We start from the raw sequence: 72,089 nt of genomic DNA, 5'->3' as shown, positions 1-72,089 counted from the left end.
CCATATAGATAAACCAAACAACAACTCCATGGGATTCGGCACTCAACTGACAGAAAGAAGCCACAGTTGAGTAGAAACCGATCGGGTTAAGTATCTTATGGAGGCACTGTATAAAATCTATAGGGAACACACATCCTAGCAGACTCTAGCCTCCATCTTTCTCTCTGCTCTGATCTTAAAAGCCTTCTCTCACTGCACCATTCCTCTGTCTACAAACCTTTAACAACTGTTGTAGGAACTCTAGCCTGTAACCTTCAACAAAATGAAATCAATCTCTATAGGAGCTCACTCAACTATAGACGGTGCTCTCCTCCCTCTCTTGTGATCTATCACCACACAACTGGGAGAGTCTCCAAAAAAAACCTCAATTGCACCTCTTGAATATGTGTTGCCTCTTTGGCTCTCTCTTTGGAGCTCGAGATCCTTCCATTGATTCAGAGCCAGATGAAGTATCACTAGACCTGATCCTAGGTCCTTATACTATGCTAAACTATGTTTCGGACAAAAGGTCCAGACCCTAGTGTAAGCCGGTATGTGCGTGCTCCTATGGATGTGCTTTCTATTAAATCAGACCCTAGTGTAAGCCGGTATGTGCGTGCTCCTATGGATGTGCTTTCTATTAAATCGGCCCCTAAAATGCGGCCAGAGTATAGATGCATGTCAACCTAGGATGTTTTAAGCTAAGAGAGGCGTCTTGGTTGATGTTGAGAATTTTGTAATTTTATTTAAATAAATATTTTGTATGTTTTGGATAATTTAAAAAAAATGGTTGCACCAAGCTCTCCCAAAACTCCTTCTAGGTGTTTTTGAACCTACCATAAGAAATAGTGCTAACTTTCTAGCATGTGAAGGCACTACAGATGTCTCCTATAGTTTAGGGCTCATGGAAAAATGATAATTTTTTTAAGTCACATACAAGTTGCGTCAAAATGATCGCAATGTTCTAAAATGAGTAAACAACATGATTGTGCATGCGCTTTTCAAAAAATCTTCATATTGCGTTTTTTGTGGTATGTCCCGCTTTCCCTTCTCCTTTCAATTTTTTTTGGCAGCATACACGTGGATCAAATTGACTTTTTAGCACTGCTTCAATTACCACCTATGTTGCTGATAGATTCACAGTTTTCTTTAATGAAAACGCTCAATGAAAATCACCGATGCTCTTCTAGGTTGTTATGTTAATCTTTTTGTAAAAACAATAGAATACAATCCTGTTTTCTAGACAATGCTTCCGTATTCGTAACATTAACAAATTGCATTTTTATAAGAGAACTCTCCTAGATTTTTTAAATACTAAGGTGCCAAGACTCAGTCCAACCTTTGGACTCATTCATAGTCCTTTGACACATTCAAGAAAACACTTTGTTCCCAGTCTCCATGATCCATTTTGTCAACTAGGGATCATGTAGACCAAGTTAACCCGTGCTTCTTAGAGAACTTTTAACTATGATTTTCTTTTGTATTGTTTGAGAGGACTTTTTGTTCAAGCTTAATGACCATTCTAGCCATTGAATAGATTAACTAGTCAGGTTTGATCGTTAACAATTATCAAAAATAAAATAAAAAGCACCAACTTGAATGTAGGTGGTTGGAACTCATCAAGGATTGAGAAAAAATAAAATAAAATAAAAAGCACCAACTTGAAGGTTGGAACTCATCAAGGATTGAGAAAATCGTGACCCATCGATTTCAAGCTTATCTTAAGAATGATTCCTACCTATATTTTCTCATGGGCATTTAAATACAAATCATGTTAATAATATTTCTACATGCTTAAATTGGGCTCATAATAGGGAATAGCTCTATGCAACTGTAGGCCTTCTATGAGCATAAGGAAATTTAAACTTACTCATATAAGTAGTCAATTTAGCTAACACACAGAGATTCCCTCTAGGTTATCATTAATATTACAATAACCATGATATAGAAATGTTGGTGTGAAGACCAGACACTTCAAGAACATTTATCCAAAACCAAGTGAGGGTCTACACACCTTGATCTATCTAAGATTTTCCATTTGGAAGTGACAACTCTAAAGAACTTGATTATTCACGCAAGTCTCCCTTTTTGGAGCCGAGTATCATCTTTCTCATGGATTTAGCCGTTAAAACTCATAGGAGGCTACCACACCTTATCAAAAATAAGCTTGGGCATTATAGTCTTGATCATTATGAAATAACAAGGCTTTTAGCCTACCCTATGAGAGTTTAACTATAGATTAAGAAGGTTATTTTCCATACTTGTCCATTCAAGACCTTTGTTTAATACGCACACTTTTCTAGTGGTCTACAAAATACAATCATACCTGACTACTTAGTATCAATAACTTAAGAGTAATCTATTCGACAAAAGAAGAGTCTCACAATTTTCGTAACCCTTTTCACTGCCCAAGTTACATAAACTTTTAGTATGGTAAACTTTGAAACAAAATATTACTTATGGAAAGGAATATCAAGGTCATATCCTCTTATAAGATTAGCTACTTTAAAGCAATATTCTCCACTTTCTTTTTCTATACATATTGTGCTTGCAAGGTCAATATATTACTCTCTTGTATATATTATGTTTTGCTAAGTCAATGCTTCATTCAAAAATGCATGATCAACACTTCGTGTATGTATACTAAGTTTCATTTATCTACTAATGTAAGGTTATTATCTTAAATAAGACCAACACTTAGTTCATTAAGCTTACTTCAGCCACAAGACTTGAAACTCCTCATAAAGTGAAAACAAGATTAGATGAGATGAAACTAAGTATTATCTCTCACTTATAGACTATGGGCATTCATTCTTGAGAAAATGGGAGGCATATCCAAGCATTAGATACTATTCATGGTCATCTACCCACAAAATACTTTGAATAAATAATATGGACATTTATCATAATTAATCCACTTGTCTATAAACATGAGATAATCTACTCAAAACTTTAGTCTAATCATAATGTATTTTCAAAGCTTAAAGAGATTGCTTCAAGAACTATTTTACACTTATCAAGCTCTATGCATCCTATTATCTTCCATTTTCCTTGCATTAAAAAAAATACTTATGGGAAACACTTGAGAAACCATCCTTGAGGTAGATTCAAGAGATAGTTGATCAAAGGGGTTAGTAGCTACTCATGTTCAAGCTCAAGTCAAACTATATAAGCCCTTAAACACCATTAACCAAGCCTACCCGAGAATTTGAGAAATTCCCATGGCTATGGAAGAGGAAACAGAATTCAAAATTTAGCCGCTATTGGAAGAGGAAACAAAATTTAGAATTTACCCTCTATTTTGAGAGAGTTAATTGGAGATTTGGGGAGGCCATTGGGAGTGATTGGGGGTGCCAAACCTTAATGGCTCAAGGAGAGAGCCACAAGAATGCAACGAAGTTTTCATGGGAGAGGAGAGTAATTTAAGAAAACAAAATTGCCAACCAAAAAGCTTGATGAGGCCTAGACATGTTTAGCAACAATCTTGGAAAGTTCAATATTAATACCTTGCTATTTTGGAGTGAAGGGGAGAGGACATGGAGAAGCTCAAAACTTATAAGCTCTAACAGTCATTTTCCCTTCTTTAAAAAAAGTCACTATTTTACAGAAGAAAGTCTTTTATTATATACAAAAATCTTTAGCCTTTGCTTTACTGAGTCTCATGTCACCTTTATTTAGCCTAAATGGCTTCCCACACTTTAGAGCATGACTTCTTACTTAGAATTACTCTTATTCGAGGTGCATAAGTTAAACAAGCTTATTTTAAATAGGCCTAAGCTTCAAACTATACAAGTCTTTTTATTTACAAACCTTATACAAGGGTACAAATATCTTAATCACCAAGGATTTTTTATTATGGATTTCACAAATATTTTTTCCATGCTTCCTGGGTGATCAACATACAAACACAGTCCCAACTATGGGTTCTGGGCCTTGGTCTATACACATGGGAATTGGGAGCATGGGTGCATTTATGATGTGGCTCTTATTAATTAATCGGACCATCCAAAACTCCTAAAATTCTTAAGAAACATACTTTGATATCTTATATGACCCAAATCTGGTCCCAGATAACAAGTTTTCGAAAACATCTTACTCTCGGGACTACTTTATGTTTCCCTTCACCAATTTGAGCTTTAAAATTATCTCTCATTTGGAGCCCGATTCAAAGTCTATTTTCACATATAGGGTCAAGGGTCTAATTATAATTTTTCCATTTAAACACTTTTTGAAATTCTAGCTTTATCTCTCTAAACCTATTTTCTCTCTAGACTTTTATTCTAAAAACGAAGATGATGTCACAAATGAACACTTCCAAAATTAGCAAAATCAATAGCTAGCATTGTTCATTAACTAAAATGTTCACAAAAAGATCCGTCATCGCCAAAAACTCGAGTACCCATATTTGCAAGATGCAAATTAAGATATATTTGGCACACAAATTCTCTAGTGGCTACTTACTGATTTGGATACTACTTTCCTTTGCGATATCTTAGGATCAAAAAACATCTCATTTATTATCTTAACAACCTTAGTCTAGTTTAGAATAAATTTCTTGCACTAGGATCTTCCTAAATAAAGAGAGATTTTTAACTTACCTACAAAGAATACACAAGGATCTTATATCTTCCCCTAGCTAAAAAATCAATTTGTCCTTATCTCAAAAATCAAGGATAATCTATTTGTAGATCCTCTTCTTTCTCCCATGCAGCATCTTCTACTCTAGGAAAAAATTCCACTTGACTCTCTCAAGGTCCTGGTTCTAAGAGGTTTCTCTCGGACATCAAAAATTGCCTTGGGTTCTATCTCTGATTGCCCTTGAGCTAGAGAAATTGCATGCTTGAAATCTAGAATATGGCTGTGATCCGGTACATATTTATTGAACAAGCTAATGTGAAACAAATTGTAATCTTTAGGTGAGGAGATAACAAAAGTTCATAGGCTCGATCCCCTATTCTCCTAGCGATCACATAGGGTCCATAGTATCTAAGGGAAAGTTTTCTGTGTTTCCCCAAGGATAACTCCTCTTGAGCCTTCCTCAAAGAAACACCATGTCCCCTTCATGTTGGACCTCCTTTGATTTGCATAATAATTGTGCCTATCTTAGGTAGCCTTTATTTCGTTCTTAAAGATCTGCATCTAGTGATCCATTTCATCTAGCATCTACTTTGACACCTCTATCATTTTCATTTGATCTAACCAAGTCAATGGTGTAAGGAAATCATGTCCATAGAGTGCTTTAAGGTTTCATTTATCTTTTGGATTCATGGCCATACTAGGATCAAAGACAATTACTTGATTAGCCCTCTTGGTTTGGCCATTAGTCTCTAGGTGATAGGTGTTGAGATCTATTAAAGTACTTAGTGCCTTGAAGAAAGTGGTCCAAAACCTTGAAGGTGAATTTAATATATCTCTATCACTCACAATACTTTTGGGCAACCCATGTAATTTGAATATCTCCTTTAAGAATACTTTGACAACATCTAATGTGGTATAAGTCTTTATGGTAGGAAAACCAGATGGGAACCTTGGTGAATTTGTCCCACCACCACAAAGATGGAATCATATCTTGGGTTGATTGACGGCATCTCGGTAATGAAATCCATGCTTATGCATTCCCATTTCATCTAGGGTACATCTAATGTGGATGTAATTTACCAAGCATCTTGACTCTCTCGACCTTAACTCTCTAACATAATACTAAGCATTGGCATAGATGGTGAAACACGTCCCTTTTGAGCCTAGGGTAGCAGAAAGTCTTTTTGACTTACATACATATTTTTATATAACCTAGATGGCATGCAATCAGACTATCATGAGCTTCTATTAGAATTTTCCTCTTTAAATGCAACCACATTTGGAATGCACTGCCAATTATTGTAATACAAGTGTCCTTTAACCTTCCTTACTTCTAGTGGAGTCTTGCTCTCCTACTCAAGCAAGGTGATGATGGGTGAGAAGAAGTTATCCTGGCTAATCCTTTCCTTTACTGCTCCTGATAGGGGGTTAGTGAACATGGTGATTGCAAACAAGGAGGGTGTCCTACTAAGTGCATCTGCAACCACATTCTCCTTTCTTGGCCTATATTTGATCTCAAAATCAAACTCTTGGAGACTTTGCATCCACCTTCTGTGGTGCTACATATTGAGATCATCTTGGGGGAGAAGATCCCTTTCAAGCGCTTATGGTCTGTTATAGAGTAAGCTTTGTCCTAAGAGATAGCATCCCCATAACTTTAGTATATGAAATATTGCAAGTAATGCTAGGTTATGGGGATGCCATAGTTCATTTCATATGGCTTGAGTTTTTTCGACTCATAGACCACTAGGTAACCATCTTTCATGAGAACACCACGTATAGTGGACCACTAGGTAACCATCTTTCATGAGAACACCACGTATAGTGGACCCACTTACATCAGTGACTACCTTAAAGGGCTCGTTGAAATCAGGTAGTTTGGCTCGTTAGCAATATCAAAGGCACTTTGACACATTGGGGTCCATTAAAATATGATTTTTTTTGTAGAGTAGTTAGTGGAGAGGCTATCTAAGCATTCCTTATAAGATACAACCCTATTAACCCTAAGAATTCCCTGGCTTCCTTAGGTATCTTAGGCTCTAGCCAATCTACTACTGTGTGGACTTTGACAGGGTCAACAAATATCATATTCTTGGGAACAACAAAATATGATATTAGGCTCTAGCCAATCTACTACTGTGTGGACTTTAACAGGGTCAACAAATATCATATTCTTGGGAACAACAAAATCTACATATTATACCTGCTGGTCTGTGAAGAATGCACATTTACTCTTTTTGGCAAAGAGCTTGTGTTATCTCATAATCTCTAAGATCTTTCGCAAATGTGCCTCATGGCCAATATTATTAGGATACACCAAAATATCATCAAAGAAAACTAGGACATAATCTTTAAAGACTACATGCATAAGGCAGTTAAAGATAGTAGGTGTATTAATAGTTAACCTAAACTACATGCATAAGGCAGTTAAAGGTAGTAGGTGTATTAATAGTTAAAGGTAGTAGGTGTATTAATAGTTAACCTAAATACCATTATTGTAAACTCATAGTGCCCATATTGAGTATTGAAAGCTATGCCCATATCGAGTAATGAATTTTTTTTTTGGAATGTCTTGATCCTTGATCCTAATTTGGTAGTATCCATACCTTAGATCTATCGACTTTGTAAATATCTAAGCACCATGTAATTAGTCTAGGAGTTCATCAATCCTAGGAATGGGGTACTTATTCTTTAATGTCATCTCATTTAACCCTCTATTAAAAATTAAAGCACAACCTTAACATTTGATCTTTCTTTTTATGAAAGAGAACAAGTGCACCCCATGGTGACACACTAGGTTGTATAAAGCCTTATTTCAATAGTAGCTTTAGTTTCTCCTTCAATTATAATGATTCTAGAACTTTGTACACATGCTTTTTAATAGGTTGGGCTCTAGGAATCAGCTCAACTTTATGGTCTCTTGTCAGATTCGGGTCATTTTAGCCACATCCTTAGAGTCAAACTCCTTAGTTATCAGGTTGAGTTTGACAACATAGATCGCTTGTCTTTTCTTGAGTCCTTTGAGTAACCTGGAGGCTTTCACTAGCTAGAGTGTTGAAGATCCAAGAGTTCCAATTTCTTGAACCTTGTTCTTATGAAGGTCCTGAAAAGAGATGGTCCCCTTATCGCAATGAATATCAACTCGATTTTCGGTGAGTCAATCCATACCAAGAATACTATCATAGATCCCTAGAGATAAACATTTGAATTGGTACCACTCCGCAGCATTACCATCCAAGGAAAAATGCAATAAATTTGTCAGTGATGTGGGTGAAGAGTATTCTTTCAATGGCCAATTCAACTTGCATGGGCTTAGCAAATTTTTTACGTATCACTAGCTTATGCATAAATCCTCGACAAAAAAGAATAAGTGTTACTACTAGAATCAACTTAAGCACTATCTACTCAAGCCCTCAACAAAGCTTTATCTCTTTAAATATTTGAATTCTATTTTTTTCAACTCAATAGCATAGAGGCATTTCATCCTCCCATATAACTTGTTGTCTAGGAGGGTGGCATCATCCTCAATGAGATACGCCATTTCAATCCCACAAGCGTTGAACTTGAGATAGAAACAAAGACTAGTGGTCCATATGAAAGAAGGTTGGAGAGAGACTCAAGCTAAGCAAATGCTATGATTGTCACTCTAGAATTTAGGTTACACAGAGGATCTCTCATTCTTAAAATATCACTATACATATTTAATGATTGCTTCACATCGACACTCTTCTTCTATACGCCCTAATTGTCCACGCCAAAGAATACACATCTAAACAATGATCTAGCTAGAACATTAAAAGCATTTTTTGTTAGCTTCATATATGCTTTATCTTCCTTACATAAAATAATTTAATATACAAAAAGTTAATTATTATACCTTGAGATACCCCCAAAAAAATCTTGAGCCATACGGAGCTATGCCCTGCTTATGTCTTCAAAAGTTAGCAAGCTCTCAATAGAGAACCCTAACTACTTCAAGGATGATTATTTTTCTTGTAAGCATAAGGGCTCTACCTTATGCATAGAGTTCAAGAGAGCTCTATGCATAAGGTAAGGGCCTTTATACAAATGCGTAGAGTTCAAGAGAGCTCTATGCATAAGATAAGGGCCTTTATACAAATGCGTAGAGCTCTCTATGCATAAGGTGAGATCCCTTATGTATACATAGAGAGATATATACATGCATAGAGTCCTCTTCATGCATAGATAGAGCTCATAGAGAGCCTTATTCGTGCATAGATAGAGCTCATAGAGAGTTTTACGTAAAGGGTCTACCTTATGCCTCCCTTATGCATTTACATAAGGGATCTACCTTATGCATAGAGCTTATAGAGAGCTCTATCCATAAGATAGAGCCCTCTCTATGCATGCATGCGTAAAGAGCCCTATGCAAGCTTACATAGAGAGCACTCTATGCATGCATAATGCTCATAGAGCCCTCCATGCATGCATAGAGTTCATAGAGAGCTCTTGTGTATGTGAAAAAAAAAACTCCCAAAGAGTGCTGGGTTTAAAGGCCGGCACAAGATAGATGTAAGACCTACACATCAAAGAAACATGATTAATATGAAAACAAATATGCACATAAAAAGCGGTACGTCCTGGGCTGTGGATGTCTATAGAAGCACTAGTGTCAAGACATCAAGAGTGGCACTTCTTAGCTCTGGATGTCCTCATGAGATGGTTTAATGCCATCCCAAGAGTCCCTATACATACACACACACTCGCTTACACGCTATAAGAGATGGTTTAATGCCATCCCCAGAGTCCCTATACACACACACACACACACACACACACACTCGCTTACACGCTATAAACTGTCAGATTTCACAAACGCAAGTAGCATCAAGAAGCATGGAAACACCCGCATTTAATTTTGGCCACTAAGGATTAGTAAACTTAACAAACGCGCTCATGGGTGCAAGAACGATCTAGTCATGTCAAAAATGACAAGGTAGCTTTATGCTCAGATACACATTGTAGCTTCTCCTTGACGCCTTTGCTATCCTCATAACCTTCGCCACCATCTCCAGTAACTGCCTGATTTCTGTGCTTCTCCATCTTCATATCCTGCATCGATCCCCACGAGTAGATATTTTTGCCTCTCTTATCCAACAGAGAAAATTGTGAGCTTTCCCTCCCCATCGCTGCACTCTACCATCGCTATCTCCAACTGTGTTTTCACCATCTGCATCTCCAGCAGAATTAGTCGGTGCTGTGTTTCCACCATGGCCCATCTCCAACAAAGAAAAGTTGAATTCATTAAGATTCACTTTTTGCTGCTACTCACGTAATTGCCGAGTCTTGTGTTTTGCAAATGGAAAGACAAAAAGATTACCAATGTCAATAGGCCATGCTATTTTTTTGCAAGTTTAATTATTTACTCATGGTAGTCTAAATTTTAAACCATAGAGCTTAAAAATCTTTTCACGCCATGATAACTTTCTCCATGTTACATGGCCCACATCTACTATTTGTAACTTTGTTTAGAAATATGAAAAAAAACACACCAACCCTCATAAGATTTGACATTCAATAACAAAGGAATAGAGTCACTTAAAATAAGATATGCCATTCAACAATGAAGTATAATATATGATAGAGTCACTTCAAATGCATTCAATGACAAATAAGCCTAGTATATATTATACATATGACATCACAATAAGTCACGCATTCCCTTTGAGCTAGCTAGCATAACATGTTTGATAGACAAGGTCAAAATCTTAAGTTGGAAAATGCTACTTGTTGCGAATGTAATGTGTTCCCTAGCATTTGGCTTCACATAGTTTACACGCATGCCAGAGACCAACCTCGAGCATCCATGGACAGACTCGAAAGTTTTTTTTATAATGCGAGTTATATATTAATAGAATAAGGAAAGAAAAATACATCAGATGCCAATAGGCAAGGAGCATCAAACCACCCATACAATGTTTCTAGACAGGATTACAAAAAATCCTGTCTAGAAAGTTTTGCAACAAACATAATCAAGTAAGATTCGAACTTAATACCCCACCAATAAAATGATGTGCACTAATCAATAGGCCTACCATGATGTGGTGACATAGCAATACCAAGTTTGAATATTATGATAGCCATGTGTGATGCTTGTGAAAGCCCTCGGACAAGGAGAGAGAGGAGGCAAAATGTGTTATGCTTATCCATGGATGCAAGGCCTTGTTTTTACACCTTCAAAACATTTATTAAATACATACATTTTTTCTTAAACTTTATAAATGAACAAATTAACAATCCAACATAGGCCTCTCACAACTAATAGCAGAAAAAACCCACATGTTTAGCTAAAATACATTTGACGTCTACAATGCAAGGAGAGCATTAGGTTGTGGCATGACCAACAAATTGTGTATATTTATAGTTCAAGTGTTCCTTCCTGAGGATCCAAGATACTAGAGCATGCTCTCACGAAGCATGAGAGATGGATAACTTAGCTGCCCTCCATTTGTTACTAGATGATAGATTTACCAAGCAACCGCTATTACCAATTGGTGGGTGATGGAGGGCAGATTGAGCAACTGCCCTAGGGGCTGGTAAGTTATAACACCAGCAACTAGCTCATTCAAAAAAAAAAAGACCATAACGAGGAGTTGTGATTTTTGGCTTTTGTGGTCTTAGCCTCACTCTAGCCAATGGCAAAACTACATTTTTTGAACTTAAATGATTTTTTTTCAATTAATCCAGTCTTTTGCATCACCTTTTAAGCTCTTTAGGGTGTGAATGGGATACCCACCAGCTCGGAGGTGGGGGGTTCTTCTTAATCGTGAGAACAAGCTCTTAGTTGCAAAATGGAAGTTGAGAACTGCATGTCTTGATGGTTTTTTCTTGTTGTTGTTATATGATAGCGACACAAATTTAATCACGACCTCAATTCCAATGCTGCATGTGATTGGTTCAAGTTTTGAGACTAGAGAGCACATGTTTATCTTCCATTGATCTAATGGCCTACTTAATTGAGAGGGAAGAGGAAAACAAAAGAACAATGAATCGTTTAAAAGATTTATGCACACTTCAATTGCAAAAGCGGGGTGTATTATATTGCTAAAGCAAAAGCGGGCAGGGTTACATGTGCGGAAACTCCTCTTGACAAACGTTTATAGGTGGAGTTTCCGCACATGTGAACCTGCCTGCTTTACATCTGTTCGAGTCTTAGAACGAGCGTGCTCGCTTATGACCCCGACTCGAAAAACAAAAACAAAAACAAAAAACAAAACGTCTACACGTGTGACTTCTTTCACTTGGAGGAGGCCAGTTCAACGACTTGTTTCCAGGAGGGGCGAGAGGAGATTTTCTCCCACCAAGCGTTGACATGCTTGCGGGAAGCGATGACCTCCCCCTTGTTGGCGATGTTGATGAGGTAGTGGGTGTAAGGCAAGTGAGAGAGGTCGGCCAGGCTGAAGAAGTCACCGGCCAAGTATTCATGCTTGGCGAGGTGAGCCTCGTAGACGTCTAGAACCTTCTCGAGCTTGGCCAAGTTCTCCTTCACCACAGCCTCGTCTGTGGGGGCGCCCCGTTTGGGCATGAACACGAGCTGCGCCACCACTGTGGAGATGGGGGGGCTGTAGTTCTGAGACTCCACCTCCAGCCATTGCTCCACCTTGGCCTTCTCCTGCAGTGTCTTCCCATACAATGCCGTGCCCTGCTCTTCATACTTGGTCGCTATGTATCTCACAATTGCGCGGGACTCTGGAAATCCGCAGCGCCATTGCATTAGCAATCGCTAAATACACCTCAAAAAAAAAAAAAACAACAGTGAAGAGAACCCCAGATCTACCGTAGATGTGAAAGTCTCCATCCTTCAACACTGGGATCACCCCGAACGGCTGCATTCGCATCGTGTTAGAAATTTATTTTTAAAAAAATTTAATTAAAATGACTTGCCACGTCAGCATTCCCAACCTGCCACGTCAGCATCCCCACGCACTCTGCTGCCACGTAATCCCTAAGCAAGGGCATTCTAAAATCCCTCCTCTATGGGATAAATGTTGAAAAAAATCCCTTTTAAATTTTACAAAAAGAAATAAATACTTTCAAAATTTAAAAAGAGTTTTGAAGACGGGTTCGATGCCTAAGGGCTATACATGACGACACACGCAAGCACAAATACACCCTCCAAAAAAGCTACCAATAGATATTCAAACTTTAGTGTATTTGAAAGGTTTTTTAAATTTTGGCAACTATTAGAAGGGAGCAAACTACTCCGTGAGGACCCCTTATATCCTCTACAAAGCGAGGGCAAGATAACTGTCGGGTGTTCAACCGGGGATCGAACCTGGTACCTCCAGGTTACAAGCCACCCCTGTCAACCAGGGTGGCTTGTAACCTGGTAGCTCGAGGTTACAAGCCACCCCTATCAACCGCTAGAACAAGCGCCCGACGTTGTATTTGAAAGGTTTTCACATATGTACGTAGGTGATTACTTTTAATGCTTTTGTTTTACCACATCATCAGTCCCTAATACCACGTAAGCACTCAAAGCTACTTCCAGGCCTACCCAATTTCCAAACATTCAATCATCAAAGTGGATTTAATCAATTATAAATGAGCGTGTGAAGGGGTACCTACCTGAAGTGCAAGAAACTCAGGCTTCTTGTGGGCACCGCTGAAGAGATCAACAGGCTCAATCTCAAAGGGGACACCTTTCTCAATAGCAGTGGCCATGACACGGCTGGTGCAGGTGGACATGGCAAGGCCATAGATCTTAAGAGCCATTTTCTCAAATTAGAGGTGAAAAGCGATGAAATAGGAGGTCTTAATGTGTACAGGCTCACAGCAATTAGCAAAACAGCAAAGACCCTGGACTGTGGAGGAACCCAACGTGAAGGGTAGCCTCATATAGAGATGGCTCCAAACGAGGGGGGCCAGGACGCCCACGTAGCTTCCAAGATTCGGAGTGTAGAAACAACACGACCGCCCACGGCCATTCTCCATTCTCAAATCTTAACCTTGGAGTTTGGTGCGAGTATGTCATGCCCTGCGTCTGCCTTACGTAGAAAATAACATTCAAAAAATCAGAGCCGAAAGACACTCTCTACGATTCCCACATCAACTTCATGGGCCATTCATCCATCAACATCATGGACCATTCATAAACTTGGTGGATGGATGGTCTTTTGCACCATTGCTTTCAAACAATGGCAACACTAACGTTATGGTTGGATGGTCCTCTCCACCATTGCTTTCAAACAATGGCAACATCAGCATTTCAAGGTACACTATATGAGTAAACACAACCTCATGGCATATGAGGCTAAGGGGCTTTACAAAACCAACACAACATCATGGCATATGAGGTTAATGGGCTTTACAAAACCAGCACAACATCATGGCATATGAGGTTAATGGGCTTTACAAAACCAGCACAACATCATGGCATCTAAATTTAAGGGGCTTTACAAAACCCCGCCCATCATGTACGGGGCTTTTTTTTAGAGGGCTGCATCAACAACTTTGGACTCACCATTGCTTTCAAAGAATGGCAACATTAGCATTTCAGGTATGACTAAACAATCCCATAAGGGGCATTACAAAACCCCACCCATCATGCAAGGGCAAGGGAGGAAGCCTTGTGCTGCATCAACAACTTTGAACATACCCCTTTACACATTTTAGCCAACAATTTGGTGCTCCTAAATCCCTTTGAACAACTTTGAACACACCACTTTACACATTATAGCCAACACTTTGGTGCTCCCAAATCCCTTCTAATAATGAAAATAATGACATTGCAAAATTAAAATTCATTTCATTGGTTGAACAAGTTTTGGCAATGGCTACCATCAAAGTTCTAGTTATTAGCCCCCTCGCTAATATAGAAGTTTCCCAATCAAACAATATGTTTAGAACTGTCAGCAATGCCAATTCAATAAAGCTAAGAGCTTGAGACATGGGTATTACGTGGGTATTACGTGGTATCAACCTTAGTGCAATCTTATGCATTTACTTTGGTTATATAGGTTTATAAATGGGTATTCTAGGATAAGGTGAAAGCTAGATAGAAATTCATGTAATGTCCAAAGTTAGTATAAGCAAGAGTCGTGCTCGTAAAGGAGTGAAAGATGAGGGAAAGGTGACCTTTATAAGCAAAGAGTCGTGCTCGTAAAGGAGTGAAAGATGAGGGAAAGGTGACCTTTTTAAGGTCTATAAATTGATAGAACCTCTTTCATTCAATAGTAGAACCTTTTTAAGGTTTATAAATTGATAGAACCTCTTTCATTCAATAGTAGAAGCTCTTTGCTTGTGTTGTCGCTCATGTTTATTAACAAAATGTAGACCATTAAGCACTAAATGTTATAAGGTGGGATTAGCATAATAATCACTCTCTAATGTTTACAATGGGCTTGATGTGTTCTTTGGAAAGACCTGAAAAATTATAGTCTTTCTATAGATTTTGTGGTTGGATTACAATGAACATTGAGAGGGATTAATGCCATTTGGGTGATTGTTGATCAACTTGCCAACCTCACAAAGTTTTTTCTTATTGAAGAGAATATCTCAACTATGCATCTCAATATTAACTATGCAACTTGCTTACTTGTTTGTTGGCCTTTATGGCTTGCCAAATGGAATTGTTTATTTTTATGGCTTGCCAAATGGAATTGTTAATGATGAGCACCCCAATTTAATTTGAAAGGTTAAGAAGAATGCAAGCAAGAGAGTGAGGCTAGATGGCGGTTCAAACTTTCTTCTATTCTCTACTCTTTTCTACAACCATAACATAAAGATAGGATTACATTCAAAAAGGAAAAATACTCTCCTACTATAACATATAAAAACGAAAAATACTCTCCTACTATATAAAGGTTAATCCATAGTGTGAACCTCAAGCAGGACACCCACATCTATTCCTACCATGAAGAGATATGGTTTGGTGTGTAGTTTGCTACAAGAATCATACACGTACAAAGTTCTCATTGCTAAGGCCTAGAAAACACCAACTAGGTGCTATAACTATGCCATAACCCTAGTACACTAAAATGGCTATCACACAGCCTGTAAACTATTGGTAGCATATCACCCATAATCTCACCAACCATGCTAGTGGGCGGAAGTGCAGAGTTATCATCTTGGCATGTTGCACTACTTGAACTTGATATCTTAAGACTCCCCCTTGAGCTTAACTCTATACCTTACACTCTAAGTAAGCTTCTAAACCTACATAGCTTCTCTGCCTTTGTCAAGATGTCAGGTGCTTGATCCTTTTTACTGACATACACCAAATCCACATCACCTGCTAGAACCTTCTCCCTCAGAAAATGATAATGTACCTCAATGTTCTCCCTCACAAAGTGATAATGTACCTCAATGTTCTCCATCCTAGCATGATACATTGGGTTACTAGCCAACTATATGCTGCAATCATGTTAACAACCCTATCCATGGGCTCTCACATGGATAGAACTATTATCATTCCTAGCATATGATACATTAGGTTATTAGCTAGCCGTATGCTACTCATGTTAACAGTCCTATCCATGGACTCTCCCATATTTGCCAGTAGCTTTTGTAACCAAGCTACCTCACATGTTGCCATAGCAATGTCCTTGTACTCATCCTCTGTACTTAATAAAGTAATTGTTAGTTGCTTTTTGTTCCTTCAACTAATAGAAGCACTCCCAAAAGAAAACATAACACTCCTAGTAGATCTCCTATCTGAGATACTATCATCTCAATACGCATCTGTATATGCATGTATTTGTACATGTACTCTAGAGTCATAGAAAATTCCATAGTCTATTGTGGACTTTATATACCTAGGCATCCTCCTAGCTCCATCCAAGTGTGCCTTCCTCGGAGCCTGAATAAATTGACTCACCAACCCAACAACATAGCTCAAATCTAGCTTGGTGATAGTCATGTTAAATCAAACTCCCTGCAACGCACACGTAAAAATTAGGGTCCTCAAAAAGATCACCTATATTTGTAAATCAAACTCTCAAACTACATGTACAAATTAGGGTCCTCAAAAATTAGGGTAAATCAAACTCCCTTCAATGCACATGTACAAATTAGGATCCTCAAAAAGATCACCTATATATGTAGCCAATTTTATGTTCTTCTCCAATAGCACTAAGATTAGCTTACAACCTATCATCCCATACTTGGTGGGACAACATTGCCAAAAGCATACAGCCTTTGCAAAAACCAAATCCCATCATGTGTTCTAATCACCTCTATACTTCATAAGTATCATAGCTCACCCAAATATTTCATCTTAAAATTCTTCTTGAGAAGCATCTTCACCTCATGAATGTCAACATCATTGTCCCCTGTGATAATCAAGTCATCAACATAGATGACTACTAGAACAATGCTCATATCAATCTTCACATATAGTGAAACATTTATGTGGATATATGAAATCCAATAGTAACAAGATACTCTCTTATCTTATTTGACCATGCTCTAGGTGCCTACTTTAAGCCATACAAGGCTTTACACAACCTGCAAACAAACTCTGGGTGTGCGCGTGATGGTCCTTATATCCTCGTGGCTACACCATGTAGACCTCCTCCTATTAAACCAAATTGAAAGTCTACTCATAATCAATGTCATAGGTTTGTACATATCCCTTGGCATCAATCTTGCCTTATACCTACTCATAAACCTATCTAAATTATGCTTTACTTTATAGACCCACTTGCATCCAATTGCCTTCTTTTCTTTAGGTAAATGCACCAACTCCCATGTCTCATTTGCATCCAATGTAGCAATCTCTTCATCCATGGCATCTTCCCAATGCTTATATGCAAGGGGTGTGCAAGGGCCTCCTCAAACATGTGAGCTCTATCTCTTATATTATTTTGACCATATCTCTTATATTATTTTGACCATATCTCTTATATTCTTTTGACCATATAAACATAATGATGGTTTGTATCCCATCATAACTTAACATGTCCACCACACTGGATAGTTGACCCTTGTAGACCTATGTACACCTAGATCAGTGCCAGGTGTTCTCAACATGACTTTGGCTCTTTGTACACACCAGGTCTAGTAAAATAATTTGAACCCCTAAACTTCTCATCAAGGCACTATTCTAAGCCACTATCTCGATCAAAAAATAAATGGCCTACAAAAATTATGAAAGGTTGATCCACCTTCTGTTTTCCCTTCCATGATACATGTGAATTTGTTGAATGTTTAGCACATGTTGTGTCACCAAATGATGTGTCAAAATTCCTTGCATTCAACCTCAACCTTCCTGACCTAGGTTTAACAATAGATCCACTACTAGAGGACTCTCCAAGTCCACTAGGCACATATAATTTCTACTCTCCATTCATTGTAGCCACATTGTTATTTACATCAACCTCTATGAAATCTTTCATTAGTGTATATTGGGTGATAGCATGATAAGCTGGCTATTTTCAGGAAGTTTGGACAAAAGTGAGACATTTTCAAGATTCTTGAATCCGTGTCCAACATATCTCAATCAAGTCACACATTGCCACATTGTCATGCCTACATATATGGCCGAAGATATGTGGATAAGCCATGTAAATTGCACAAGAATTTCCATGACATATCTCAGGTGAGATGCATGGCACTAGGACTGGGCAATTTGGTCAGCACCTCAACATATCTTGGGTGAGATATGTGGACAAGCTAACTAGATTGCCCGATCATGGTGCCATGCCAACACAATAAGGATAATTCTATCTCCAACAAGATAATTAAATGAAATAATATATCTCAAGGGAGATACAAAAATTGAATATAATATATCTCAGGAAAGATACAAAAAATGAATTTAATATATCTCAAGCAAGTTCCTAAAAATGAATTAAACATATCTTGGGCGAGATATATATTCTAATATTATCTTGGGTGAAATACTGAAATAAAGAAAATGTTTCGACTGTCACATTTCTCGCCCAAGATAATTGCGCCCTAAAAACCATAATTGTTTTCTTCTTCCTCACATTTTTCTTCTCGCTTTCTCTACTTGCCCGAGCTATTGACAGCAACTGTCGCCTCCTCGAGCTAGACACTGCTGTTGGCTGTCGCCCCAAGCTAATGACGAGCGTCCCATCGAGCTATCAAGTAGTGTCATTTCCCAGGTGCCCCACCCTCTTTATCTTGCCTTTTATCACTTAAAGATCACAGAAAGAGAGTGCAAAAATGAGAGAGAGATTGAGAGAGAGAGAGAGAGAGAGAGAGAGAGAGAGAGAGAGAGAGAGAGAGAGACAAAGAAACAAAAAGAAAGAAAGAAAAAGAAAAGAAAATATTAAGCGTGTACTAAAGAATGTCCATGGCATATTCAAATAGAAAATGAAATAGAAACAAAACAAAGTTGTCTCAAACTATCCATGGAATCCCATCATGCAATACCAAGAAACATGGAACATGAGAGGAGCGAGGGGGGAGAGAGAGAGAGAGAGAGAGAGAGAGAGAGAGAGAGAGAGAGAGAGAACAGGAGAAGAGAGAGATTAAGAGAGAGAAGGGTACCCAGAGTTAGAAGAGTGACCATGGATCTTGTCACATGGAGGTGTTAGTTTGATCCCCGCCTCTCAGCATGTATCTCACATCTATGTTTGGTGTGCATTTGTAAAGGCCCCCATTATGAGGAGAAGCCATTGATGCACATGTCTTTGGTGGAAACCCTCACTCTTAAACGTCGATGGGGTTGTTATTGTGACCATTGATGGTTAAGAGATGATCAAGGGTGCAAGCGTTCAGCGAGGGCCTAGCATAGACGACGCCAAATGCCCATCCCCATGGATTTAGGTACCATTTCATTTGTTTCTAGCAATGGTGATACTAAAAGAAGTTGTTCAATGTCCTTTATGTTCTAGACATCAAGAGGAATCTATGATCTATTGTGAGCTATCGACTTTTATAGCCCGAGTTGATATGTGGGGACAAGCAAGCTATGGCATGAGAGATTTGGGCACATGAGGTTTGTAGTGTTGAAAGAGATGCAGAGGTCTAGGATTGTGGCACATCTACCAACATTTTTAGAGACATCAGATGTGGGTAAAGCTTATATGATGGGCAAGGAGCATCAACATGCGTTTCCACAAGAAAGCAAGAATCGTGCAAAGGCTCCTCTAGAGCTTGTACATGCAGATGTCAACCTTCTTCCTTACTGATCGATGACTTTATTAGGAAGACGTGGGTGTATTTTATTCAAGATAAGGCTGAAGCTTTTAAAAAGTTCAAAGTGTGGCATAACTTGGTAGTAGACAATGAGATAGGAAAGAGGTTGAAGAAGTTTTGAATAGATTGAGGAGGAGAATTCACATCAAGTGAGTTTAATGCCTACTACAAGGAGCATGGGATCAAAAGAGATCTGATAGTTGCTCATACTCGGCACAACAAATGGTGTTGCAGAGCATAAGAATTACACATAGTGGTAGAGATGGCACAGATTATGCTCAAAGGCAAAGGATTACAGAATTCTTTTTGAACCACCAAGGTAGTTAACATTGTAATGTATATCCTTAATAGGATTTACACAAAGGTCGTGAAAGGCATGACACCTCAAGAAGTTTCTTTAGGTAAGAAACCCTCAGTTATAGATTTCTCGATATTTGGGTGTGACTATCTTGTACATATTTCACGATATTTGGGTGTGACTATCTTGTACATATTTCACAATATTTGGGTGTGACTATCTTGTACATATTCTAAACTCATCTAGAACCAAGTGGGATTCCAAGAGCAGAAAGCATATCTTCTTAGGGTATAGTATGGAGAAAGGATTATAGATTAAACAATCCAGAGACAAAAAGAAGATAATTATTAGTTTTTGTGTTGTGTTCGAGGGACAATCTCATCAACTGGAGGAGATGGCTCCGTCCACACTATCCTTCAATGAATAAGTAGCCCAGTAGACACAACCACCAATGGCAATACAACTCCACAAGAGGTGGATTCATGAGATGATGAAGAAGAGAAGCCTGCAACACCGCATAAGGAGCCATATCCTAAATGGGTGAAGTAGCTCTTGGATAGGAAAGCTCTTGCCAATAATCACAAAAGAGCCAACAACAAGAACAAAGGAGCAAAATCGGACCTCTACTCACATTGTCAATATGGCCTTGATGGCTTAGATAATGAAAGTATATGAGCCAACCAACTTGGAGGAACCATTAGCAAATCCAAACTAGAGGGGGGCCATGGAGGCAGAGTTCGAATCAATTTTAAGAAACCACACTTGGGATCTTGTGGATTGTCTTGCAAAATGGAAGGTTATTGGCACTACGTGAGACAAGGAAAGTACAAGGCAAGACTTGGTGAAGGGTTTTGCACAAGTTGAAGGGTTCAACTTTCATGAGACATTCACCCCCACAGCTAGATTGACCACTATTCATACACAGTACTTGCCTTGGCTACTCATGGGAAGTGGCCAGTATTGCAAATAGATGTGAAGTCAGCATTTTTTAATGGCCATCTCAAGGAGGAGGTTTATAAGGTGCGACCACCTGGGTTTGAGATACTTGCTTCTGAAAACAAAGTTTGGAGACTCTGGAAGGCATTGTACGGGCTGAAATAGGCCCCTCGGGTATGGTACCAATGGATAGACTTTTTTTTATAAGTAATAGTCTTTCTAAATGCCCATCAAATGAAAATTTGTATATTTTCTATGAGCGAGGTAGGTATATGATCATTGTCCTATATGTGGATGACCTCATTATACTAGGGAACCATGAAGCGAAGGGTAGGTATATGATGCTTTCTTTATAATTATTAGTCTTTCTAAATGCCCATCAAATGGAAATTTATGTTTTCTCTAAGTAGGGTAGGTATATGATCATTTTCCTATATGTGAGCGACCTCATTATATGATAGGGAACCATGAAGAGAATATCTGGTAGACACAAGAGATGTTGAGTTTAGAGTTTGATATGACAAACCTTGGGCTTATGCATTTTTGTTTGGGGATAGAGGTCTAGCCAGAGTCACATAGAATCTTCATTTCTCAACAAAAGTATGAAAAAGAAATTATGAAGGCATTTGGCATAGCTGAGTACAAGTTAGTGGTTACACCCATAAAGGTTGATGCAAAGCTTTCTATTGAAGATACTTTTGCACTGGTAGACATGAAGGAATATAAGAAGTTAGTTGGGGAGTTTGATGTTCCTATGCCATACACAACTTGGCATCAACTTTGAAGTTGGTGTTCTCTCAAATCAGCCCCAAGAGAACCATTGGAGATAGGGATACGGGTGTTGAAATACATCAAAGGTACCATTGGGTATGACATCATTTATAAATCGGGAAATTCTTTGACTAGATTTTGTAACTCAAATTGGGCAGGATATTGTGATAGCAAGAAATGAATTTTGGTTACTATTTTCTTATTAGGTCTAAAATTACATCTTGGATCAGTAAGAAGCAGCCTACAGTGGCACTTTCTTCTACAGAGGCTGAATATAAAGGCAACATGCTTTGCTTCATAAAGCAATTTTGTTGAGATGGATCTTAGGAGACATACATGTTGCTCAAAAGGGAGCGACAATGTTGCTATGCCAATTAGAGTTGAATGGCTATCGCCAAAGAACCTGATGTTTCATGCTTGCACAAAGCACATTGAGATTCAGTATCATTATGTGCATGAGCTTATCATGGATGGAGAAGTGGACTTGGTCTACTACCCAATGATAGAGAATTATGTGGATATCTTCACAAAGGCTCTTGGAAGAGATTTAGTGGAGTGCCATCTTCATCAACTTTGCATTGGGCCGAAGAGGTAGTTCACCTACGGGTGAACATTGAGAGGGATGTTGGAAAAGCATTTTCTCCAATTCTCCACCCTTGTGATGCTTCTACAAGTGACAGATGTGCTCTATTTTATAAGGCCTCTTTTATGAGGAGGAGTCATTTTATGGTATGCACATGAGCATCAGTTCCTAGTTTAGCTAGTTTGAAGGGGTGTTGGAAAAGCATTTTCTCAATGCTCCACCCTTTTGATGCTTTTGCAGATGTGCTCTATTTTATAAGGCCCCCTTTATGAGGATTATTTGTTTTGTGGTAAGCACTTGAGTACCCGGTAGTTCCCAGTTTAACTAGTTTAGACATTGGTGGATAGTGGCCAAGTGTGGCCAGATGGTTCGGAGACAACTTGTGTAGACTTGGTACTCTACGAGGTAGGATGCATGCTTGTGTGTGGACTAAGTGATTGCATTATTATGTTGGCGCTAGACAACGAACTGAAGACACATTGTTTTCAGGTTGTGGGGAGTTCATAGTTCATAGTACATATATCCCTTCGGTGGATACAATTGGTCGGCGTAGGGTCAGACAAACGATCTACCATATGGGGTACTATATATGAGGGGATCTGTGGAACTCCAAAATTATTTTCATTGTGTTCAATAACTCTTGTAAGCAATGCATCCTCCTCGTCCAGAATCTATCTAAATCACCATCAAAGCTCCTTACCCATAGCACACAAGTAGGCGGATAACATAAGTTTGTAATCAAGTTTTTACAAGTAGTAATATTGTTTACTCTGTAATTTAGTGCTTTGTACTATGTTGATCTAGCTTCTGCTTATCCTTACATTTCCACGGCTAGGCATTTTGCTCATTCCTCAAGATCTCTATTGATATGGACTCCCCCACAAGCCAAAAAGGGCTACACCAGCCCTTTTTACTTGTCATATATATCAGGATGAAACACTAGCAATTATCCATGAATCATCATGTGTTGCTAAGGAATGTTCTATCTTTACACATATCTCTTTAATTGCTAGAAAAATCTCTAATTCCACCTTAATAATATTCTTAGAGTACTTCAAAGGCTTTAAAGTGTTATCTCATCACATGGCTAGGAATTCTACATCGCTCCCATAGTTAGGCATTTAGCATCATTCAATAAATAGTACATCTTTCCATGGCTAGGCATTTAGTATCATTTTCCTACCAAGATGGAATCCCCCATAGACCTAAGGGAGCTACACTACCAGCACTTTTGACTTGTCCTATAGATTTGGATGCTCCACTATTGATGATCCTTGAACCATCAGGTGTTAAGAAATGTTTTGCCTTTATATAGATCTCTTAAATAGCTCCAATTATACTTCAACATTGTTCCTAGACTCCTTAAAAGGCTTAAAAAGTGTCATTCTTCTTATTTGTTTCCTTTAATCTACATGTATTGATCAGATGACCATGCTTCAAAGTGCCATTCTTCTTATGTGCTTCCTTCATATGCCTCTCATTTGCTTCCTTTAGCCTTCATGATATGACAAGGCTTGATCTAATAGAAGCACTTAAATTGCCTTTATTTCATCTTTTCTAGAAGCATTGGGGTTAATAGAGCCCTTCCCCTTACCTTTCTTTCCATTTGCAAAGAATGGAGTGCCACCACCATCTCTGGCTCTAAAATGCATCTCCTCCTCCACTAGCATCTCCTTAAAAAGTAAGAGGTGGGATGTGCACCTATGCCTTTGGTGAGATCATCAAACTATCATACTTTGGGAGAAAAACTCTGATGTGCATGTGTGTGCCAATTCTTCATCGATCTTGGTGATCACCACTTCTATCATCATCTGATCTTGTAGATTCTTTATCCACGTTATGAACTAATTTACTACCTTCTTTATCCACATTATGAACTAATTTACTACCTTCTCCCTTAGAATGCTTTTCTACTATAAGCTGATTCCCAAGGTTTTACTATAAGTTGATTCCCAAGGTTTTATATCCTTATCTGATTCCTTCGTCTCATATTGGTCCTTAAGAACTTTCCATGCTTTAGAAGATGTGGTATAATGTTTGCACTGATGATAGTGATGATGGCATATAACGTATCTTCTTCTCACCAAAACGAGAGAAAGATTTGGTATGGATGGATCCAGAGTAGGACATGCATTTGCATTAACCCTAAACGTGGTTTCCTAAAACTCATATGAATTAAGAATAGACCTGATCTTGAACTTACAAAGAGTGTAATTTATCCCATCATCCAACTTCCCATCACCAAAATGTGGAAGGTGGGCATAAGTGACTGCATTATTTGTAGGCTGGGACATCTCTCTTGATCTGCCTTCAAATAGAAACGTACCAAAGACAAGCTTTGAATAGATCCTAAGCTTTGATACCATGTAATAAAACACAACAACAACAGTAGAATCTTCACAATATAAAGCACTAAATTGTAAGAAAAAAGTGGTGTAAAAAATATTACTACTTGCAAACTTTAATTACAAAGCACTGAATTGCTGAAAGAAGTGTGGACCATAAATAATATTATTGTTTATAAAATGATAGATGTTTGGCCACACATATGCTCTAGATAAGGAGCTTTGGTGGAAATCTAGGAAATTTATGGACAAGGGATGTCTTGCTCACAAGAGTTCTTGACACAATAATCTCAATGATTAACAAAGACTGCCAAACTAGTGCCTAGGGTTGGCATGGACATAGGTTGGCTACCCACAACTTGATCCAAAATTATCAACTAACCATATCATCCAACAAGTACCATATTAGACTACAACAAAGTCTTCTAGGGACTTTTTTTGTCGGCTAGGGAATTTCTTAGCTTCAAAGACCATGTGAGACCATTTGGACCCTCAAACATATCGCCCCATAACACTTGAGAGAATAATGTGTAATGCTCACAAAAACGATCACATAGTCCACACGAGCATGAATCCTACTTGGTAGAGTGCCAAGTATGACAAGTAGGATAAGCTACATCTCCTAACCACCTCACCACATTTGGCCCACCATCCACCACTTGCCATGAATCCTACTTAGCAAGTCTACATAACCCATCTCCTAACCATCTCACCACATTTGGCCACAATACACCATCCACCACTTGGCATGAATCCTACTTGGAAAGAAGTCTACATAAGCCATCTCCTAACCATCACACCACATTTGGCCCCAATCCCCACTTGGCATGAATCCTTCTTGGCAAGTCCGCATAAGACATCTCCTAACCATCTCACCATTTGGCATGAATCCTACTTGGCAAGTCTACATAAGCTATCTCCTAACCATCTTACCACATCCATCCACCATCCTATACAAGTTGCTATCATCTACCACTCGGCATGAATCCTAATTAACAAGTCTACATAAAGCCATGTCCTAACCATCTCATCACATTCGGCCACCATCCACCATCCAATACCTAAATTAGGAACTATCCTGGTTGCTCGGGTGGTGCTCACTACATAAGAGCTACTCCTCATATAGGGGCCTGCATAAATTAGAGCATATCTCTCACCCACTTGACAACATGAGGGCATTTCTCTTTTTTTATTATGTAAGTATGAGTAAAGTAGGAATGAGTGAACTGATGGGTGCCTAGGGCTCCACAACGACTACTCCTTATATATTGGGTCTTATAAAATCTCTATAAAATAGAGCACATATGTCACCCTTAGTAATAACACAAAGGGTTGAGCACATTGAGCAAATTACTCTACGCTGGAGCATTGAGCAAATGCACTTCTCTACTTTTATTAAGTAAGTATAAGTAGCTTAATCCACTTCTATTCTCCTTAGTGATCTCCCAACTCAATTTTCACATATATGTCATCCAATACATATGCTTCTTCTTCCTCTTCTTGGGTTGTCTTACCTTGTGGTGGTGGCAGAGGTCGTGTAGGTTATCAAGGCATCTTCTTCAAACTATTCTTTTTTACCTTCTCTTTTCCCAAATTTGTAAGAATTTCTTGGGTGTGGCTCTTAGGATATGGCTTTTAGAGTGCTTCTTTCTTTGCCTCTTGATCCAAGGAGGTGGAGGTGCAACCTCTACTACTGGTGGTGTTGGTAGTGGGATGTCATTTACATGGCTAATTAGATTGGAGAGCATATATGGATTTGCAAGGATTTCTTGGGTGATGGCTATCAGAGCAATTGAATCTTAGAGGGCTTCTTGATTTGTCTGTTAATCCTAAGGTGGAGGTGTAATCGCTACTACTGGGGTGGTGTTGGTAGTGGGATGTCACTTACATGGCTAATTAGATTGGAGATTATATATGGATTTACTACCTTGCTTTGATGGGCCTAGAGGTAGTTGTTCATATCCTTGGTGATATAGGGAGAGCATATATGGATTTACTACCTTGCTTTAATGGGCTTGGAGGTAGTTGTTCATATCCTTGTAGATATAGTAAGCCCAGTCATCTTGCTACCCAAGGTGCACTTTTTGCAGCTTGTGTAAATTAACTTGATTGTACCTGTCCACGAGTTTTACTTACATAATCAACCCGATTATACCTATCCATGGGTTTTACTTACATAATCAACCCGATTGTTCCTATCCACGGACTTTACTTACATAATCATGGATATAGCTCAGCAATCTTTTTCTGTGTTAAGATCCTTAATGTTCTTGTACTCTCTACTATAGTGGTGTTACATTTATTCTCCTTCAACATATTTTTCTCAACACTTTGTGCCTAAGTTGGTGGGGGAAAATGTTGAAATAACACATGATTTTGGATAAATATTAGGAGCAAGGGGAAGTGGTATGTGACCCTCAAATGATGATATGAGTTGCATAAGTCATAGACTATGGTTCAAAGCTTCAAAGGGACCCCAAATATGAAGGAATATGTGAAATGGCTAGCCCATGTGGAGGCCAAAAGTATATGTGCCTAGAAGAAGTTGGGAAAGAAGCCAAGTGATGTGGGTGCTCACTTCAAGGGACATGGTGCTCAAATTTAGGAAAGATTAGGGAAAACTTAATCAAGCTTATGGGCCTTGATTAATAGCTAATGGAGATATACTCAAGCCTGTTAAAAGACGCTCTATCTAATGGGTTATCATATGAGTTTTTTGCTAAACCTCTTACCTTGTCATCATAATGCTCCATTTTTGTCATTAGTATCTATGCAACCTAGTATCATAATGCTCCATTTTTGTCATTAGTATCTATGCAACCTAGTATCATAATGCTCCATTTTTGTCATTAGTATCTATGCAACCTAGGATGGTTTAGTTAGCAAAAAAAATAGTTTCTTTAATTAGTTACTAAGCTATTTATTTCCCTCTTTCTCAAGCTTCAAAATCATTAAGAATCAAGAGATTTTGGTTCATCTACTTGGAGTATACTTCAAAATCATCAAGAATCAAGATATTTCGTTTCATCTACTTGGAGTATACTTCAACTCAAGAATCTGCACAACATCAAAGGGGGAATTATTAATTAAATCAAAGCTTTAAAATAGCTTCAATAGCAAGCAACGATAATTCCAAGCTAGGAGGGGGTAAAAATCTCAGTTTTCTCATCATCATTGCAAGCATTTGATTCATGGGTTCATCATATATGTTGTAGAGGATGTGTACATCAATTTGTTGAGCATAGACAATAAACATTGGAGCTTTAAAGCTTATCAAATCATTCTTGTCTCTATTAGTAGAAAATTACCTCTAGTAATAGGGTAATTAGTGCTAGTTATAGTTAAGTTTTTGAGCCATTGAGGGGTTCTTCTTTCACCATTACGATGTTGCTAAATACTTGTGTATCATAAAAATCAATTTGCCCCCTGGTTTAGTACTCCAATTTACTCTCCAAAATAAGGTATTTTCTAGTTTACAATTTTTTAGAATTGGGAATCATATGAAATGCATATCTCCACCTTTGTAAGGGTCTAAACACTAGCATTAGGTATTCCCATTACAAAGACCTTCCCATCCCCATAAGGAAACCATGGCAAATCCACTCATAGTTAATAAATTTAATGGTGATGGTTTCCATACATGGCAAGTAAACTCAAGTTTGTTCTCATGAAAGATGGGCTTTGGAGGATTGTGAGTGGAAGGGAGAAATGTCCTAGATTAGAAGGGGAAGGAAAAATGTTTTGGCTTGAAAGAGATGAGAGAGCTCTAACCATCATTACATTAGATCTAGGAGATAGTTTCATCCATCACATTGTATTGGAAGGTAACTCTAAGGAGCATGGGATGAACTAGAGAAGCTATTTAGTGCCAAACAAAAGAACATTTCCAAAATTGTCTAAAAATCCATTTTTTAAATTGGACTTCAGAGTGAGTCACTCCAAGCACATTTAAATAAAATGAAAAGTGTTATGCGCAACAACTTGCATGTATTGGGTCTCCAAATGGAAGAGGAGGATGCCATAGAAATCCTTCTTAAAGCATGACCTTAGAAGCATTTAGCCTGTTAGGTCTCCAAACGGAAGAGGAGTATGCCATAACAATCCTTCTCAAGGGCATGGCCTTAGACACATTTAGCCTGTTGGTGGCTACTTTGAAGAATATATCCAATCCAAGATTCATTGGCATTAAAGAAGCCTTGATCAAAGAAGAAAAAAGACACAACGTCAAAGTAGGTAGATCTTCATCACACTACGAGAAGAAATCATTCTTCACCAAAGGACCAAGAGCCAGGGTGAAGTGCAAATTTTATCACAAGCTAGGCCACATAGAGAAATATTACTGGAGCAAAAATAAGACTACAAACAACACTCAATAAAACATCATGACCAAAGAAGAGCCAAATGAAGGGGCTTCTCAAGAAGAAGACCAATCATTGAAACCACTCTTCTAGTTGATGGAAGAGGGCACCCCTCTCACCTTTTGTTTAACCCCACTTATTGTATTCCTATCCTTGCATAAAACTATAGGCTATAAGCTAATATTATAGCATGAGGCACCTGTGGATAGACCACTCTGACAAATAACTTAGAGTGTAGATCCAATGAATGTATGGTGGTAGCAGTTCACTTAAGGGCGAGTGTTAAAATAGCAACAAGTAATGTTAGCTAAATGTTAGGAGCAAGGGGGAGTGTTATGTGACCCTCAAATGATTATATTGTTGAGAAATGTGGTGCCAAAGAGCACAAGAAAGAGGTAGGGAGTGAGTTGAGTAGCCAAGAAAGTGCAAAGTATAGCATGAAGCCACATGAGTAAAGGAAGATATCCCATATTGATGTACAAGTCCAAGGGTGTACCTCCTCGTATAAAAGGGGGCCATTTCAAGCAATGAAATCATATGACTTGCACACATCTCAAGCCTCTTATGAGTACAAGTCTTAATCTTGTAACCTAATTGTGCTTGAGTCTATTGCACATACTCATCATGAGTAAACTTAGATTACATCCACCTTAGATTAATTCACTTTAATCACATTAGATTAAGTGTAGGATTAGAACTAATCACCTTGCTCATTTACATGATATCCATGGATTTCAACATGGTATCAGAGCCTAATCTTAGCTCACATTAGGCTAATTATATTATTAATGCTCTAATTAATCACTAATTATAATTTTATCTTCTTCATCCTTTTGTGGTCCAAATTTCACAAGCTTGCCATTGCCTGTTCCCTCATCCATTAACCAAGCCCTCTTAGGAGATTGTCTCTCAACCATAGGCCAACCTAGAGGCATGAGGATTGGGCGCATTTCAACGAGTACAAGTAGAAATATGCGCATTTTTGCTGACTAGTTTTTCCTTCGATTCTCCCACTACACACCAAATTGGGCCAAGCCCTTTTAGGTGAGCTTGGAGCATGATACAAGATAGCCATAGCTTGAATCTCATGGGATTTCATCAACCACATAGGCCATAATCAGCGAAAAACCAGTCACATCAAATATAGCAAAAATTCACCATTTTTCATAGTTTTTGAGTTGGATTTCTTACTCAAGTCTTTGATTCTCATCAAGGGTAATGGCCTTGAGCAAAAACCCCCTTTAATGGTTGCTTCCACAAGCTCAACTTAAGCCTCCATCTTCTTAGCCACTTAATCACTGTGATTAAGACTAAACAATTTGGTTATCATGTAATTAGCAAAAATTGGGTGCAATTAGGGATATAATTGAGCAATTACTGTTACATTTAGTGTGTTTACACATCGAAAGCACTAAATTTGCATTGGGGATACCATCAGGAAGGTCTAGAAGAAAAAAAATGAAATTTAGAAGCACACACACTATTTCATTTCATCTTGTTTAAAGCATTCACGTTTGCCAAGTTGTACGAGAACAGACAATGCCATAGAGACTTGTCACAAGCTCATGGTAAGACCCTCTCATGGCATCAAACATTGGGAAGTTCATTGGGGAAGAAGGGTTAAATCCTTGGGAAACTCATCATGGAAAAATACATGTGCATAAGCATAAAAAGCAAAGGAAAGGTGCATTAAACACTATCATGAGCATGCTCAAAGCACAAGTGCATGAGATGACCATAGCACACATCATGGAATCCACACTAAATGCATTAAAGGAAGCATCAAAGAACCAAGCATCCACCAGTGGCAACAAGAAGAACGACGTCCATACCAAAGAAGCTGTCAAAGAGCCAAGAGTCAAGTCAAAGAGCAAAGACCAAGAGCCAAGAAACAGCGAACAAGGTGAAGAAAGACACGACATCAACATGAAGAACAAAGAAAGTAACAAGGGATCTTCATCAAGAAAAAACAAGGAGATCTCGAGCCGACAGCAGCACTAAGCAACATCGAGCTACCAACCACTACCCTAGCCATCTGTTGTAAAAGAGGAGTGACCATATGAGTAAACACCCATCTTATCATCTTATTTGTTGTGTGTATTATACCCGACCACTTGAGAGTAGTCAGTTAAGCACCTAGGGAGAGGTAATGATTGTTGTAACTCACACGTGACCATCTGTTAAAGTAACCTCTAAGCTAGAGAGTAACCAAGCCAAAGAGCCTCTGAGTTACCCAGTCAAGTTAGAAATGAGGGGGGGTGATGACATGTTGTATATCTCGCATCCGACCACCTTGAGTAGCCCAAAGATTTGGGACCAAGGGAGGGTTTTGAGAAATGTGGTGCCAAAGAGCACAAGGAAGAGGTAGGGAGTGAGTTGAGTAGCCAAGAAAGTTCAAAGCATACCATGAAGCCACATGAGTAAAGGGAGATATCCCACATTGATGTACAAGCCTAAGGGTGTACCTCCTCATATAAAAGGGGGCCATTTCAAGAAATGAAATCATATCGCTTGCGCACATCTCAAGCCTCTTTATGAGTATAAGTCTTAATCTTGTAACCTAATTGTGCTTGAGTCTATTGCACATACTTATCATGAGTAAACTTAGACTACACCCACCTTAAATTAATTCACTTTATGAGTACAAGTCTTAATCTTGTAACCTAATTGTGCTTGAGTCTATTGCACATACTTATCATGAGTAAACTTAGACTACACCCTTAAATTAATCACATTAGATTAAGTATAAGATTAACACTAATCACCTTACTCATGCACATGGATTTCAACATATATGAGAAGACTAAGTCATAGACTATGGTTCAAAGGTTCAAAGGGAGCCCAAATATGAAGGAATATGTAGAATGGCCAGCCCATGTTATTTGTGAAAGCCAAAAGTAGGTGCCTAGAAGAAGATTCAAAGGTTTAAAGGGAGCCCAAATATAAAGGAATATGTGGAATGGCTAGCCCAAATATGAAGGAATATGTGCAGTGGCCCAACTGATGTGGAGGCCAAAAGTAGGTCCCTAAAAGAAGGTGAGAAAGACACCAAGTGGGAGCCCACTTCAAGGAAGATGGTGCTCAAATCAAGAAAGATGGTGCTCAAATCTAGGAAAGATTGGAAAAATTTTAATTAAGCTTATGGGCCATGATTAATGGCTAATAGAAATGTAATCAACCCTGTAAAAAGGCACTCTATTTATTGGATTATTACAAGAGCTTTTTTTCTAGACCTCTTGCCTTATCATAATGCTCCATTTTTTTTCATTACTATTAATCTCTTTCTTGTATTTCTTGCATGTCAAGATGTTGATCTTAATTCATTTTTACACACCCTTATCCTTTTTAGACATAAATCTGAGGAAAAAATGTATATATCATTTTCCTTGATCATAATTTTGATCTTGTTGCCAGGTGACCTCACTTGTCTTGGTGCCTTGGTCATAGTTCTTTAAGAACTCCACACGTAATTTCTAGTTAACGTACTTTCGGGAGCTACTCTTTGTGTATTTAACTCAACTGATTGTTGTAACTTTTCCCTAACATCTAGGCCTTCCAAGAATAGGAGGCATTTTTTAGAGTGGTACTAGAAGTGGACCTTCTTGCCTTAGGGGTGTCAACTTCACTGTGCACAACATATTTGTCCCCTCCACTTGGGTCCATCTATGGAATCAAGTGTGTCTTCTTCTGAGATTTGGAGCTCCCTTAGGCTTCCATCTTCTTCTCTTTAGCTTGTTGGGAGTGGAAACTTCTTCTTCTAAAGTGAATGAGTGGACACTTCTTCTCTTTAGCTTGTTGAGAGTGGAAACTTCTTCATTCCTAAAGTGAATGAGTGGACACTTCTTCTCTTCAGCTTGTTGGGTGTGGAAAATTCTTCTTCCAAAGTGAACAGGAATGGAAACTTCTTATATCTTCTTCTCTTTAGATCTTTATCTTGTTTGGACACTTGTTCACTCAAAGTGAATAGGTATGGGGATTCATAGTCGGAGACACTTTCCTCTTCTTTCTTGGGACCCATCTCGAATTAGAAGCTATAGCTTGTTAGATGAATGCTCTTTCACCTTCCTAGGGAATCTTGTTTGTGGTTTCTCTTCACCATCTTGTGGGATAGGGAGAAGCAATAGTTTTGTAAAGTATGTGATGACATTATCTGATGCTACTTTGGTGGGGCTTTATAGTGACATTGTGTTTGTGTCACCTTCCCTTTATACTTGAGTGGTTTTGTTTGCCCCTATTGATTTGTTGCACTTATCCAAGTCCTTCCTAGGAACATATGCTCTTCTAGTGTTCCTACAAGCATCACATAAACCTTTCCAGCCAAGGGATTATTTATGATGCTATTTTGGTTGGGATCTATAGTGACATCGTGGTTGTGTCACCTTCTCTTTTTAGTTGGGTGGTTTTGTCTACCTCTATTGATTGGTTGCACTTATCCAAGTCCTTCCTAGGAACATATGCTCTTCCATATTGTTCCTTCAAGCATTAGATAAACCTTTCCAGAGCCAAGGGATTATTTTTTATGGAAATATCAACTTTAGCCTTCACCATACATGAGAATTAACACTTGAGACTTTATCATTTATGGGTTCAAGGCTTAGTTTCCCCATGTTTTATATGAGAGAAAGTCATGACTTGAACTCATATTGATTAAGGCAGTATTAGAAGTATGGCTACCAGGATGAAGGCAGATATACCAACCTTTTAGCCCAACTGGTATGATGTCCATTTCCTTATCTTCTAGAGGAGTGAGGCATCATATAACCTTTCCAACCAAGGGATTATTTTTTATAAATATCAAATTTAGCCTTCACTATACATGAGAATTAACACTTTAAACTTTATCGTGTGTGGGTTCAAGGCTTGGTCTCCCATGTTCCATATGAGAGAAAGTTATGACTTGACCTTGTATATCGATTAAGGCAATGTTAGAAGTATGGCTACCAAGGCAAAGGTAGATACCCCAACCTTCAGCCTAGTGGGTTCAATGTCTAAGTCCTCATCTTCTTGAGGAGTGAGTGCATCCATGTTTATTTTTACAAACCATGAACATGGGAATTTACAAACAATATGGGAACTCTCTCTCTCTCTCTCTCTCAAGTGTGCATGCAACTTTGATAGAGGCTTTACATTCTCTCATGGATTCATATTGTTTTCTCTTTTATTGTAATTTGTTTCTCTCAAGCGTTTATGCAATACGATTCTTTTGATGCTCTCTATGAAGGTCATGTATACGGCTTAAAAGGGTTTTCTTAAAGACGGTTGCAACATGAATCGTTTGGCAGTATGGATTCCCAAAACCCTTCGAAGAAGAAAGGCTACTCCCAAAAAAGCTCATAGTTCTGTTAGACCATCGTCACCTTGACACATGAATCGATTCCACCCAAGCTTCTCATGAGAATGGACATCAATTCCAAGTGTCTACACCTACTTTCATGGGCATGCTAAGATTGGTGTCCCAAAATGGGGACTCTGTCCTCATTCAACCCATACTAAAGTCCTAACTTGCTGAATACAATGTCTAATTAAGTCATGAAATCTCCAAATTATGCCATCCATGGTGACATGCCAATTGGGTTCATCACCTCTAAGGGAGGATATCATTGAGCTTCTCGGTGTATGAGAATAATAAGCATAAATTAGCAAGGATTGATGAAATGAACTTGGAGGATAGTTCAGACCAAAGAAGAAGACAATGAATAAGCAAAAATTAGCAAGGATTGATGAGACAAACTTGAAGGACACTTTAGACTAAGAAAATACAAAGGGCAAGAAGAAGGCTATCTCCAAGAATACCAACGATGAGAAGACTATCAAATAAGAAGTATGAGGTGGCATAACTGTTGATTCATGAATGATATTTTTGGGAAAGCACTAAAGCAAGGCATTGAACTTTGGTCAAAGGTGGCGATATAACTTTCATTTCTCTTCTCGAAGTGTGACAAAGATAGTGGAAGATGTTAAGCAATGGGGTCATGTTTACGGCACCTATAAGAAGGACAAGGCTCACAACTTGTTACCCCATTTTCGGTTAACTCGATGCTCTTCACCACATATGAGAGTAGTAATAAGTGTCATGAAAATGCACTATAAAGTTATAATCTTTATGAGAAAGATAGTCATGAAAATGCACTATAAAAGTTGTAATCTTTAAGAGAAGCATAGTCATGGCCAAGCTCATTTAGTTAGCTTACCCAAGTGTGAATAAGGGCTAGTTGTACATAAGGCATTATCTTATAATGAATGGTCACAATCTCCTTTTTTGTGCTAATCCAATTCTCTAAGATATCTACTTGCTCTTTGCTCTTGTGTATGTGTGTGTGTGAGAGAGAGAGAGAGAGAGAGAGAGTTGAGAGTAGAGGTTAGATTAACTCTTAGAGTTAAGAGTAGGAGTAGAGGTTAGATTAACTCTTAGTACATGTTCCTATCAATGCTTAGTGTGCGAGAGAGAGTAGATAGTGAAAGGATAGTGCTTCCTTGGTGACAGGTTGGAGAATAGAGCTCAAAGGAGAAGCTAGCAACTAGGCGATCTTGGATGGCTTCAAAAAGACCCGAGCTCGGAGGCAAGGTAAGTTCCCCGCTTGTTTTTGCTCTTTGCTGTGAATGAGAGAGTGTTCTGGAGAGAGGGGGAACATTACATAACATTTTTGGCACTACCGTTGTCAGAGAGGAAATCTTGCTTCCTTCACTCTTTTTGAAGATGCAAGTAACTTTTCCCTTAGCCATTTTTCTATTATGTAGGTTGAGAAGTGGATAAGGTTGGGTGTGTTGAGTGAAAAAGAAGGAAAGAATGGTTGTTTTTGTGTTGTTTGTTGTTTGGGTTTGTAAGTACTTAGGAGATGGAAATCTACAGTTTTTGCTTTCACTTACATGCTTTGTTCATTGCATTTTCTCGTCGAAAAAATACATGTTTTTTTGTTTTTTATACCTTGTTTTTAAAAAATCACTAAAATCATAATTTTTAAAATAAAATTGAGCATCATTAATAGCAATATTGGATAATTCATGCTTAGGAGACTTGATCTAGAACTTTTGAATAAGAAAAACCTCCGGATAGAAAAAACCTCCATTTGCACCTCTTGATTTGAGATTTGTCAAAAATTAGTTTCACACCTGTGAAAATAGTCTTTCATGACAAGAAAAACTTCTCTAAATCATGCCGTGATTTAGAGATTACCTTGCAAAGAATAGAAAGCATAGAATGCCACTCACACCAATTGTAGTGACATAACCTTTTTAAAAATGGGGAATTGACTTCGTAGGACCTATTAGTCCTGTTGCATGACAGGCCCAAGCGTGTTACTTCATTGTGGACGACTGTCTATTGAGGCCAGAGACTCTAGAAAGGCTGATGTCAGCTCATACCACTACTAAATTCTTGTATGAGCAAGTCATTCTAGATTTGGATGCTCATTTGAGCTTGTAAGTGATCGAGGATCACACGTTGTCAACACAATTATTGAGTGTAATCAAGGATCACACTTTGTAAACGAGCTATTAAGTGTCTCCGAAACGGTTTCTTGATAGTGCATAAAAAATCCTCACTATATTATCCACAAGCCAATGGCCAAGCTAAAAGCACCAACAAAACATTATGTGTAATCCTTACAAAACATTGTGAGCAATCCTTACAAAGACCAATAAGGCTAACCAATGTTGGGAACATAAGCTTATGATTGTACTTTTGGGCCTGTGGTGCAGTGCCCATCTAGCCCATCTATGCAATTCTTGCATTCTCATTGGCTGGGGACTTTGGCTGGGCAGACGCCCCTTTGTGTATATGAATAGCTATGTGCCTATTGTATAGCCACGGTGATGTTTGAGCCATGTGGGTGGCACACCTCGTGAAGAGGTGTGTACGAGAGACAGAAACTCCACAGGCGTTCTCGGCACAGAGTGAGAGGTGGAACCCCTCGTTCTACAGACAGGCGTTCATTTACAAGCGTTAAGCAAGTTCTAGACAGAGGATTCTATAGAGGATTTCTTTCTGTGCCCAGAGAAAGAGGTAAAAAAGCCCTGATTCCGCACAGAGGCAGTCTGCTGAGGTTTGTTTATAGTTAGAGAGAGAGCGAGAGATGGATCCTTAGTTCTATCACATATGCATTCTGCAGAGCACTTATAACCGTACTTCCACGCACAGCAGTAGAAACCCCAATCCTACATAGCGGCATTGTAGAGAAGATGGAAGAGTCGAATGAGAAGAAGAAGACGTTACCGGAGAGAGTGCACGATCTCTACTTCAAAATGTTCCCCGGCGCGGATTGTCCAGTCACAGGCGCAGCAAGGGAGAAGCTCATCACTGCATCACGCTCGCAGAAGCAGCAGCAGCAGCAACAACAATACGCAGGCTCCTGCAGTTCTACTGCTGAACCCAGCACAGGCGATCCCAAGCCGAAATACAAGCACCCCCATATGTACGATGTGTACGGACGGCGTATTGACCATAAGATTTCGCAGAGCGAGAAACCCCTGGTATGGAAAATGCCCTCCTTCTTGTATACCACATCATTTTACCATCCCCGCCCCATTCAAGAAGAAATCAATTCCCCTCACCCCAGTGAAGTAATCAATCCAGCCAATCGCATGCCCATGCAAGCCAATCAGGGTCGATCACCAGGGCAGAAAGAGGCCCTCTCTACATTTAGACAGAAATCCACTATCCCTAAAGGCGGCACCGATGACACATGGATCTACCCTTCCCCTCAAATGTTCTACAACAGCCTTGTCAGAAAGAATAAAGCTGATGATGTTACAGAGAGGGACATGGATGCTGTTGTGGCCACACACAACACAGTGAATGAGGCCACTTGGTCTAGATTGCTTCAGTGGGAAACATTGTATGCCCTGACGTACCCTGACTCATCACAGGAGGAGCCCCGTCTGCTCCATTTTCGTGGCCGCCCTACTGAGATCTCACCAAAGGCTCAGTTTAAGAGAATTTTGGGGTACGGGTTGCCCTTTGATCGCCATGACTGGACCGTTGACAGAGGAGGTCGGGAGATGCGGTATGTTATCGACTTCTACTATGATGAGAGTAAGGCCTGGCCATTTTTCGTGGATGTCCGGCCTGCCCTGGATTCACCGGCTGCCGTTTTGCTACGAGCTAGGATGATGGTGCATGAGCTTGTGGGAGAAGTACCATCTCCGGCACAAGCAGACTCTTCACAGAATGTGGATTCTCAGGTAAGTCCAAGTTGATTTCAAGCTCTCAAGCTACCCATAGGTCCCTTTTCCATGAGATGAAAGGGATATTTCAATTTGTTACATAGGGTCTAAGCAGGTGAACAAACTACGCAGTTTCTTAGCTCTTTCAAAATGATGTGATGAAGAGGCATTGTTTAGTTTTGATAGGTTTTCATTTAATTTGAGGCAAGCTTATGGGTCTCTAATGTCTTTTTTAAGTGTGTGAACTAATAGCCCACAATGAGGGTAAAGTTTCTTGTATCAAATGAAAGTAACAGCCTTACATTCTAAGGGTGTCTTTCTTTTGGGCTCATGGCAATTTGTGCATTTGCTTCGGCATGAATAAAGATACGCATGATGTATGAGTAGTTTCTGCTGTATTTCTTAAACTTTTAAGGTGGTCTTAGCTGTTTTTCTGTGCCCTTATGTAGAGGAGGATGCTTTCATATTCTTATGAAAAGAATGGGTGCCTTTGGGACCTTAAGCTGTACTGCTTTTCAAGATGCTTTTTTCCGAACAGTCACAGATACATGCTCACCTTCTCCACCTTCTCTCCCAAGCCTCCTGTTAAACTTGATAAAGAAGGAGAGCCTCCCCAAGGCTGCCCAGGATAGCCTTCTAAGGTTTGGTTTGCAAAAATTCACTAGGGGCTGAACTCCTGAAGAACCTCGATGTTAGTAAAAGCTCAGATGTTTGTTGCGTTAGATAACTGGCACCTGGTATGTGATGCTCTTCTACTGTGGAAGTGCCACATGGTGGGTGTCCATTGGCTGGAGCTTCGGTAGTGCTAGATAGAGATGGTTAGCAGCCGTATTGGTTGGGCAGGCATCTGGACTGACATGGGTGAAAAACGTGACGTATGATTGCAAGTTGTGGTCATTTATAACAGGACAACTGTCAAATCCCCATAGATCTCCTCGTAGAACGCTCCTGGTACGAGACTCGAAACCTCCAAACAAACCAAACAAACAAGAAGGGGGTGCAGGCCTGACTCACCACCCAACCATGACAACCGTGGGCAAGCCCACAGACTTGGCTGTCCCCACCGAGCCACGAGCTGAGCTAACTAGGTAGACATACCGACCAATCTCTACCTCGCGACGTCCCATACCGCCACGAAGCTACCCTCGTGGGCCTCGAGAGATTGCTGCCGGCCTCGGTTGCGTAAAGCAGGTGCACGTCTGCACTAGATCCAGGCTCCAGACCATAGAGCTCTCACAAAACATGCGAGACTCTATATGGCTAATGACTAACCTTGGCCACCCTTTTATAGGCTCTTGGCCGGTCATGGGCGTCCACACTTGGACACCCGCCCGTCCATACTTGGGTGCCCGCCCGTTAGTCTATCCCTAACTCAGCTCGCCAACAATCAGCCTGCCTAGCTCCAAGCTTTCCCAAACCTCGAAGCTAGTCTTGCGTGCGTGTAGCACACGGTAGATACACACTGTGCACATGACATACTCCCCTTCCTCTAAGAGCTCACTCCTGAGCTCACTTAAAAGCCAGGGTAATCTCTCTGAAGAGTAGTCAATGTCTCCCATGTAGCGTCCTCCTCAACACGATCCTTCCACTTGATCTTGTATTCTGTGATACGCAATTTTCTTTCACGAAATCCAAGAATCTTTTCAGCTTCGTGTGGAACAAATGTCATGTCCTCGACATCTATGATTTCTTGAGGAGTAACTAGCTGGTCTGTTCCACCCAGTACTTCCTTAAGTCTATTGACATGAAATACAAGATGAACTTTCACATGAGAAGACAAATCCAATTCATATGCAACTGAAACAAACCGTCGTGTAATACGAAATGGTCCACAGTATCTAGGGGATAGTTTCGGAGATCGACCCGTCCGTAAAGTCTCGGAATCTTTCGGAACTCGCAAATATACCATCGTTCTTTCAGAGTATTCTTTGGGTGAACGATGCCTATTAGAATAAAACATGTCTCGGTCTTGAGCACTTCTAATAGATTCCTTCGCAACTTGTAACATTTCTTGCATTTCTTGCAAAAAAATTACGTGTGCATCATGCTGAACATAGTTGCTATGAAACGCGTTTCAAACTTTAGTAGACCCGTTTGAAACGTTTCAAACGTCTGGGAGTTTGAAACGCGTTTCAAACTTGGCTTTTTATTTTTTAACGTTATTTAAGATGGGTCATATCAGTCGATTCAGTCGCTTTCCAGAGAGCAAAAAAAACACGCCGTGCATAGTACAGAGGAGAAAGTTGACTGTCCTTTCCCACGCTTGCCTTCGTTCGTGTGATTTCTCCGCCACCCGCCCCCTCGGGACCTGTGCACCGTGCTAGCAAGGTTGGTACTTGTCTGTTTTCATATTTTTGCTTGATTTTTGCACCAATTTCAAAACTTGAAATTTGGGCAACATCCTTCCAGGCTTCCAAAATGCCTCGTGCTAGAGATTCAATGTGGACTCATGTCATTCCCATGGGCAAGTATGGGGGTTCAGGCACTGAAAAATGGAAGTGCAAGTATTGTGATAAGGTCTCAGGTGGATCTGCAAACAGGATAAAGGCTCATTTTTCAGGTCTAAAAGGCAAAGGCATTGGTGCTTGTGATAAAGTGCCCCAGGATATCAAAGCCTCTCTTCTACAATGGAGGAGGGAGCAAGAAGCAGCCATGAAAGGATTTGGAAGCAGCCATGATGACATGCAGGAAGAGGAGGAGGATGTCACCAAAAGAGCTAGAGTGGGTGATGAACAAGAGATGCAGAGTCAAACAGCTGTAGGTTCTACCTCTGCTCCTTGTGCCCACAGGTCTTCCTTGCCCATTAGGCCTTCTTTGAAGAGTGCAAGCATCAAAGCTCGTTTTCAGAAAGCAGCAGCTGTTGAGGCCACCCGTGAATTGACAAGGTTGTTTATTCAGTGTGCTTTGTCATTTCACATTGTGCGCACTCCAAGATGGAAGAAAACCATGAGAGCCATTAGCCGCATTGGGTATGAGTGGGAGGGTCCCAAATATGACTCCTTACGCAAGAAGCACTTGAGAGATGAGAAAGATCTTGTACAGCTTGAGATGGAGCCTTTGAAGGCAACATGGCATAAATATGGATGCACCATATTATGTGATGGTTGGATAGATATGCGGAAAAGGAATGTTTATAACATTTTGGTGTCCTCCTGCAAGGGCGTAATGTTTATGTGTGCCATTGATGCTTCAGTTCCAGGGACGGTGGTGACAGGAGCCTTTATATGGCAACACATACGCCAGACAATGTTAGAGATTGTTGCTCCGCATGTGGTGGAGGTGATTACTGACAATGGCTCTAATTGTGTGTCCATGGGCAGAATGTTAGAGGATGAGTTCCCAGAGATAGTGTGGACTCCTTGTGCAGCACAGTCTTGACCTCATGATAGAGGATGTTGCTAAAATCCCTTGGATTTCTGAGATCTTTGCTATAGCTCGGAGCATGGTGAGGTTTGTTACCAAGAGGCTAAAAGTCCTCTACATGTACCGTGCCCATAGTGATCTAGAGTTGCTCAAGCCCTCAAAGACCAGGTTTGCGTACATGTTCATTGTGATTGAGAGGCTAGTGAGAGTCCAGCAAGGGCTACTCCGCACAGTTGTGTCACGAGAGTGGATGGCATGGGAGGATCGAGAGCAGCCCAAGGCAGTGGCATTTGTGCGTGCTGTGATGCGAGAGAGTTGGTGGGATGATGTCAAAGCACTTGTGAAGGCCACTCAGCCTCTTTACAGTGTCCTTCGCATCACAGACATGGAGGGCAGCACTCTTGGTCTCCTTTACGAGTTCATGGACCGTATTGGAGAAGCCCTGAATCGGTGCACCGTTCTATTAGCAGAGAGGTATGTAATATGCAATATGCATGTCTTTCCAGTTTTGTACTTGTCGGGTTTATTTGGCTTTGGTTGTTGGTGAACCGTTATTCGTGACTTGGTCTATGAATAGGGTCCAGGACATCAGGGAGGTTTGGAACCGTAGATGGAAGTGGTTTCATAGACCAATCCATTCGGTTGCCCATATACTGCATCCTCTATGGCGTAATGAGGAGCAGTTCAACAACGAGGAGTTGGAAGAAGGGTGGCAACAGTACATCCAGAGGTGGACAGGAGGTGATATTAATCTCTTGAGAAAATTGGAGGATGAGCTCTTGGTATATCGCAATGGGAGCCGTGTGTTTGGAAGACCCACCGCACTACTAAGAGAGACACAGCTACAGCCAGTCTCATGGTGGGAGAAATATGGGATTGGTACTCCATTACTGGTAAGTGTTTAGTATTCAAATGTTACATCAATAATAGCCATGAATCATGATGCAATGGGAGGTTAGTGCTTTATCATGACTACTTACAAAGTTTTATGTCCTTTCTATGACAGAAACGCCTTGCATTGCGAGTCCTCTCACAAGATTGCAGCTCTGGGCCTTGTGAGAGGAACTGGAGCACATGGGCTCTCTTCCACACAAAGAAGAGGAACAAATTGAGCAGTGCTCAATTAGAACGGTTGGTTTATTGTCATTGCAACCTCCGTCTAATTGAGCAACAAGGCAATCCAATCGAGCCGCGCCAAGTGAATGTCGACAAGATTGACATAGAGTTGGTGAAGGATGTACCGGATATTCCTCAGGAGGAGCGTGACATCTATGCTATGCTTTACGAGGAGTTGATGGCACCAGCTCGTATCACACGAGTGCATGCATCTAGAGATGGAGCTTCTACGAGTGCTACGGCTACAGAACCTGAGATTTATGGAGCTGAGGCAGAGTCTTCTTCCGGCATAGAGTCAGAGACATCAGAGGATGGAGATGACCATGAGGAGGAGTCGTCGTCTCCGTCTGAGGAGGATGACTCCTGATTCTATTTTCTACTTTATTTTGTACTATGTACTGTGTGTCACATGTGACACGGATTGTGTCTTGAGCTTTCTTGCATTGTTTTTATCTAGGATTGAAGTTTGAAACTTTGAGTTTGAAGTTTGAACATGGATGACTGCCTTGGCATATTTGGCATTTGCTATCCCATGGGCCATGGACCCATTATGCATAGATGATAGTACATACTTATTACTAAATCCTGATACATCATACAAGCATGCATATATTCAACATATTATCATTTTATCAATGCTATCAATGATCCCATATATTCTGGCATATAAATATCATATATGGTATTGATTTTTCACATGCCAAGATGGGAAAGTTTGAAACGCGTTTCAAACTTTTGGGAAAGGTTTGAAACGTTTCCAAAACGTTTCAAACGCGTTTTTTGAAACGTGTCGCTATGATGCTGAAGTCCTGAGAAACCCACTGTAATAGGTGATCTAGGTTGAAAACCATACATAAGCATGAAAGGACTAAAACTTGTACTCGTATGCTTAGTACTGTTATATGCAAATTCTAACATAGGAAGATAATCCTCCCATGAACTTTGTCTTTTGGATACATATGCTCGAAGCATATCCTCCAAAATCTGATTCACTCTTTCAGTCTGGCCATCAGATTGAGGATGATCTGAGGAACTCAAATTCAAAGTTGTTTCCAACTTCTCAAAAACAAGTTTCCAAAAATCACTCGTAAACTTAAGAGTCCCTATCAGTGACTATGTCTTGCGGTAACCTGTACAGTCTAAACAATTACTCGATAAACTGCCTTGCTAATTGCGTAGCTGTAATAGTCTTCCGGGTGGGTAAAAATCTAGCCATTTTTATCAAGCGATCTACCACAACCCAAATAGAATCGTGGCCTTGATGCGTTCTTGGTAATCCGGTAATAAAATCCATGGAAATACTTTCCCATTTATTACGTGGGATTTGCAAAGGATGCAACAACCCAGCCTGTCTAAAGCGTTCAGCTTTATTTGCTTGACAAACTTGACACTTGAGAACATAATCTTCTACATACCCTTTCATCTTTGGCCAATAAAAAGTGTGTTTCACTAACGATAGTGTCCTGTATACCCCAGGATGTCCAGCAGAAGAGGCGTCGTGACACTCCTTAAGAATCTTGGACCTAATGTCCGGGATCTGTGGTACACAAATTTTGTCATTACAGAATAGTAAACCATTCCGAATCATCCACTGGCCTCCTGCAGCTTGAATGGTAGGCTGTTCAGTCATTGAGTCTTGGTCAATCAATGAGCTCCTGTCCTGGATCTTCTGCCAAAATGGACCAAAATAACTATTAGTCGTGCAAAGCCCTCTCAATGACTGAAACAAGTCAGTAGAAATCTCGGTGAAAGTATTCACCTCTCTAATTCGACTTAGCGCATCTGCATGGACCCTTTCCGATAATGAATCTCAAAATCAAAATCTTGCATTAACTCAGCCCAACGAGCTTTCTTTCCTCTCAAATCATCCGCATCACACACATACTTGATTGACTGATGATCAGTCAATACCACAAACTTGGAGCCATATAAATAATGTCTCCAAACCTTGAGAGCGTGAATCACAGCATAAAGCTCCTTCTCAAGGGTTGGCCAACGAGATTGAGTGTCGTCTAGCTTTTTACTTTCAAAAGCAACAGGTCTACCATCTTGAAATAAAGGAGCCCCGATGGCATAGTCACTGGCATCAGTTTCAAGAACATAAGGCCGACTAGGATCGGTCAATGCCAAGATAGGTGCTTCCTTGACTTCATCTTTCAAAAGTCTGAAGGCCATATCCAAATTGTTATTCCAAGTGATAGGCTGATTTGACTTACGTCCACGATCTTTCAACAAGTCGGTCATCGGTAGTGTGAGCTGAGAGTACTCCCGCACAGATTTCCGAAGAAAAACAACAAAACCGAGAAAAGAACGAAGTTGTTTCATTGTTCGCGGTATAGGCCAGTCCAGAACCTTCTGAACTCGGTCATAGTCAATGCTCAATCTATCCTTAGTGATCTTGTGTCCCAAGTAAATGATGTCTGTCAAATAAAAAACTCACATTTACTTAACTTAGCATATAGTCGATTCTGTCTTAAAATAGATAAGACAATCATGAGGTGTCTAACATGATCCTCAAGAGTACGACTATATATGAAAATATCATCCAGGAACACCACCACAAATTTTCCCAAATGTTCACGAAAAAGATCGTTCATCATTTGCTGGAAAGTGGCTGGAGCATTGGTTAATCCAAAGGTAATACGAGAAACTCGTAATGGCCATACCTAGTCCGAAAGGCGGTTCTTTCGACATGCCTTTCATGAATACGTATCTGGTGATAGCCAGTACGTAAATCTATCTTTGTGAAATATTTCGCTCCTGCTAACCGGTCAATCAGGTCATCTGATCTAGGGAGAGGATAACGGTTCTTAATTGTCAGCTTGTTCAATCTCTTGTAATCTATACATATTCTCTAGGTGTTGTCCTTCTTTCTCCTAAGCAACACAGGTGCACCCCAAGGTGATTTACTTGGACGGATCTGGCCCATCCTCAAATAATCTTCGAGTTGTTTAGCCAACTCATCTTCCTTAGCTTGGCTCATCTTGTAAGGTGGAATATTAACAGGATGAGCACCTGGCATTAAGTCAATACGATGATCTACTGCCCTTTCAGGTGGTAAACCCAATGGCAATTCCTTAGGAAATACATCTTGAAACGAATCAAGTATCTTCTGTAATTCTTTGCTTTCAAATACACTTAATTCATTGACATCCATGGAAGGTATGAGAAATGAAGAAAGTGGAATCAATACACAATGGAAAGCGGTATACAAAGAAGAATCCATTATATTTTCAAAATCAACGGTATTTACAAGAGGTCCCTGAGAGGGATGTATACAATCACCTAAAATACTATACTGGGTGTTCCTATGCTGAAAAGAAAAAATATGACTAGACCAATCTATCTGGACTTGAAGAGTCCTAAACCACTCAATCCCTAATATCCCTGCATCTCCGGAGCTCTGAGAGAAACTTAGTACACAAACCTTTGTATGAATGTATGCTCTTATTGTGTGTGCGCGTGCGTGGGGCCCCACATATATTGATACCGAGTTCTACACCCACTATTGGGCACTGATGATGTTAGTAGGGATGTCGTAGTATCTAGTCCATTCTATGCATGATGGACATAGTCACAAGGGATGGCGGACGGTGACGGGGATGGGACGGGGGACGGCCATAAGTAGGGAACGGGGATGGGGGAGGGAACAGCACTCAAAAAATACTTTTTTTTAAAAGTTTTTCTACTCTACACTTATTCTTCTTTGGAAGTACATCAAAATGAGCACAAATTTACACTAAAATGGTAAGCTTTTGAGTCATATTAACAAAATACGCCCTTCAAAGAGTGAAGGCGTTCACAGTTGATTGTATTAATAATTAAGTCGATACAAAATGAGTCATGACTCAAGAGTCAGGACTAAGCCTTAAGGAGGCAGAATACATGGACGGACTCAAATGAGTCAATGACAAAAAAGTGCTAAAGACTAGAGGCTAGAGGCTAGAGCTAAGTAGTAAACTGTAAGGCCCATGAATCATGATCCATGAATGATCATCCATGTGAAGTGCTCGCCTCATGGTCATGGGTAGTGTCATGTGCACAGTGTGTATCTACTGTGTGCTACACGCACGCAAGACTAGTTTCGAGGCTTGGGGAAGCTTGGAACTAGGCAGGCTGATTGACGAGCTGAGTTAGGGAAATACTAATGGGCGGGCACCCAAGTATGGACGGGTGGGCGCCCAAGTGTGGACGCTTGATGACCGGCCAAGAGCCTATAAAAGGGTGGCCAAGGTTAGTTATTGGGATATAGAGAGTCTCGCGAGTTTGTGAGAGCTCTATGGTCTTGGAGCCTGGATCTAGTGCAGACGTGCACCTGCTTTACGCAGCCGAGGCCGGCAGCAGTCTCGAGGCCCGCGAGGGCAGCTTCGTGGCGGTATGGGACGTCGCGAGGAGGAGATTGGTGGGTACGTCAACCTAGTTAGCTCAGCTCGTGGCTCGGTGGGGATAGCCAAGACTGTGGGCTCGCCCACCACGGCTGTCATGGTTGGGAGGTGAGTCAGGCCTGCACCCCCTTGTTATTTGTTTGTTCGTTTGTTTGTAGGATTTGAGTCCGAACCAAGATCGATCTGGAGGAGATCCGTGGGGATTTAATAGTGGTATCAGAGCGTACCTCATGAACGAGCAAGTCGGTAGGTAGAGAAGAAGAGGGCGAAGAAAGGTATGTGTTAAAAAGCTTGCTGTTTTTTTGTGCATACTCCTGTTTTCAGAATAGCATGTGTTTTTTCTTCATCAAAGAAACCCATGTTGATGGGAGGTGGTAGTCTAAGTAGGGTCGTTGCTTTGCATGAAGAAGAGGTCTGAATCGTTTGTGTAGTCGCATGTACTGTAGTGAGAGAAAAAAGAAAAAAAAGCATGTTGCTTTTCGTTGTACGAATGAGCGAGAGAGCACGTGTGAGAAGGTGGGCAGGTTTGTGTGCTGGCGGGAGATGCTGGTTAGCTATCGGAGGCTGGCCTGCAGGCGGCAGGCAGGCGCATGTGCCTGCGTAGCTAGGCAGCCAGGCCTGCCAAGCTAGGCGGCCAAGCCTGCCAAGCTAGGCGGCTTACGTAGCCGAGGCAGCGCAGCAGGCTAGCAGCGCCTATGCCAGGCGGCGAGGCCTGCCAGGCATGCGGCCAGGCCTGCGTAGCCAGTCCAAGCAGCGCCCAGGCCAGGCCAGGCCAGCGGGCGCCCAGGCACACGTGGACTAGTGGCCACGCCTATGCGGGGTTGTCGCAGGCGCAGGATGGCGAGAAAGCGCAGGCAGTCGGCAGCCGTCGGCAGGTGAGCAAGCGATGGCAGGAAAGCTAGCGTCGACAGCACATCAGGCGACGGCACGTTTGGTGACGACAGCAGCGCCGGCGGCTAATCCAGGAGGGATGAGAAAAAAAAGAAAGAACAAGGAAAGCACTCGTTTTTGGGCTTTCGTTTTTTTTTAATTTTTTAAAGGTTAACCCTCCCCCCCCCCCTCCAAGGTTAAACGTGTTTTATTTTTTTTAAGAAACTTGAATATATATATATATATATATATATATTCAAGAAAAAAAAACACAAAAGCAAAGCAAAAGCTAAGCCTAGCTTTTGGAGATTTTTTAGCTTTTGGATCTTTATAAATCCCTAAAGTGGGCTTCTTGCCACACATCTCTCAAGTTCTCAAGCTCTCAAGTTCACTCGCACTTTCATTGTGCAAAGATCGAATTTTCTCTCCACGTACCCTCTTCACGATGTCAACCCAAGAATCAGAGTTGGAGCCCCTTGTGGAACGCGAAGACTTGCCGGCTACGGAAGGTACCGATGCCGATCTTTTTGACGATTTTGTGTCAAAATCAGATTTCCAAGAGTTCAAAGTAGCTCTCGAAGCTTCTTCGACGGAACGTCAGGGACAAATCGCAGCCCAGATGCAAGCTTTGCAGAACTCCATCGCTCTCTTGACCACTACCCTCTCTACTTTCTCGGGTTTGGCTTCAGCTTTAGGCCCCAATATTACTCCGGAACCGTTCGGGGGCGAGCAAAAGCAGCGCACCAAGGAGATCGTGGACACGTGGCTACACAAGTGGCAAGTTCACTTTCAGTTTCATCCATATGATGATGGAAAGAAGATCCAGTTAGCAACAGGTTTCGTGTCTGGCAAAGCTTTGCTTTGGTGGAAGGAACTCAACCCTAAGCCAATGACTTGGGCACAATTCGAAGACGTTTTCAAGAAAGAATTCCTCAAGAAAGAGGATGATTATGATGTTGTTGCCTGGTTTTCAGCTTTGACCATGACCTCGCAGCACCTCACTTATGAGGTCTACCTCCAGAAGTTTCGTGACTTGCAGATGAAAGCTACAAAGATGGATCCCACTACTCTTTTGGGGTTTTTCGTAGCTGGTTTACCAGACTCGTACCGTTTACAGGTTAAAAATAACAAATGTAAAATACTGGACGAGGCCATTCATTCAGCTCGTATCTATGATGATACGATGGTCTCTTCCAAGTCAAAACCCGTTACCGAGCAGGGGGAACAAGCATAAAAGAAAGTTCTCCGCACCTATGGCTAATACGACAGAAGGAAAGTCTTCGGACCAACCTTCGAAGAGTTCCAGCTCGACACCAGCGAAGAAGAAACGACTCCTTAGGGCTTTAAAGCTCAAGAAGGAAGGACGTTGTTTTATCTGCGAAGAAAAAGGACACATGCGTAACGAGTGCCCAAAGCAAAAGGGTACCAAGACAAACGCAAGACCCAAGCCAAAGGTAGCTAACCAGTAGATCCGTCCAAGTAAATCACCTTGGGGTGTACCTGTGTTGCTTAGGAGAAAGAAGGACAATACCTAGAGAATGTGTATAGATTACAAGAGATTGAACAAGCTAACCATTAAGAACTGTTATCCTCTTCCTAGATCAGATGACGTGATTGACCGGTTAGCAGGAGCGAAATATTTCACGAAGATAGATTTACGTACTGGCTATCACCAGATACGTATTCATGAAAGGCATGTCGAAAGAATCGCCTTTCGGACTAGGTATGGCCATTACGAATTTCTCGTATTATCTTTTGGGTTAACCAATGCTTCAGCCACTTTCTAGCAAATGATGAACGATCTTTTTCGTGAACATTTGGGGAAATTTGTGGTGGTGTTCTTGGATGATATTTTGATTTATAGTCGTACTCTTAAGGATCATGTCAGACACCTTACGATTGTCTTATCTATTTTAAGATAGAATCGACTATATGCTAAGTTGAGTAAATGTGAGTTCCTTATGACCGACATCATTTACTTGGGACACAAGATCACTCTAGATGGATTGAGCATTGACTATGATCGAGTTCAGAAGGTTCTGGATTGGCCTATATCGCGAACAGTGAAACAACTTCGTTCTTTTCTCGGTTTTGTTGTTTTTCTTCGAAAATCTGTACGGGAGTACTCTCAGCTCACACTACCGATGACCCTTGAGAAGGAGCTTTATGCTGTGATTCATGCTCTCAAGGTTTGGAGACATTATTTATATGGCTCCAAGTTTGTGGTATTGACTGATCATCAGTCAATCAAGTATGTGTGTGATGCGGATGATTTGAGAGACAGGAAAGCTCGTTGGGCAGAGTTAATGCAAGATTTTGATTTTGAGATCCGTTATTGGAAAGGGTCCATGAATAGTATTGCAGATGCGCTTAGTCGGATTAGAGAGGTGAATACTTTGTCGTTCACCGAGATTTCTACCGACTTATTTCAGTCATTGAGAGGGCGTTGCAGGACTGATAGTTATTTTGGTCCATTTTGGCAGAAGATCCAGGATGGGAGCTCATTGATTGACCAAGACTCGATGACTGAGCAGTCTACCATTCAGGCTGCAGGAGGCCAGTGGATGGATGATTCGGAATGGTTTACTATTCCGTAATGACAAAATTTGTGTACCACAGATCCCGGACATTAGGTCCAAGATTCTTGAGGAGTGTCACGACGCCCCTTCTGCTGGACACCCTGGGGTACACGGGACACTCGTTAGTGAAACACACTTTTTATTGGCCAAAGATGAAAGGGTATGTAGAAGATTATGTTCTCAAGTGTCAAATTTGTTAGGCAAATAAAGCTGAACGCTTTAGACAGGCTGGGTTGTTGCATCCTTTGCAAATCCTAGGTAATAAATGGGAAAGTATTTCCATGGATTTTATTACCAGATTGCCAAGAACACATCAAGGCCACGATTCTATTTGGGTTGTGGTAGATCGCTTGACAAAAATGGCTAGATTTTTACCGACCCGGAAGACTATTACAGCTACGCAATTAGCACGGCAGATTATCGAGCAATTGTTTAGACTGTACGGGTTACCGCAGGACATAGTGAGTGATAGGGACTCTAAGTTTACGAGTGATTTTTGGAAACTTGTTTTTGAGAAGTTGGAAACAACTTTGAATTTGAGTTCCTCAGATCATCCTCAATCTGATGGCCAGACTGAAAGAGTGAATCAGATTTTGGAGGATATGCTTTGAGCATATGTATCCAAAAGACAGAGTTCATGGGAGGATTATCTTCCTATGTTAGAATTTGCATATAACAGTACTAAGCATACGAGTACAGGACTTATTCCTTTCATGCTTATGTATGGTTTTCAACCTAGATCACCTGTTACAGTAGGATTCTCAGGACTTCAGCATGATGCAGTACGTAATTTTTTGCAAGATATGGAAGAAATGTTACAAGTTACAAAGGAATCTATTAGAAGTGCTCAAGATCGAGACAGATTTTATTCTAATAGACATCGTTCACCCAGAGAGTTCTCTGAAGGAACGATGGTGTATTTGCGAGTTCCGAAAGATTCCGAGACTTTACGGACAGGTCGATCTCCGAAATTATCCCCTAGATACTGTGGACCATTTCGTGTTACACGACGGATTGGTTCAGTTGCATATGAATTGGATTTGCCTTCTCATGTGAAAGTTCATCCTGTATTTCATGTCAGTAGACTTAAGGAAGTACTGGGTGGAACAGGTCAGTGAGTTATTCCTCAAGAAATTATAGATGTCGAGGACATGACATTTGTTCTGCACGAACATGAAAAGATTCTTGGATTTCGTGAATGAAGATTGCGTAATACGCTTATCACGGAATACAAGATCAAGTGGAAGGATCGTGTTGAGGAGGACGCTACATGGGAGACATTGACTACTCTTCAGAGAGATTACCCTGGCTTTTTAGTGAGCTCAGGAGTGAGCTCTTAGAGGAAGGGGAGTATGTCATGTGCACAGTGTGTATCTACCGTGTGCTACACGCACGCAAGACTAGTTTCGAGGCTTGGGGAAGCTTGGAACTAGGCAGGCTGATTGACGAGCTGAGTTAGGGAAATACTAACGGGCGGGCACCCAAGTATGGACGGGTGGGCGTCCAAGTGTGGATGCCCGATGACCGGCCAAGAGCCTATAAAAGGGCGGCCAAGGTTAGTTATTGGGATATAGAGAGTCTCGTGAGTTTGTGAGAGCTCTATGGTCTTGGAGCTTGGATCTAGTGCAGACGTGCACCTGCTTTACGCAGCCGAGGCCGGCAGCAGTCTCGAGGCCCGTGAGGGCAGCTTCGTGGCGGTATGGGACGTCGCGAGGAGGAGATTGGTCGGTACGTCAACCTAGTTAGCTCAGCTCGTGGCTCGGTGGGGACAGCCAAGACTTGTTGGGGTAAAGGCATAATGCCCACCCTTATAGTGTGTACAAGCCCATAAGTTATAGTACATAGTACATTTAGTACTTTTAATGTACTAAGTGCACTATGTGTACTAGTGCAATATACATGTGTGATAGGGGAGTCACACACTCTCACTTGATGAGTTGACTTATCCCCACAACTCTCTCTCTCTCTCCCTTGCTTCTCTGTGTATGTCTCCCACACATGAACTCTTAACCCTAATTCATTCATTCAACTGGTATCAGAGCTTGGGTAGCTGGCTTGATCCTCTCCCTCTTGGTGCTGATTTTTCTCTACTGGTTTAAAAGCCATTCTGTTGGTCGTACCCTGATTTCTCTGCTGGTCGCCATCCAGACACACGGCAGCAGTGCTGCGTGTGTAGAACTATTGCTGGCGTTAGACGAGTTGAGTCCTGGAGAAGAAGCGGGCGCTGCAAAACAGTGGAAGTCGCCTGTGTGCGTTGGTGGCCACAAGGCGTAAGGCAGTGCGAGGAAGAGTAGCGAAGTGTGTAGCGCTACCACGCGAAGGCGTAATTATCACTCCCATGGGTGTTAGACGGCGTAAAACCACCGGGCGCATAAGCGCATGCGTGGTGCAGGCTGGCGACCGTTAGCCACTTGGGCGGACACCTCGCCTTCTTGCTAGCTGAAGAAGTCTGCGAAAGATCGCCACGCTTGGCATGGTGTGCCTCTTAAGCTTGTTGGCGAAAGCGCTCTCTTTTTTTTTAAAGGCGTCGACTTTCCAGCTGCATGTGCTCTGGAGTATTCTGATTCAGAGGCGTTTATTGTATCTCAATGGGGAAAAACAGGCATTTCCCAGCTTGCTGGCGTTTTCCTGGCAGTGTTGCATAAGACTTCTCGGAAGAAGGTGGTGTTCCCCTGCAAAATTTCTCATTCGTTTCCGGGGATCTCGTGGACTTGGAGAGTGGTTTTACTGACTTCATTCCTGAACGCCATAACGTGGCTGGAGAAGTGTTCGTCTTTCATCTTTACAGACAAGCACCTGAATCAAAATTGCCCACCTGCACAGCAGCAAATACGAAGCCCTCCCCCCTTGCCTGCAACAAAAAATCAGAAAATTACCTGAGGTATTTGCTTCAATCTTTTGGAATTTGCATGTTCAATTTGCAATTGAGCAGGTACAATAATCAATTGAGCAGGTCAAGTGCCGAATTGCTCAATTTTTGAGCAAAATTGGCAATTTGGGTGACATTGGTCACAATTAGGATCAATTTGCAGGAAATTGGATGTCAAAATTTGGGGCTTTTGATGTATTTGTGCAATTGGGCATTCATACATGCTGTATGATGTGAGAAATCGCACATTCGGGCAAAATTGCAGCAAATTGCAGTGCAAATCAAGGGGCTTTTGTGCCGATTAAGTTGATTTGCATGCAGGCAATCGCATTTGATGCTGTGGATAATGTGTTGATGCCTTACAAGCACTCAATGTGCCTGTAAATCAAGGGGCTTTCATGTATTGGATGTATATGTGGCCAGGGGGAAGCATCGCAAAGACTCTGGATGCCTTCATGTGCGTCAATGTGCCATGTATGATCAGCAATTGATCTTAAATCAAGGGGCTTTTCAAGATTTTATGCTTGTTAAGCTTGGCAAAGCAGCAGGCAAGACATTTATGCCTTGAATCCTCAGAAATCAGCTTGCAGTCAAGGGGCTTTTGCCCAATTTCTGTTCGGAACTGTTGTATGCAGTGTTCGGGACTGTAAAAGTCTGATTTTCACTCATTTGGACAGCCAGGAGAGCATTTATTGCTACTGTACCTGCTGGTATAGATTTGGCACAGCTTTGTGCAAGTTTTGGCATGGCTGTACACTGATTTGAGTGAGGAAAAGGTTCAATTTCAGCTTCTGTACTTGCTGGTACAGGTTTGGTACATCATTGGTGAGCACTTGGTACTGTTGTACAGTACTTTGGAAGGGCAACAAAGCACATTTAAGGTGCTGTCCTAGATCTGCAGCAACCAGATTTTGGTGATTTCATCACATAAAGTGGGAGAAAAGTTGCATTCTTGCTTCCGCAGTGGGAGATAAACTTTGGGAGAACAACTGTGAGCACTTTGTGTGCTTTTGGTGCAGTGTTTGCACACTTGCAGGGAGTCAGGCATTGACAGGTTGCATATTGCTATGGCAACCACAGGTGAGAGCTCTTCATTGCTTCACATCAAGAAGCTTGAAGGCTCACATAACTATGATATTTGGCAAACCCAGTGCTATAATGTGTTGCTCCAGAAGAAGCAGCACAAGCCTATCAAAGAAAGGGGTGTAAAGCCCGCTTCTCTTACTGCTGAAGAGTGGGAAGATATGGATGAGCTGGCAAGATCTACTATCATGTTGTTTGTGTCAGACTCATTACTTTTCAGCATTCGTGAAGAGAAGACAGCTTGGGGAATGTGGCAGAGATTGCAGGACTTGTATGCCCAACAAAGTGCCTCAAGCAAAGTGTATTGGTTGAAGAAACTCATAGGTCTTCAGATGAAGGAAGGGGTGTCTATGACAGCCCATCTAAATAAGTTTTATGGTATTGTCAGCTAGGTCATTAATCAAAAGTTGGCAATGGACGATGAGTTCAAAGCCACTTTTCTGTTATGCACTTTGCCAGAGAGTTGGAACACATTCAGGATAGCCACTAGCAATTCGCATGCTATGCTGTCATATGCAGATGTTGAGGGTGCTCTTCTTCAAGAAGAGATGAACAGGAAAAACAACTCTGTTGGAAAGTCCAATGCAATGAATGCACGTGGGAGATCCCAGCAAAGGGGAAAAAGCCAAGAAAGGGGAAGGAGCAAGTCTCGCTCCAAAAAGGATTTGGAATGCCATTATTGTGGCAAGAAGGGACACATTAAAAAGCAATGCTACAAATGGAAAAATGATCAAAAGGAAAAGGGAAAAGGCAAAGACAAAGAGAAAGATGAAGCCAAAGATGTAAAGCCAAAGGGCAAAAGTGGAGCCAAAATTGAAGAAATCAATGTGTCACATGCACGTGACAGTGAGGATGAGGTCCTATTTACGTCTTCACTTGATGCCTATTCACTTCTTACAGGTGGTCATGGTATGCACTCATGGATCATTGATTCAGGTGCCTCCTTTCATGTCACAGGTTGCAGAGACTTGTTTGTCAGGTATACTGCTGGCAATGAAGGAGTGGTTTATTTGGGTGATAACCATGCATGCAAGATTCTTGGCAGAGGTGATGTGAGGCTTGTGTTTTCAGATGGCTCACAGCTTATGCTCCATGATGTCAGGCATGTGCCTGAGATCAAGAAGAATCTGCTTTCTACTGGACAGCTTGATGATGCTGATTATGTTACCACATTTGGTCGTGGAAAGTGGAAAATTAGTAAGGGCTCACTGGTTGTTGCCAGAGGCTCTAAGGTGGACACTCTTTACTTCATGCATGCTGGTGTTTGTCACCATGCTACTGTAAATGCAACCGAGCTGCCGGAAATCTCTATGTGGCATAGCCGGTTGGGACACACGAGTGTCAAAGGAATGGAGCAATTGTCTCGTTTGGGTTACTTGCCTTCTCTAAAGTTTTCAGGTTTTCAGTTTTGTGAGCATTGTATATATGGTAGGCAACTACAGTGCCCCCACAAGAAAGCTCTTGGACAGAAAGATGCTCAGTTAGAGCTTGTGCATACAGATGTATGTGAGATGCCTCAGCTTTCTTTGGGAGGGGCAAAATATTTTGTGTCTTTTATTGATGATGCCACACGCAAGGTGTGGGTTTATCCTCTTCGTTTGAAGAGTGATACATTCTCAGTGTTTCAGAAGTTTGTTGCTCATGTTGAGAATCAAACTGGCAAAACACTGAAGGCTTTGCGTTCCGACAATGGTGGAGAGTATATGCCCAAACAGTTTCAGGACTTTTGTGATGCTAAAGGCATCAAGAGGGAGCTCTCTACTCCTTATGATCCTCCACAAAACGGGACAGCAGAGAGGATGAACAGGACCATTCAGAAGAAGGTCCGTTCTATGTTGTCACATGCTGCGTTACCTCATGGTTTTTGGGTTGAAGCTGTTATGACAGCCGTTCACCTTATAAACAGGTCACCTAACACGAGGCTTGGTGGGAAAGTGCCAGAAGAAGTATGGACAGGGAAGCCTCCGTCATACAAGCACTTGAGAGTGTTTGGTTGCGTTGCGTGGGAAAGTGCCAGAAGAAGTATGGACAGGGAAGCCTCCGTCATACAAGCACTTGAGAGTGTTTGGTTGCGTACGTGCACATACGCAGGGAAATGCGCACCAAACTTGATCCTAAGTCTCACAAATGCATATTCCTAGGATATGGTGACAGAGGTGAAATGGGGTATAGACTTTGGGATCCCGTGAATAGAAAGATTATACGCAGCAATGATGTCATTTTTGATGAAACATGCATGTATAAGGAGCTTGCAAGGCAACAGGAGCCTGGCAGAGTCATCTTTGATGATGATGGACATCATGGACAACAACCAAGGGTTGTAAATCAGCCATTACAACAGCAAAACCAGCCCTTAAATGGTGCTGAAAATGGTCCAAATGGACAGCTAGAGATGGCAGAAGATATCCCTATGGATATACCACAGTTAGAGGAAATACCGGGCATGATATTTCAGCCTTATGGCATGGAACAGGAGCCACCAATGGGTGATATGCAGGCTGGACAGCAACCTGCAAATGATGGTCATTGGGTACGGAGGTCTACTAGACCCTCCAGAGCCCCTGACAGGTTTGTTCCAGGGGTTGACTACTTGATGCTCACTGACTGTTGAGCCCTCATGTTATAAGGAGGCTTTACAGAGGGCAGACAAGGCTCTTTGGGAGCGTGCCATGAAGTCAGAGATGGATTCTCTGTATAAAAATGGAACATGGAAGTTGGTGCATTTGCCTGCAGGCAAGAAGGTTTTGCCATGCAAGTGGGTTTACAGGCTCAAAGTTGCACCAGATGCAAAGCCAAGATACAAAGCCAGGTTAGTGGCTAAGGGCTTCAAGCAGGAATATGGTGTGGACTTTGAGGAGATCTTCTCTCCAGTGGTTAAAATGACCACACTTAGAGCTGTGTTAGCTTTGGTTGCGCATGATGATCTGGACTTGATTCAGATGGATGTGAAGACTGCTTTTCTTCACGGTGATCTCCATGAAGAGATATATATGCAGTAGCCAGAGGGTTATGCAGTGAGTGGAAAGGAGAAGCTTGTATGCAAGCTGAAAAAGAGTCTTTATGGGCTCAAACAGGCACCAAGAGAATGGTATCATAAATTTGATACATTCATGAAATCTCAGAAATTCAAGAGAAGTGACATAGATCACTGCTTGTACACCAAGAAAGCTTTGGATGGCAGTCTATTGATCCTCATCTTGTATGTTGATGATATGTTGATTGCCGGGAAATCTCGTAAAGAGATGGATGCCTTGAAGCAGAGGCTACATCAAACCTTTGATATGAAGGATTTGGGTGATGCAAATCACATTTTGGGTATGCGGATACTTCGGGACAGAAATCAGCATGTGTTGTATTTGTCTCAGAAGGAATATATTGGCAAAGTTTTGCAGAGGTTCAATATGGACGGGGGGAAGAAGACTAGTACTCCTTTGCCTCCATATCATAGTTGCCACACGTTTTTTGAAACGCGTTTTTGAAACGTGTTTGAAACGTTTCAAAAACGTTTCAAACAAATTTCCAAAAGTTTTTTAAAAGTTTTTTTCAAATTTTTTTTCAGGTGTTTTTTCCAGGTTTGTTTTAGGGGGGTGTCCATAAATTTATGTTTGGTACAGTTTAATGCTAAAATCTACATTCAACTTTCATATACATGAATCATGATACATCATGAATGATGAATCCATGATTCAAATTTCATACTGAATCCTGATTCTTAATACATCATACATGATTACAATTTACATCATACAATGATCATACATGTAACATGAATCATGATACATCATACATGATACATGGCAGTCTTCAGGAATCAGGAATTAGATCATAGATGGCAAAAACCCATATAATTATTAATAGCATAACCAGTTTGAAGTTACAAGTTACAACTTACAACATACTAAGCAACATACTAAGCACTAGTGAATAGTGTCAAATGATAAATCTGAAATCTGAAATACAGATGTCTGTACCGAAAGACCAAATACAAAAACTCTGAAAAAACAAATGGTCTCCAATGTCTGGAGTCTGGACTCTCAACTCTAGACTCAAGTGTCAAGAGTCAAGAGTCACTAGTAGTAACTAGTAACTACTCAGCATCATCCTCCTCTGAGGAATGTGAGTCTGTGTCGTAAGAAGATGAAGCCTCAGCCTCAGCCTCAGCACTCGTAGATGCATGATCTGCTGATGTCGGTGCCCGTGATCGTGTCATAGTAGCTGGTGCCATCATCTCCTCATATAGCATGGCATAGATGTCGCGCTCCTCAGCAGGGATCTCTGGTACGTCCTTCACTTTCTCTATGTCGATCTTGTCGACATTCACTTGGCGCGGCTCAATGGGATTGCCTTGCTGCTCAATTAAACGGAGGTTGCAATGACAATACACCAACCGTTCTAATTGAGCAGTGGACAATTTGTTCCTCTTCTTTGTATGGAAGAGGGCCCATGTGCTCCAGTTTCTCTCACATGGACCAGAGCTGCAATCCTGTGAGAGGACTCGTAATGCAAGGCGTTTCTGTCAAAAGATAACAGAAAACTTTATAAATAATAAGAAGAAACAACTTATATAAGTTGTAAGTACTAAGTTGTTACTTCAAAGTGCAAACTTATTACATGTAAGTTGTAACTTGTCAGTGGGCACTTACCAGAACTGGAGTACCGATGCCATATTTCTCCCACCAAGAGACTGGCTGAAGCTGAGTCTCTCTCAAAACTGCAGTGGCTCTCCCAAAGGCATGACTCCCATTCCGAAATACTAGGAGCTCATCCTCTAACTTCCTGAGGAGCTGAACATCACCTCCAGTCCAGGTCTGGATGTAAGACTGCCATCCCTCTTCTAGCTCCTCATTGTTGAACTGCTCCTCATTCCGCCATAGTGGGTGTAGTATATGGGCAACCGCATGGATTGGCCTATGAAACCAATCCCATCTACGGTTCCACACCTCCCTGATGTCCTGGATCCTGTTCAACGACACTTGGAAGCATGGAATTAATATCAATGTATAATGTGGCCACTGGCAACTAAAAGAACAACAATGACATACAATGATACATACCTCTCAGCTGATAGTATAGTGCATCGATCTAGGGCCTCTCCAATGCGGTCCATGAACTCATATAAGAGTCCAAGGGTGCTGCCCTCCATGTCCGTAATGCGAAGCACACTATATATAGGCTGAGTGGCCGTGACAAGTGCAAGGGCCTCAGCCCACCAAGTGTCTCGCATTACCGCGCGCACAAATGCTACTGCCTTGGGATGCTCTCTATCATCCCATGCCATCCACTCCTGAGAGACAACAGTGCGGAGTAAACCTGTACGGACCCGCACAAGCCTCTCAACCACAATGAGCATGTAAGCAAACCTGGTGTTTGAGGGCTTCAACAACTCCAAATCACTGTGTGCACGAAACATAGCTAAAACCTTTGGCCTCTTGGTGACAAACTTCACCATGCTCCGAGAAGTACTAAAGAGGTCGGCAATCCACCCAATTTTGGCCACATCCTCTATCAAGAGGTCCAAGCTGTGTGATGCACATGGAGTCCACACTATCTTTGGAAACTCATCCTCTAACATCCTGCCCATAGATACACAATTTGACCCATTATCTGTAACTACCTGCACTATGTTCTCTGGGCCAATCTCTAGCACTGCCTCACGCAAATGTCTCCATATGAATGCTCCAGTAACAACTGTACCTGGAACCGAGGCATCAATGGCACGCAAAAACATTGTGCCCTTACAACAGGACACCAAAATGTTATATACATTTCTCTTTCTCATGTCTGTCCAGCCATCACAAAGCAATGTGCATCCATATTTCTGCCAGGTTGCCTTCAAAGGCTCCATCTCAAGCTCCACTGCCTTCTTCTCCTTCCTTAAGTGGGTTTTGCGAAGGGACTCATAAGATGGACCCTCCCACTCATACCCAATGCGGCTGATAGCTTTAATGGCCTTCTTCCAACGAGGAGTACGCACGACGTGAAATGACAAAGCGCATTGTATAAACAACTTTGTCAATTCACGTGTGGCCTCCTTGACAGCTTGCTTTTGTATGCCTGCTTTAATGCCTGCCCTCTTTAGAGAAGGCACGGTGGGCAATGAAGATCTGTGGGCTACAGGAATGGAGCTAGACCCACCTGCTTGACTCTGCAAATCATCCTCTGTCCTAGCTCTTTTGGACACATCACCTACAGAATCTGTATCCTGTACATCATCATCAATAGGCTGAATTCCCTTTGCTGCTTCATGTTCTCTCTTCCATTGCTGAAGAGACGCTACAACCTCTCTTGGTACTTGACTGCAAGGGCCAATGCCTTCCCCTCTTACTCCTGTAAAATGGGCCTTTACCCTAATAATAGACCCACCTGACACTTTGGCACAAAAATTGCATTTCCACCTTTCTGTGCCTGAACCCCCATATCTGCTCACAGGAGTTACGTGGTTCCACATGGCATCCTTAGCCCGAGGCATGATGAATGAATGAAGAAATTTGGGCAACCTGGCAAGAAATGCCCAAATTTCAAATCTGAAATTTGGTCCAAAATCAGAAAAAATCAGCATTTAGGGTTATTAAAAACCTGAGAAGCAGGGTGCGTAGGGGCCGGAGGAGTAGGCTTGGTGCGTAGGCAAGGTGTGCATGCACCAATGTAGGCAACCTGGCAAAAAATGCCCAAATTTCAAATCTGAAATTTGGTCCAAAATCAGAAAAAATCAGGATTTAGGGTTAGTACAAACCTGTTACCTACGGTGCGTAGGGGCCGGGGGAGAAGGACTGGTGCGTAGGTAGGGGTGCAAGCAAACCTGGAAGACTTCAAAGGCTGGAAACGTCTCTTTCAAGCGTCACTTTCAAAACTGAAATGCCAGGAGATACTGCATCGTACGTTTTCTATCATAAAAAAAAACTGGCCCAGCAAAAAAACGCGTTTCAAACGTTTGAAACGTTTGCACGTTTCAAACGAGTAGCCTAAAGTTTGAAACGCGTTTTTTTGCAACTATGCTCCATATGTGAAACTCAGTGCTATGGACAGCCCACAGTCGGATAGAGACAGGGCTGATATGGCCAAGGTTCCGTATGCTTCAGCTTGTGGCAGTCTCATGTATGCCATGGTTGCTACTAGGCCGGACATTGCATTTGCAGTGGGAGTGGTTTCTAGATACATGGCCAACCCTGGCAAGAAGCATTGGGAAGCAGTGAAAGGTGTCATGAGATACCTGAAGGGCACACAGGATATGTGCATTTGCTTTGGCAAACAGGATGCATTAGTGCATGGTTACACGGATTCGGATTATGCCGGTCATCCAGATAATCGGAAGTCTACTACCGGTTATGTGTTTACATTCACAGGAGGTGCTGTGTCATGGATATCCAGGATGCAGAAGTGCACTGCCTTATCTACTACAGAGGCCGAGTATATTGCAGCCACAGAGGCTTGCAAGGAGGCATTATGGCTATCTCGGTTAGTGGTTGATTTGGGATATACAGGGGATGTTCCATTGTTGCATTGTGACAGTCAGAGTGCCATCCAGTTGGCAAAGAACCCTGTCTTTCATGCAAAGACGAAGCATGTGGATGTGAAGTATCACTTCATGAGAGAGGTGATAGAGAACAAGCAAATTCAGCTTGTTAAGATTCACACGGATGACAACCCGGCTGATCTGTTGACAAAGAGTTTGCCTCCGGAGCGGTTTGCTCATTGCAGACACTTGATGGGCATTGGATGAGGCCAGTTTCAGCCTTGATATGGCCTTGTATATTATCATGTACATGCTGATTTTTCTTTTCCTTTACTTAAGGGCACTTTGCCTTTAAGTGGGAGGTTGTTGGGGTAAAGGCATAATGCCCACCCTTATAGTGTGTACAAGCCCATAAGTTATAGTACATAGTACACTTAGTACTTTTAATGTACTAAGTGCACTATGTGTACTAGTGCAATATACATGTGTGATAGGGGAGTCACACACTCTCACTTGATGAGTTGACTAAGGACTTATCCCCACAACTCTCTCTCTCTCTCCCTTGCTTCTCTGTGTATGTCTCCCACACATGAACTCTTAACAATAATTCATTCATTCAAGACTGTGGGCTCGCCCACGGTTGTCATGGTTGGGAGGTGAGTCAGGCCTGCACCCCCTTGTTATTTGTTTGTTCGTTTGAGTCCGAACCAAGATCGATCACGAGGGGATCCGTGGGGTTTTGACAGGCAGCTTGTGCGAAAGAAGCATCAAGCTCATCCTCAGTCTCATCCTCACTGGCATGCTGCTTTTGCACCTCATCCTCTTGTTGCTCTTCTTGTTGACTCATCTCCCACTCGGTGAAGGAATCTGCCTTCTTGGTCACGCTCTTGCAAAGCATTCGCAAGTTCACGCTGACGAAGACAAGGTTATTGGCACGCTCTACCCCGAGTCGGCGGTTTCTCTTCCTAGAAGCAATGTGGCTGTAGGTACTCCAAAGTTGCTCCAAGCAAGAGGAGCTGACGGCCTGGCTAAGTATGCGGATGGCAAGCTGCTGTAGCTCCGGTCCATCCGAACCAAAGTCCTTCCACCATAGAGCAGCACCAACTTTGGAGTGGTCAACCTGTGCATCATGACAGCCATAGGAGCCATGAAACACCTGTACATCGAAAGCTAGTCCCTGATCTTGCGCCTGACCGATGCATAAGGCACAAGACGATCCAAGATGATCCTCCATCCAGCGCTCACCTCCCGGTCGCTCTCCTTCTTGTTGCCTTGGAATTCTGGGTCCACCACATAAGCTGCTGCATGCAATGGAGAGTAGTAGAAATTCCACCTTCCTAGACACAAGGCATGGATCTCCTCGTATCTGTCTTCGACAGGCACAAAGTCTTTCAACTTCTCTATCATGCGATCCATGGCCTCGTAGACCTTGCCTATGCATGGTTGCATAGCGTCTACAATCCTCAATAGGTGGACTATGGGCCTCACCATAGCATCTGTGCTCTTCACACGCTCCCACCAAGAGGCGTCATCCGCCGGAGCCTACCTTCTTGGCCAGTGTTTGTACGGGACTCTTGCATGGCGACAAACTCGTCGCTAAGGAAAAGCCCCCTCAAAGCACCGCTACAATCCTTCAACCACATGAGAAAGTTGTAGGCAAACCGGGTGTCGGAATATTTGAGGAGAGAGACTGGACCTCTTGTTGAACTCATGCCGAAGTCTTTGGTGGTTGAGGACAAAGGAGACCATGGTGTTGGCCTCCTCGATGAGCGGGCTGATACATGGCAATGCACCGATGTCCTTGAGGAGGTTGTTTAGGCAATGAGCCATACAAAAGGACACCGTGACATGTCCATACATACCCTGGAGAATAGCTCCCGCCGCCCTATTCGAAGGCTCCCCATCTGCGACAAAGCCCACTACATGCTCGGGGCCAACGATCTCCATGGTGGTAGCCCACTCCGTCGCAAGCACATCTGCGCTCTTCCCGGTGCCGGATGCATCATGAGATGAGATGAAGTCATAGTCACAAGGGACGGGGACGGGACGGGGGACGGCCATAAGTAGGGAACGGGGACGTGGGAGAGAACGGCACTCAAAAAATACTTTTTTTTAAAAGTTTTTCTACTCCACACTTATTCCGTTTCGTGTTCTTAGTTTCAAGTCTCTCTCTCTCTTTCTCTCTCTCACGCACACAGAGACTATTACATACATATGTACGTACGTACGTACATATATACATAAATACATGCATATGCATATACATATCTTTCTATTTATATTTATATGTATGTATGCATGTATGCATATGTGTGTATTTATATGTGTATGTATATATTTATGTGCGTATGTATGTATGTTGGGGGTGTGTGTGTGTATTGTCATGTGCATGATCAATGCCATGTGCCTTCTCAGGGCTAGTCCAGAGGAAGGCAACCCGAAAAAGAGCACGAGAACCAGAGTTGGGACACAAGGAGCAGAAGGTTGGACATGAAGCAAAGCTTGAAGAAGACCCAGAAGGAGTCGTCGGCTGCAGGGAGGGCATCGTGGGCTGTACCAGATCAGGTCGGCTGCAACAGGCACCTCAATCCATGGAGAAGCGCAGCTCGACCAGCAATATGTGTGCTTCAGGCCCAGTCGGCTGGTCCGACAGCAGTCGGCCAGCTTCTATATTGCTCAATAACCCTATAAAAGGCAACGTGCGCCCATAGTTGAGATCATTCAACCCTCTAGGGGTTTGGGTCACTAGGAGTCCCATAGGGGGACAGTTTTGGGTGTTATTCACCTTTTATTCAAGGCAGCCTAGGGCTGTAGAAGAGTACCTTTTTGTACTATAGTAATATACTGAATTTCCAGCATATCTCTCTCTCTCTACTCTCTCTACTTATCTGCGTTTTGCATCAGCAATGTTCTAAGTGGTGTTTAGGGCTGAAAGAAGACCCTCAGAGCTTCCGCATGTTACAGTGTATAGCCATTTCAGTTGAGCGTTTCAGTAAGCACTTGTCGAGGGGTGAAACGTTTCAGCGTTTCCTGCCCTATTTCGAGGTAAAACGTTTCGGGGCTGAAACGTTTTGTGGTGCTGACGATTCAGAGCTTAACCTTGCTTTAGCTAAAGTTACTTGCATGTGGATCCATGGTGTAAACAGGGTATACCATAGGTGGGATACAAGGACACTATATAGTTTGGCACAATTGGGAGTTTAGCTTGAAAGCTTAGGCCTAGCCTAGAAAACCTGCAAATGTTTCTTGTGTGTCACCAGAGCATTGCAGAGATAAAAATACAAGTGAGTACAAAATCAGGGCTATTATTATGCAACACCAAACAGAAGATCACAAGTTTCCAAAGCAGTCATCAAATGACAAATACAAAGTTTCATTATGAAAGGAAAAGATTGCAAAGCATATATTGCAGTAGATTCATAGTCACTGCTACAGGATCCACCATGTTTGCGAAGGGATAAAGTGGTTATCTGCTACCATCCAACCAGACGGTATAGATAGAACTTTAATGTCTGTTGTGTGTGTGAGAGAGAGAGAGAGAGAGAGAGAGAGAGAGAGAAAGAGAGAGAGAGAGAGAGATAGAGAGCATAATTTCAAAATCATGCGGTATATTCTTTCATTGAATGGTCAAAATTTTATACCTTTAAAACAGAAAATGTTCAAAGTTCTATAACTTTTTGGCAGGCCTAAAACGACAGGTTGACAATCAAACAAACAATTATGTGCACACAGTGGCCAACCATCAAGGTCAACTTTGATGAACAGTGGGCAAATTGCAGCTTGCAGAGTTGGGGTAGAATATTCTGGGAAACATCTTATTGTACTGGGAGACATCTGAGGGTCAAAATCAATGCAATTTGATCTTCTTCTTACCTGACTCCATCTCTGAAAGGGCTTTTTTCAAAGTTCTTATATTAGTGCTCGAGCATGCTTGGAGGGGCTTGAAGGCCCTACACATGCTGACAAAGCTTGACAGTTCTGGAACGATATATGCAGAGTTTATTCACTTTATAACTACATTATACGGATGAGGTAGACTATACTCTGTTAATTTTTGCCACATGTTTGTGTGACCTCTCTACCTGAGACCATTCATTTTCTTGATTGGAACAAGCCCAAATCAGTGTGTAGTTAGCAAATGATATTGTAGCATGATGCCCTTGATTTCGTTGATGTTGTTGCATCTCAACATGTTTTTGTTTTGTTTTTGAAGTGCTTTTGAAGACACTTTATCGAAAGTCCAGATCATTACAGCAACGATCCAAGGCATTAATATTGGCAATCAAGTAATCACTGCAAGCTAAGCTTGTTCTGAGTGCCACGTGGATCTCTTAACTTGACTTTTTGCATGTGCACGCTAAGCTAAAAGAAGATGACTAACATTGAAAAATTGCTTGACTGCGGATGCAGCAACACTTACAGGTGACTACACCTATTTATTGAGGTTTGATTCTTGGGGTGGGGGATGCTTGTGTTATTTGGCACATTGCTTTGCTATTGTGTGTACAATGGTGACACTTGGGACATTTCCTAGGCCCACCTTGCTACATTGGCAATTTGTGTGCATGGATGTAGTTTCCAATCTATGCTCGACCATTGCTGTTATTGTAGTGACGACCACCATAGTTTCTAGTGCATTTGTGCAGGAAAGAGCGGTCTCATCTAATACTCATGATGATATTGAAGCAATGCTTTGATAAAACCACTTGTTATCTAATTTGGCTGTCTTTTTCTAGTACAGAGGTTGAAGACACCCTAATCTTTACCTTTATATGTTGTGGATCTTGCGAAGCTTGTGTGTAGGGTTTATATAGTCTGAAGTAGAATGCTTGGGTAGTTGTGCCTATGATTTCTCGTGTACATTTATACTGTATAGCCCGAGGGAGATGTGGAGATTTGAGAGTATGTTAATGTGTTAGCATTCATGCATACCTAGATATGTGGTGCACTAATTGGTTGATGATTCATTCTCATAGGTGCTTTGAAGGAACAAAATCGATCACTGCCTTAGCATATATGTTTGTCTAGGAGCACTAACTGGTTAATGACCTATTCTTAATGTAGCTACAAAGAAAGATAACTGAATTTTTGGAACATGGGATTGATGCAGCTCGAAGTGTACAACACACTATTGATGATTCGTTAGTAGTGTTTACTATTGATGACTTCATGGAATGACATAAGCTTAAGCAAAATTTTTGATTTTCATTGAATCATGGGTGCTATTAGAAGAGCACCTATTAAAATTTTGAGAGGAATTGTCAAGAATGTGATAGATGCTTCAATCATTCAATATAGTAGTCAGCTTTATCTTGTGTATTAAGTTAGGGATTAGGATTAATAGTCTTAATCAAGCTTGTGATCTAATTAGCCAGGGGTAGCCCGTTTTGGCACCTAGATGATCTTGGCCTTAAGGCTTATATAAGGCGCTTATTTTTGTAAATTTTTTACTTGAAGGCGTGGTGGTAGAGTTAAAAAAAAAAAACGAAGCATTGTGGTTGGTGCAAGCAGGAGAGAAGAAAGCGTGTTATACTAAAGCTTGAGGAAGCTTAAAGGCTTAAGCTTGCTTTGTTTAGTTAGGTCTTGTTTCAAAGAGATTCAACGAGTTGTTTGTGGTGTTGGGAGCACATGGAGTGCAAGGTGGTAACAAGCTTTCCCCAATGTGGTTAACAAGTAATGGCTCAACCCCGAGTAGCTACCCCAAAGAGCTCCTTCATCAAAATGAACCATCTCATTGCTTGGTCAAATCTCATTCTTTGCTAGAAAGATCGTCCATAATATGATAGCATTTGATGATGTGGTTTGAGTTGTGAAAGAGAAGAAATTGATAAGTTGGCGTCTACATCACACATGGCTCAACCAACTTGTGCACCTCCAATTCCACAAGAACAATGGACTCTTCAAGCATCATCTTTAGCAACTCTCAACCATCCACAAACATTGGCATGGATCTCTTTGCAAACTTCAAGTGGAACCGAAGGTAATAACCCGCCTATCTATTAAAGTTGCCTAAATTGGCCAATGAGGTGATAGCTCAAGTAAGAGGAAAACCTCCCTTGGTGCTTCCTTAACATAATCATCTACGGGCGGATAATTAAGTGCCTAATGGTAGTGAAAAATCGGTAACTACTAGGAGGATCGTGGGCCTAAGGCTAGTCCAGAAAAAAAAAGTTGTCTACAAAAGAGTGCTCGTCTGCCTTCATGTGCTTCATTAGCATGGAGTTTCCTATTAGCTTGGGCTTCATCATCATCAAATTCATTTTCCATTTCATGGTCGTCATCATTTGTGGTGACAACAAATACATGAGTTAGTTTGTAGCCTTTGTTGTGTACGACTTATGTGAAGTCAAATGTGAATGAGAATAGGATGTGCATGAAGAGCAAGACTAGGCTCGGATTTGCTATGTGTATGACGAGCAAGATTGGGCTCTTGGATTTGCTATGTGCAAATAGGTGATCTCACCCTTGGCTAGCCTGACCACCACTGGTGGGGGTTGAAGGTTGCTAAACTAGCGGAAGCACCAACACTTTTCCATGGCATGGAGCCTCCTTGAGCCACACACATTGGTGCTTAGTTAATTTTTCTTAGTTCTTGATCATGACATTTATCTCTTGCTATGAATCCCCTTAGGTTAGCTAAACTGTGATAGGTGTTCATTTGGCTAACATAAATTTATGGTCTTATTGTGATAGAAAATTAAAATAAGTCTAAATTTTAACTTGTGTATAAATTTGGAGACCTTTATAGGTATTTGTCAATAAGGAAATAAAGTGAGCGTTTGTTCAAGAATCTTGCAGTACCTGCAATGGAGTGACAACATGGAGACATGTTAACTTAATGGGTACCTCCACAACAAGTCTTTGGCTTTAGATAATTAGTCATTCTTATGGTATTTGGCTTTAGTAAGGCAATAAAGTGAAATCTTGTTTAAGAAGCTTGTAGTACTTGCAATGGAGTGATAACATAGCGACATGTTAATTTGGTGGGGCTACCCCTACAACAAGTCTTTTACTTCAAATTCTGTCTTTCCTATGATATTGTTTATGAATAGAGTGCACATTGTAAATACAACAACTATAAATTACAAATGTTTGTTTACATGATGATATGGAGAAAAGACTTGTGTTAGAAGTGGGCCTTAATGCTTACATGGCTCAATTATGAACTATTATATAGCATTAGGTAGAAGGTTACAAGTTGGAGAGTCTGTAGAGTTGTAAAATTGAGAAGAATGTTTTTATTAGAACTCCAACATGGATGAGTAGACTTTATCCACGAGCCACCCATCCTTAAATCATTCGAAGAGGGTCCGAATCTCAATGAGGAACCATTGTCAAATCAGTGAAGACGACGGGAAGGAACTAGGGGTGTCCTTGTTTATCCAAGAATAGTAGGTTACATACTCGTGTGGGATCTCACATTCCAAGGCAACTTTCATAACAACCTACGGAACTTTCCGAGGCAACTTTCATAACAACCTACAGATACACCCTTACACATGGCCAAAATCCGTCTAGTGTACCATGCGGGATCTCACATTCCAAGGCAACTTTCATAACAACCTACGGATACACCCTTCGACATGGCTGAAATCCATGTGGTGTACCAACACATGGATCACCTGTTTTAGCAATGGAAGATCGACCACACCCACTGTGACACATGAGAGGTGCATTGTGCCCTACACCAAGCCTTCACCCACTCTAGCATCGTCACTTGCAGCCACTAATCGCCGAGTCACGCTTTCCTATCCTTTGTTGTCTGCTCATCTTGTGGTGGGTAACTCTACCCGGTTATGGTCTTCACCAAACATTCTATGGGCATTTGCATGAGGTGCTCGATCCCATACTAACATCAAGAAGCATTTTAGTCTTTGTGCTTTTCTATAATATTTCTCTGTAAAGCATTTAGTTTAATTTATGTGAGCCTTTTTTTTCTAAAGGCAAGGTATATTTTAGTGACTACACATTCTCTCGGAGCTTTTAAGCTCATTCTCGGTGCTAATAAAGCGCATTCTCCAAGCCTTGTGTGCTCACGTGCACATCTTGACTCTTGGTGCATTTTTGACCGGTCTTAGAAATCCAGTTCCAGATCTCGATGCCTATTTGGCACATTCCCAGTGTTCTTAACACACTTTCAATATTCTTTTACACTAGTTGGGAACTCGTGCTTCACACGTCTTTTGAGGCTTCCAAAATCAAATTCTACCCAAACCTCCTCAAACCTCCTCCTCCCCTTCCCGAATCTCCAAATTCTTGCCATGTGGCAGCTTTGTGAAACTCTTCCTTAAGACAATATAGAGATGTATGGAGCTTATTAGCTCTCAATTTAGGGAGGGCATTCTTTTTCAAGGCATCATTCAACATGCAATAAGAGATCTTGTCGTGCATCATGTTCTTATGCACCTTGGCACTTTCAGTAGGGCAAGGCTTCGAGCATTCAAAGTGCCCAAATCTTGTGATGACAAGTAGAAACAAGTAAATTTGGGAAGTTAGGCAACCACGAAGTTAAGGAGGAGAGAACATAATAAATTAAGTTTGTGTTTAAAATTTTAAAGCTGACATTTGTATGTGTCAAGTGGTACTTGTAATCATTGATCATCATCATCAGAGAATTATGGCACAACCCTTTCACCCTTTTAGTTCATATGCTTTTTTTGGTTGAGTATATATCACCTTAGCTCATCATTCTCAAGTCCCTGGAGAATTGAGCTTGTACACATGCTTCAAATCTTGTACTTAAGCTATTTTGTAATCTTCTCTATCTAGGTCTTTCCATTTGAGGGAGGGTGTGTAAGAAGATATCAAAGGGAAAGTGTAATGTCTGTGCGTGTGTGTGTGTTGGGGGGGGGGAACTCCCTCTTAGCTAGAGGTGATCAATTGTGTAAAGAGTCCCTACGGTTTGGTGCCACTTTAGGGGACACATGGCAACCATGCATTAACTTACTTTGTACTTTCTTTGTCGTTACATTAGCCCTATGCTAATGTAAACATGTAGTATTGGGCAAGATGTAGTCGCTCGTGCAATTCCTCGCTTTGTAGGTTAGGATTACTCTATTTTATTTCTCTTTGTCTCCTTTCTGGCTTCACTTTGAAAGAAAACAAGCACATCACTAGTTGGTTTGAGTAACCTAGCTTTGGGATGAATCCCCTCATCCCTTTGAGGCACCATAGAGATAGACTATTGATGTAGCATTTCAAGAGGTGCATAAACATCCATGTAGTACTAGGGAGTTGGAGTGGTGTGGGGAGTTAGTCTCAAGAGTAATACATACTTTACTATGAGATACAAAGATGCCATCGTTATCTCTTTATAGAGGGGTTAGGGTCCTTGATGAGAGAGATCATAGATGCTTAGGACTATACCTATTGAGTTGAGGCATTGTAAAGGAAGAGTATTGAGGTAGAAATTCAAGATGAGCATAAATATCTATTACTGACTTCTTTGGCCCCTAGAAAAAAGCCGGAGCTATTACTTCCCCAACATAAGATTTGCTGAGGCACATAGACCAAGACAAAGCTAGACATCCCCATGGAGTGTGAGAACCCTTCCCCCTTCCCCCCTCCCAACCCATAGAGTAGATACTAGAATCACAAACCCAGGGAGTCCACCGCGAGAGAGCACATTCCCTTTAGAGAGCCAAACTCCCCCGCTCTCTTAGTGATGACCAAGACCCTCCTCGTGAGCTCTAGATCAGGGACTTGCTTTAGTGGTATAGAGAGGTAGCCCCACAAGTGGTGGATATTGAGGCCAAATACATGGTCCATGAGGAGAAACATTGATCTTGGACACATGAGGTTATTTGTTTTACCTATTTTACTATATACATAGAGGATCTATGTAGTACATTGATCTTTTTTTATCCTTTCGGCAGCTACTAGTCTTTTTTTTTTCATGTTGTCTTGACGTCCAATTTACTCATGGATCGCATGTTATAGCTTTTTAGTCTCATATATCCTTCATCTCTCTCTCTCTCTCTCTCTCTCTCTCTCTCTCTCCCCCTCTTAACCACTCCGTCAGTTAACATAGTTTCGCCCGCGCCCGACCTACTGTAAGGTGCTTTGCCAGCTTACCTGCACCACAAATGGGCACTTAATGTTTGTAAGACGATGGAATATATAAAATGGCCGTACTGTGTGCTAAATGTCAATAAGGAAAGTCTACAGCCTTAGTGTGCATAGTTTCTTAAGATTAGTAATACATGCCAGACCACTTTTAAGTTTGGCCAGCC

At 41.3% G+C, this 72,089-nt stretch overlaps 4 protein-coding genes across 5 annotated transcripts; 2 read left to right on the top strand and 2 right to left on the bottom strand.

The window, feature by feature from the left end:
• Positions 1-11,596: 11,596 nt before the first annotated feature.
• On the bottom strand, positions 11,597-13,459 carry LOC147609390 (glutathione S-transferase F10-like). The gene is made up of 3 exons (XM_086787516.1): positions 13,147-13,459; positions 12,356-12,404; positions 11,597-12,267 (listed from the first exon to the last, which is right to left on the bottom strand). The coding sequence occupies exons 1-3, from the start codon at positions 13,291-13,293 to the stop codon at positions 11,816-11,818; spliced, it is 648 nt and encodes a 215-aa protein (XP_086643642.1). The 5' UTR covers positions 13,294-13,459; the 3' UTR covers positions 11,597-11,815.
• Positions 13,460-36,783: 23,324 nt separating this feature from the next.
• On the top strand, positions 36,784-66,030 carry LOC147609387 (uncharacterized). 2 transcript variants are annotated; one of them, XM_086787515.1, is made up of 2 exons: positions 36,784-38,157; positions 65,542-66,030. In XM_086787515.1, the coding sequence occupies exons 1-2, from the start codon at positions 37,156-37,158 to the stop codon at positions 65,545-65,547; spliced, it is 1,008 nt and encodes a 335-aa protein (XP_086643641.1). In that variant the 5' UTR covers positions 36,784-37,155; the 3' UTR covers positions 65,548-66,030. The 2 variants fall into 2 exon arrangements, with proteins under 2 accessions (XP_086643641.1, XP_086643640.1); XM_086787514.1 differs by lacking the exon at positions 65,542-66,030 and having other exon boundaries at positions 36,790-38,202.
• LOC147609389 (uncharacterized) lies at positions 41,582-43,024 on the top strand. The gene is made up of 3 exons (XM_086787646.1): positions 41,582-41,976; positions 42,080-42,395; positions 42,509-43,024. The coding sequence occupies exons 1-3, from the start codon at positions 41,582-41,584 to the stop codon at positions 42,983-42,985; spliced, it is 1,188 nt and encodes a 395-aa protein (XP_086643772.1). The 3' UTR covers positions 42,986-43,024.
• LOC147609388 (uncharacterized) lies at positions 58,226-60,873 on the bottom strand. The gene is made up of 3 exons (XM_086787645.1): positions 59,459-60,873; positions 59,048-59,363; positions 58,226-58,917 (listed from the first exon to the last, which is right to left on the bottom strand). Exons 1-3 carry the CDS (start codon positions 60,871-60,873, stop codon positions 58,492-58,494), a joined length of 2,157 nt encoding a protein of 718 aa, XP_086643771.1. The 3' UTR covers positions 58,226-58,491.
• Positions 66,031-72,089: the final 6,059 nt, after the last annotated feature.

Source organism: Cibotium barometz, chromosome 51 (assembly GCF_041138505.1).
Source record: "Cibotium barometz isolate CiBa-2024 chromosome 51, ASM4113850v1, whole genome shotgun sequence".
Classification (NCBI taxonomy): Eukaryota; Viridiplantae; Streptophyta; class Polypodiopsida; order Cyatheales; family Cibotiaceae; genus Cibotium; species Cibotium barometz.
This window is presented reverse-complemented; position numbering and strand designations above follow the sequence as displayed.

Excerpts from the sequence above, each read along its gene's own strand:
- LOC147609388 (XM_086787645.1), bottom strand. The coding sequence starts at position 60,873 with ATGCCTCGGGCTAAGGATGCCATGTGGAACCACGTAACTCCTGTGAGC. Across the intron at positions 59,364-59,458 it reads ACTATACTATCAGCTGAGAG|GATCCAGGACATCAGGGAGG; the intron begins GTATGTATCATT and ends GTCGTTGAACAG. Across the intron at positions 58,918-59,047 it reads GCATCGGTACTCCAGTTCTG|AAACGCCTTGCATTACGAGT; the intron begins GTAAGTGCCCAC and ends ATCTTTTGACAG.
- LOC147609389 (XM_086787646.1), top strand. The coding sequence starts at position 41,582 with ATGGTGAGGTTTGTTACCAAGAGGCTAAAAGTCCTCTACATGTACCGT. Across the intron at positions 41,977-42,079 it reads ACCGTTCTATTAGCAGAGAG|GGTCCAGGACATCAGGGAGG; the intron begins GTATGTAATATG and ends GTCTATGAATAG. Across the intron at positions 42,396-42,508 it reads GGATTGGTACTCCATTACTG|AAACGCCTTGCATTGCGAGT; the intron begins GTAAGTGTTTAG and ends TTTCTATGACAG.
- LOC147609390 (XM_086787516.1), bottom strand. The coding sequence starts at position 13,293 with ATGGCTCTTAAGATCTATGGCCTTGCCATGTCCACCTGCACCAGCCGT. Across the intron at positions 12,405-13,146 it reads CTGAGTTTCTTGCACTTCAG|CCGTTCGGGGTGATCCCAGT; the intron begins GTAGGTACCCCT and ends ATGCGAATGCAG. Across the intron at positions 12,268-12,355 it reads TGGAGACTTTCACATCTACG|AGTCCCGCGCAATTGTGAGA; the intron begins GTAGATCTGGGG and ends GCGGATTTCCAG.
- LOC147609387 (XM_086787514.1), top strand. The coding sequence starts at position 37,156 with ATGGAAGAGTCGAATGAGAAGAAGAAGACGTTACCGGAGAGAGTGCAC.